Source organism: Theobroma umbraticum, unplaced genomic scaffold (assembly GCF_002168275.2).
Source record: "Theobroma umbraticum cultivar Fairchild unplaced genomic scaffold, ASM216827v3 scaffold_4.1, whole genome shotgun sequence".
Lineage (NCBI taxonomy): Eukaryota > Viridiplantae > Streptophyta > Magnoliopsida > Malvales > Malvaceae > Theobroma > Theobroma umbraticum.
The window spans coordinates 7319025-7389708 of NW_018397258.1; the positions used below are offsets into that span (position 1 = coordinate 7319025).

At 33.1% G+C, this 70684-nt stretch overlaps 7 protein-coding genes across 12 annotated transcripts; 4 read left to right on the top strand and 3 right to left on the bottom strand.

Annotated features, from left to right (window-relative positions):
• The first annotated feature begins 3661 nt into the window (after window positions 1-3661).
• Window positions 3662-8954, top strand: LOC110413533 (magnesium transporter MRS2-I-like). Its single transcript, XM_021424382.2, has 11 exons — window positions 3662-4126; window positions 4215-4244; window positions 4391-4544; window positions 4664-4785; window positions 6222-6296; window positions 7547-7771; window positions 7847-7891; window positions 7975-8019; window positions 8261-8290; window positions 8437-8556; window positions 8721-8954. Exons 1-11 carry the CDS (start codon window positions 3881-3883, stop codon window positions 8805-8807), a joined length of 1179 nt encoding a protein of 392 aa, XP_021280057.1. The 5' UTR covers window positions 3662-3880; the 3' UTR covers window positions 8808-8954.
• A 3299-nt stretch (window positions 8955-12253) lies between these two features.
• DRIP1 (DREB2A-interacting protein 1) lies at window positions 12254-19752 on the top strand. 5 transcript variants are annotated; one of them, XR_016351061.1, is made up of 9 exons: window positions 12254-12985; window positions 13759-13858; window positions 14706-15039; window positions 15202-15644; window positions 15744-15794; window positions 17551-17623; window positions 18543-18688; window positions 18862-19023; window positions 19132-19752. XR_016351061.1 is itself a non-coding variant. In XM_021424251.2 (9 exons), exons 2-9 carry the CDS (start codon window positions 12871-12873, stop codon window positions 18908-18910), a joined length of 1311 nt encoding a protein of 436 aa, XP_021279926.2. In that variant the 5' UTR covers window positions 12254-12682; window positions 12787-12870; the 3' UTR covers window positions 18911-19752. The 5 variants fall into 5 exon arrangements, 4 of the variants coding, with proteins under 4 accessions (XP_021279926.2, XP_089639234.1, XP_021279928.1 ...); XM_021424251.2 differs by having other exon boundaries at window positions 12254-12682; window positions 12787-12985; window positions 18862-19752; XM_089783108.1 differs by having other exon boundaries at window positions 18862-19752.
• A 110-nt stretch (window positions 19753-19862) lies between these two features.
• Window positions 19863-20834, bottom strand: LOC110413449 (PRA1 family protein E-like). The gene has a single exon (XM_021424254.2). The coding sequence runs from the start codon at window positions 20627-20629 to the stop codon at window positions 20084-20086; it is 546 nt and encodes a 181-aa protein (XP_021279929.1). The 5' UTR covers window positions 20630-20834; the 3' UTR covers window positions 19863-20083.
• Window positions 20835-24538: 3704 nt separating this feature from the next.
• Window positions 24539-27377, bottom strand: LOC110413950 (GABA transporter 1-like). The gene is made up of 7 exons (XM_021424983.2): window positions 27100-27377; window positions 26693-26815; window positions 26400-26494; window positions 26096-26282; window positions 25828-25958; window positions 25515-25730; window positions 24539-25049 (listed from the first exon to the last, which is right to left on the bottom strand). Exons 1-7 carry the CDS (start codon window positions 27326-27328, stop codon window positions 24657-24659), a joined length of 1374 nt encoding a protein of 457 aa, XP_021280658.2. The 5' UTR covers window positions 27329-27377; the 3' UTR covers window positions 24539-24656.
• A 630-nt stretch (window positions 27378-28007) lies between these two features.
• On the top strand, window positions 28008-31380 carry LOC110413577 (Signal recognition particle, SRP9/SRP14 subunit). Of its 2 annotated transcripts, XM_021424438.2 has the most exons (5): window positions 28008-28223; window positions 28390-28458; window positions 29111-29187; window positions 30448-30541; window positions 31060-31103. In XM_021424438.2, the coding sequence occupies exons 1-4, from the start codon at window positions 28152-28154 to the stop codon at window positions 30500-30502; spliced, it is 273 nt and encodes a 90-aa protein (XP_021280113.1). In that variant the 5' UTR covers window positions 28008-28151; the 3' UTR covers window positions 30503-30541; window positions 31060-31103. The 2 variants fall into 2 exon arrangements, with proteins under 2 accessions (XP_021280113.1, XP_021280112.1); XM_021424437.2 differs by lacking the exon at window positions 29111-29187 and having other exon boundaries at window positions 28038-28223; window positions 31060-31380.
• A 7981-nt stretch (window positions 31381-39361) lies between these two features.
• Window positions 39362-42298, top strand: WRKY21 (WRKY DNA-binding protein 21). The gene is made up of 3 exons (XM_021423987.2): window positions 39362-40860; window positions 41008-41133; window positions 41810-42298. Exons 1-3 carry the CDS (start codon window positions 40061-40063, stop codon window positions 41949-41951), a joined length of 1068 nt encoding a protein of 355 aa, XP_021279662.1. The 5' UTR covers window positions 39362-40060; the 3' UTR covers window positions 41952-42298.
• Window positions 42299-43920: 1622 nt separating this feature from the next.
• LOC110413226 (small ribosomal subunit protein uS19x) lies at window positions 43921-46617 on the bottom strand. Its single transcript, XM_021423988.2, has 4 exons — window positions 46499-46617; window positions 46194-46342; window positions 46033-46090; window positions 43921-44352 (listed from the first exon to the last, which is right to left on the bottom strand). Exons 1-4 carry the CDS (start codon window positions 46499-46501, stop codon window positions 44104-44106), a joined length of 459 nt encoding a protein of 152 aa, XP_021279663.1. The 5' UTR covers window positions 46502-46617; the 3' UTR covers window positions 43921-44103.
• Window positions 46618-70684: the final 24067 nt, after the last annotated feature.

Below are 70684 nucleotides of genomic sequence, written 5' to 3' on the forward strand. Positions count from 1 at the left end.
AAAAATCATTTAATAGACAAAAAAATGATATAATTATTAAATAAAATAAAATACTAAAACTTTCACACTATTACGCAAACCTTAATTTTAATATAATGATTATTACTTATGTAACGTTCACATTTATAAATTTTTTTAAAAATTTTATTTAATTAATGTGCAATTAAAATATTTTATTTTTTTTTAAAGCATTTGTTATGAAATTCATGCTTTAAAAGAATATAATATTTGTCAAGAAATTGAGGAGATTGGAAGATGGAAAATAAAAAGGTACATATTAGTTCATAGACTAAATATGCAGACAAATATTGAGTCACTTAGGGTGACTTTTAGTTGTAACCATCCTCATCTGCGAGTTTGGTTGGATTTTTTTTTGTTAGCACCTCCTATTTCACGTGAATATCATTTGCGTTTCCTTTTCGGGAGAAAAAGGCAAATTCTATATAGGAAAGTTTTTTGAACTCGTGTCTTGTTATGGCATTGTTGGGAGTTGGCAATTGGCCATGCACGTGACTTGGTAGCGGTGCAGCGGCCAGTCTCCAAGGTCTGCCCAACCTCTCGTTTCCTCCGTTGTTCTCGCCAAGGGTCATGCAATTTTGGCTTCTCAAAATTTTTAACATTTTTTATTTATTATATATTTTTAATTTTTTATATATTTTAAAAAATTTTATATTATATATATACATTTATTAAATGATCTTTTTAAAATAATTTTTATTTAATATTAACATAAATAGAACGTAATAAATTGATCCTATAATCCTTATTTAATTTTATCTTAATTTTTAAGTTTATCTTCGCCTTTTTCTCTCTCTTTTTTTTTCTTTTTCTTTTTTTATTCTCTTTTTTTTATTTTTACTTTATTCTCTTTTATGTAATTCAACATTGAAACATACTTTTTCTTTAAAAAAGATTTATGAACTTGTGAGCTTAGATAAAAAAAAAATTAGACTACTCACCACAATTATGTGAAATTAAAAAAAAAGTGAAGTTTTTTTAATTTTTTTCTTTTTATTTATATTATTTAACTATTTATATATTTTATCATTCTATGAAATCCTATATATCGTATTTAATTTCTTATACTTTATGCATTATAATTTTATGATTAATATTTTAAATTTAAATAGAAATAAAAATAAAATATTAGAAATTAATTGTATTAATTTTTTTAAGTTTGATTAAAGTATAAATAAGTTAAAAATAGTTGATAAATTTTTTAAAAGAAAAATATATAAATTGTCTAAATAATTCTCCTAAAATTAAACCATCAAACTATCCAAACTTAATCTTCCTTCCTTCAATCAATCAAAAACTACTAACTTTTTTTATCATGAAAAGTAATAGTATTTAACTGACTATTTGTTTTTTGGTCAAAAAAGTTATTCAAGGTTTTAGGATCCATTTGTTTTACAGTAAAATATTTTTTAAAAAATGTTTTTAGGATTTATGTTTATTTGGAAGACAAAAAATTAATTTCAGATGTAAAATATTTTACGAGTCAACAAAGTTAACCACGGAAAATGTCTTATACCCAGAACAATAAAAACACTTTTATACAAAATTTATGAGTATAAATTTGATAAATATTAATATTTATCTTAAAATATTAAAAATATAAAAATATTAATATTTAACTTTAAAAAATTAATTTAAAAATCATATGACACTATTAAAATTAATAAAATATTTTTTTAATGAAACCATTCAATACAATTAAGTTTTTTATATATGAATGGAATAAATATTACTAATAATTATAATAAAAATATTTTAATGATTATCATTTAATGAATACACATTTATAATAAGTTTAAATCTTACTAATAATTATAATAAAAAATATTTCAATGATCATAATTTAATGAATATATATTTATAAGTATAGGGTCGGGATATCTTACACAATTGATAAATATTTATATTTTTATAATTATAATAAAAAAGTGATTAGGTGAAATTTTTTAAAAAAAATTAGAGTTTATTTTCATTACATATATGTGGTTAAATGCTCCAAAAAATATCATTATTAATTTTATCAATTTTTTTTCATTCTTAATTTTAATCCCAAATTAATGAAAATCAAATATCAATAATATTTTGTACTCAACTCTTATTTATTATTTTAACACCAAAATAATTTTATCATGATAAAAAATATTTTTGATAAAATGATTTAAACAACAAAAGATATTTTTAAAAACTTATTCAAATAATAGACAACATTAAATTTTCTATAAAACATTTTATATAGAAAAAATTTTCCTTTAATAAATTATTTTTTGATTAGCAAAGGGACTCTTTTTTTTTTTTCGTTTTTGAATTGTTGATCGTCTTCAGTGAGAAAGTGTAAGTCGCTCAAAGATACCAAGCAAAAATGGGCGGGCCGGTCCTGGTAGGAAAGTTAGGCTAAAATAGGTTTTCAGGCAAGGTTGGGCCAGAATTACTCAAAGCCCGTCTAACCTGACTCCATTTATATGTTCTATTTTTGGGTTGGAACTTCCATTCATTTTTTATTGGTAGCAAATTTCACACAAGCAGATTTATTTTATAGTCAACATGGATTCCAACTAAAACCAAGTTTGTGATTTATTTCATGCAAAAACTTATCACCTTATAGCATAAAATGAAGGTATAATACTTGAAAAAGTTTTCAAATTATTCAAAAAAAATAAATAAGTTGTTATTATTTTATATCATTCAATTAAATTTATATATTTTTATGATTAATAATTAATTAATTATTATTAATCATACATTTTTTGTCATTTTATACTTATGTGGTACGAGTAAAAAAAATTATTATATATTATATTATGTCATAATCTATTATGAAATATTAACACAAAGCTTTATATTCATTTGACAAGTAATATTTTGATTAATAAAAAAAATTAATTAATTATTATAAAAATTTATATGATTTAAAAATATAAAAATTTAATTAAATATAATAAAATTAAAAATATATTATTTTAGATTTAATATTTTTTAAATAATTAAATTATTAAATAATTTAATTTTTTAAACATATTATATCTAAAATAAATTAAGAACAAGAGAGAAGTTGGATAATTCACAGTGCGATGAGTGAGTCATCCGAAATTGTATGGCTATAGCGCCAACGGTGCGGGGGATGGCGGCTGACATAATAGATACGCATTTGGTACTTCCTTTCAACGCAATCAAGTTGACGCGCGCCTATGTCAGTTTGTATGTTTTTTTTTGTTTAATTTCAGAATCACGTCGGATTTATGTCTTAACCGGACACTTGTTGCCTACTTACTTTAGTTTGAAGTTGGTAACTAGTAAGACATGCATGACCAATGTTTTTCTTTTAGTTGCTTATATTTGTACAGGCAAGTGATTAGTTTTGAGTTTGAATGTATTGATTTTAATTTAGATGATAATGAATTGATCAATCTTTGTTAATTCATTCTGAATAATTTAAGCTTTGGAATATAAAACAAGATTGAATTTAAATCAGTTTGAAATAATCAAAACTCAATTATTAAACAGCGTTCCTGTACAACTAATGATGGTGGAAGCGAGAGAGGAAAGAGAAGAAAACAAAGACCGTTAGAGCACGCGCCAAATTGTTTCGAGTAAAAATAAGTAACTTACCTGTTTAAAACCTTTTGGCCTCCATTTTTTAACTCTTCACCCTCACTGGTACATTTCCACTGTCTGTGTCAGGCTTCACCCCAGCCCCATGCAGTGAATACCTCCCTAATTTCCTCCTCCGCCAGTCACTTTCTCCAGCCTCTTTTAAACCCGACCACTCCCTTTTCTCTCCTCGAAATTCTATAAAACTTCCCCTACGGCCAACCCTCAGCTTTGCTCTGTTCCAAGGGTAGTTCTCTGTGGTTTTTCTCTTTGAATGGCTCGAGAAGTGTATTTGATTCCAGTGGAGACGCAAGTAGCTTCGCTTAAGAAGAAGACGGCGGTTACAACGAGCTGGATTTCGATAGACGCCAAGGGCCAAGGTGTGATTCTTGACGTCGACAAGTATGCTATAATGCGCCGCGTTCAGATTCATGCCAGAGATCTTCGTATTCTTGATCCCATGTTGTCTTATCCTTCCACCATTTTAGGCAGAGAAAAAGTCATTGTTCTCAATTTGGAAGTAATTTTGATTTGATCTTTTTCATTTTGTATTGTTTTGTTTAGATTTTTTGGAAGCTGAATTTTTTTTTTTTATGATCTGATTGCAGCACATCAAAGCAATAATCACAGCAGAAGAGGTTAGTTAATAGAAGTTGAGCACTTAAAAATCAATTTTATATATGCTAATTAGTATAGTATTATTTGTTTGAAATTAGAAATTGAGGTGGGTTTTGTTTTTGGAGGTCAGACTGGTAAAAGTCGTGTTTTTTTTTTTTTTTGCTAGGTATTGCTTAGAGATCCATTTGATGATAATGTAATCCCCATTGTTGCGGAACTTAAAAGGCGATTGCCTCAAGATAATCTCACATGCCAAGGCCAAGGAGAAGAAGAAGAACACCTTGGTCTGCGCAATGATGTGGACATTGGGGAAGAAAATGGTACACCAACTTTTGGTTGAAACTCTTTTGAATTTAGAAATAAAAAAAATTCTAAAGTGATTGTATTAGTCCCTGTCAATACCATTGATATTTTGGCGGTTTTGGTATGTTTCGTGTAGAATTTCCATTTGAATTCCGGGCACTAGAAGTTGCATTAGAAGCAATTTGTAGCTTTCTTGATGCACGTACTAGGGAACTGGAGACTGATACTTATCCAGCTTTAGATGAGCTGACCTCCAAGGTAATTGCTCTTTACAATTTTTTGTTTTTAATTTTTTCTTAAGCCATCTAGTTCAGTGGATAAGTTTTGTTTCTGGCATGATTATTTCAAAATATTTCGGTTGAAGCTAGAAGTTAGCTTTGATGCAACATATAGGAGTCAAATTTTGGCTCTACAATTGTTGCATCCTTTGCTATATATTGATACCTTCTCACTTCTCAGCTCATGTAAACATGTTATTATCTTTTATGCTGTTCTTCGGGAAAGTGATGAAATGGCTGAACCCATAATTTCATGCAATAATAAAAAGTTCTTCAATTCCATCATAAGATACTCCTATGTAATTGCAGAATGAAGTCAGGTTAACTAAATAAATGGATTCATTAGCTACTTATGTATTGCAATAGCTCTGCAGCAAAATTGACATTCTGGCCACTTTATTGCCTGTATTATTTAGCTATTGCAAATGCTCCATTGCTTCTGCTGCCAAACTTGACTTGACAATGACACTCGTTAGGTACAATTCTAGTACTGTAGCAGTTTGCATCAAAATTATGAGGCTCAAAATATAATTCAATTTCATCAAAAAGATACTCCAATGCAATTGTAGAATGAAGTTATCTTGTAACTTATATATCAATGGATTCATTAGCTGCTTATGTTTTTGCAATAGCTGCAGCAGAATTTGAAATTCTGGCCATTTTATTGCCTGTATTATTTAGTCATTGTAAGCACTCTATTGCTTCTTGTGCCAAACTTGAGTTGACAAGTCCATGACACTCCTGACTTACTATTTAGTTACTTTAGCAGTTCGCATCAAAATTATGAGGATTAAATGGGATAAATTCTAGGTAATGAACTCTAACAATATCTGATGTTCCTGTTTCGCAAGGTGTGCTTCTGATTTAAACACACGATTGAACTAGTCATCAGAATTTGGCTCTAGTTCGAACGATGATCTTCCTTTATAGTGTTATGATCCATGCCAACTACAGGCATGTAAAGAAGCCATGAATACAAGCTGCTTTTTGAAGGGTTGTTCAACTTTTTAATGTTGGCGGCATCATATCTCTTCTTGCTATGAATTACTTAATGTAATACATGCTCTCTGAAGTTTTTGTTATTGATGAATTCCATGCTGGCATCAGTAAGTAATGAAATATTATTGATACAGAGAACTGTAAAATGCATTTTATGTTTTGTCTTTTTCTTTTTTTCTATAACCAGATACATAGAGAGCAGAATATTGAAGAAAGATCTTTATAGCATATGATGAAGAAGTCCTCACTGAGATTTAGTTCTTGAACAGTTGTTCATATATAATTGGGAAATACGACGGTCAATATTTTAAGTTTTCATTTCTTTTGTCTCTATGATGTTTAATATTTATTACTAGCACAGAGTTTTGGTGATTTTATTTCTCGTTTTGCTTGTAAGATGAGTTCAATTACGTGCAGATTAGCAGCCGCAACTTGGACCGAGTGCGTAAACTGAAAAGTGCTATGACAAGGCTGACAAATCGGGTTCAAAAGGTATCGTACTATGTGTAGGCTTTAGAATCCCAGCATATCAATGAAATTTCTTCTTCTATTAGTGGATAAAATCATTTTTTTCTCAGTTTTCTTTTGGCTCAAATGCCAGAATATATTAAGCTGCATACAGATTTTCGGCGACCACATGACTAATTTGGATACATATAATACATGCAATAACATGCATGAATCTTGAATGCTCTTTTAGGTTATGGATTTTTGGGTTGGTAAATTATGTCATGGTGTTGCTGATTTCAAGGAATATAAAAGTAACTGTAAGCAAACCTGTATATTGAACGTTGGTTTGTACTAGTACTGCTTTAGTTGTCTAGAATCTCTGTTTTAGTTCAAAGCTGCCATAAGTTCTTTCCCCCATGGTTTCCTCTTCATATCATATTTCCCCTTCAAAAGATGAACACCAAAATACATGCTTATTTATTGGAGAAAATTGGCTCGTTAAGCAATTGAAGAGGAAGTGAATTGGAGGTGTTCAGGGCATATTTCTCTGTTCTATGAGTTGATCCTTGGTAATCTGATTTTCCTATTGGCCTTTCCCTTGGAAGGTCAACCAAATTGGATTGTTTCTAATTGTTCTCATTTCCTCATATGTTAATCTAGATTGTCAGTGATATGAAATACTAAAAAGAGCCACTTGTACTCAAAACATAAAATTAAAGAAAGAATAACTAAGGATCCACAGTAATTTAAACGAACTAATTCATGATAGTAGATAAAAAGCCACAAAAAAAAAAAAGAAAATTACTTCTCGGAATAAGAACATTTTCATTAAATAATTTAAAAAAATAGTAATTTTCACTAGATGAAGGGAGATGCAATTGTAGGTTTAAGGATGGTCATGATTTGAAGTATTTCTCCATGGGATGGAAAAGCCGTTGGGAGGATCACAGGAAGGGGGTTTTGCTGTTAATATAGAGTGAAAAGGCTCAAAAGAAAGAAAAAGCAGTAGCTTGCATATGGAATGGCATTATATTTTTTTCATGACTATATGATTGATACTGCAGAATCCAGTCATGAAAAATCTCTAGGATTGTTAATACTTTGATGTCTTGGTGGGTTAACTATTTTAACCTAAGTTCTTAAGTTCAGTTTTCACAACTTATATCACTGCTAATGCATTGTAGGCATATATTGCCAAAATTATTTGGCATTAATGATGGAAGAAAAACAGTAGATTAACTGATCTCTACCCTCAAGTTCAGACTTATTGTTTATGAGCCTTCTGACTTTAGGTAAGGGATGAACTTGAACAACTTTTAGATGACGATGATGATATGGCAGACCTTTATTTGTCGAGAAAGTTGGCTGGGGCATCTTCACCTGTCAGCGGTTCTGGTGCTCCCAATTGGTACCTAGCCTCTCCAACTATAGGCTCAAAGATATCAAGAACAAGTCGGGCAAGTGCAGTGACAGTTCAAGAGGACAATGATGTTGAGGAGCTTGAAATGTTGCTTGAGGTTATTAGCATGATTAATTATCACGGGTTTTTATTATATAATCCAAAAGATTAAGTTTATTGGTGAATTCTGCAGGCTTACTTTATGCAAATTGAAAGCACACTGAACAAATTGACTACGGTATGCTCCTTACCTTTCACATTAATTTCTGCTCTTATTTTACAATTGATTATTGTTACATAATTATTCCCTTTTCTCACCAGCTGCGTGAGTATATCGATGACACGGAGGATTATATCAACATCCAGGTTATCAGATAATGAATTTTATACTGAAAACAAAGATAAACAGAGGTGGAAAAATTGCTGGAGGATGTTTTGATGGTTCAGGGATGTATCTGAATGTCCCATTTGCTTAACAATTTTGCTTTCAGAGTGGAACTTGGAAATTTTATTCAGTCATCAAAATTCTCCAAGGCAATTTAACACTTTCAAGTATCAGGACCTAGTATTTGAGCTTGAATAATCTAAGTGCATTTCTTGTTTGCAGCTTGACAATCATCGAAATCAGCTAATTCAGGTGCTTCTACAAAATTAGTCTCCAAAACCTTTTATCTGGTCATGTTCACTGGCCTATCACTCTCCTCGTTTTATCTAATTTTGGTTTGAGGATAGAGCATTTCATCTGCATGCATCATATTAATGGGTTTTCACTGTATGTGGCAGCTGGAGCTCTTCCTTAGTTCTGGGACTGTTTGTTTGTCTATATATTCTTTGGTTGCTGCAATATTTGGAATGAATATTCCGTATACCTGGAAACAGGGCCATGGATACATGTTTAAATGGGTATGTCTCGTGTGATCACCTCAGCATATGCCTGAAGAAATCTACTACATTTGCCAAGAAAATTTGACCTATGGGACTTTTTGTTCTCTTTTTCTTCTAACGCATTGACTTTTTGCATAAACATGTTGAGAAATTGAGTCACGAAAAGATGGTTTTGAACTCAGGTGGTCATCTTTGCCGGAATTCTCTGTGCTTCGACTTTCACGTCAATAATTTCGTACGCGAGGCACAAGGGTCTTGTTGGGTCTTAAAGTGCTGCATAGAATCAGTTTGGGGGTACTCAGGATACAGCTTGAGATGGCCCTGGCGGCCTTATGGAGAGTGGAGCATCAGAATTAAACCCCAAAGGGGATTCCTTACCAATTACCATCTTGGTTCAACCTGGTTATGATTCAGGTGAACAACTGCATGCTATATTATTACCAATTTATCATGCGTTGTGGACAAAATGGTCCATGAGGGGTCCTCCTATTGTAATTAGTCACTGTATTCGGCAGAAAAAGTAATATCAAGTATCATTGTGTTGGCATATATTATCTATGAAAGTAGGTGGCAAAGTAGGTGACAACTCTACCCATATATAAGTTATTCCAAATGTTGTTGATATATACTCGATGCAAATAGGGTTCTCTTTGTTTGTTTTGTTGTTTATCAAGTGTCCTTTCGCACGCCTATCTGGCAGGCCACTTCACAAACTGTTGTGTAGGAATTTGGCAGGCCCGGTGTTGTGTTACACATTCTTGGAAGGGAGGGAAGGAAGGAGCACGCCGCCCATCAATTACTGCTATCATTATTATTATCATTATTGTGAAAGAAGTCTCATGTTTCCACACCTTTGATGACAAATAATTATGATGATCAAATAACAACATGGTAGGGTTATTAAAAACCGTAAGTAGAAGTTGGGGTAGTGCATTTATGATTGATCCTTGTATCTCCTATTTCCATTAGACTTACTCCAAGGATTGAATATGTGTATTGCAAGGGAGTAAATTCATTGGGCTCCACACGATATTATACAAAAGTAAGGGGCCCACCAACGCCAAGCAAAGTTGGCATGTGCCTTTTTGACCCCAACAAATTTCTAACAAGATTTATGGGACTTCAACCTCTGCTGCCTTATCCTCGGTTTTAGTGTGAACGGAATAACGCTACTGCCTTATCTTTCCCCTCCTTTTTTTTCGCCATTGCCCTTATGACTTTGCCTCGTAACAATCTGTCGTGCATGTTAAGTTTCCCATCACAACAACCCAAGATAGCTTGGTACCACCTTTCACTTTTCTTACTACTTTTTAGATATAAATTTCCATTCTCATTTTTTTCATCATCTAAATCCATACCTCCACAACCAAATTCTCAGTCAATACTGCACGTCTCAATGTCCTTTTTTACCATTCTATTATATTTGGAATTTCAAAATTTACCACTCTCTACTTATCTTTTTAGTGCAATATTATCACCATCTATCCCAATTTTTTTTATATGTGGCTGAAAAAGAAATGTTCCGTTTAGAATTCTAATATATTCCATTAATTCTTACTAATGTGAAAAATATTTTTCTAAAAAAAAAATACCAACTAGATAAATTAGTGAGATAAATACTTAAAACACAAATCCCATTCAAATTTTAAATATTTTAAATCATGTTCTATACTTGTACAAAAATATATATTTATAATTTTATTTATATTTTAAACTTTTAAATTATATTTGCACAAGAAAAACCATATAATTTAAGAAAATATAAAAAAAAAAAAGAAAAAAATCTTCCTCTTTTTTCTCTTCTCTTTTCCTTCTTTGTTTTCGTCCCCAGCCGCCGGCTGGGAAGAGCCAGCAATGGAAAGTGGTCATTCGACGACCAAAAGCCTTTGTGGAGGCCAAATCGGGAGGGAAGAGGCCGACCGTGGCCTTTCCAGGTCAAATTCAACCCGGCCTGAAGAAGCTAGATCCCGGCTTCTACTGGTTGGATATATGCCGACAACGCTTTGTTTCGACCTCACCGGACCTGGGTCATTTGTTTCTCGTAAAATGTCATGTGAGTATACAGCGGAAAGCATCGTTTTCAATAGTTAATTTAACTTGTAATTAGCTGTACAGGGCAACAACAAACAAATAGTGAACGCAACAATACAGTAATGCGACAAAAAAGAAAAAGAATCTTTAATGTAACCGTGGTTAAATGAAGACATGAAACATGCTTCCTTGAGAAGTTCACGTGCTGCCGAATTTTAATGTTTTGTTTTATAAAAATAATTTTTATTTAAGATAAAAAGTAAAAAATATGGATTAAAATAGATTCACATATTTTTAGAGTTCTAGGGTTTATTGGTAAATAATTTTGATAACAAATTAAGTTGCAATTTTTTTATTCTGTATTTATATAAAACATGTACAACATCTTAAAGAAGAATATAAGTCAAATCTTTATATATTTTTATTTGAAATTTCCTTTTAATATAACTTTTATTTTTGTTTCTTAAATTAATTAAAAATTTTATTTAACTATGAATTATAATAAACCTCATCAACATATTACAATCCTTTCAATTACTATATTTTTAATTGGGGCTATGGATAAATAATTGTTACTATCACATCAAATCATGTAATATTAATAATTGACTTTCTTTCTTATTGGATTCTAAAGGAATATTTTTCTTGAGAATATTTATCTGCATAACATTAATACTAATGAATAATTTAAAGATACTTTTAAAAAATACAATGATTGGGTTTCTTGAATCCAAATAACTTTATGAAAATTACTTGAATTTTTTTTTTCAATAGAGAATGATAAATCTTTTATGAGTATCCATTTATACATAAACAACATGTCACAATATAGCTTTTAAACTCAACACCACTTATTGACAACATTAAAGTCATACAAATACTAAATAAAACATATAAATCTTATAAGTCTACGGATAATAAGTAAATTATAATTGTGATACTATTTAATTATTAATTGTGATAAATTTATATAATGATTTTTAATTGGATCTTGTATCTCGCACAATATATTCACTTGTTTGCTTTAAATTTTACAATTTCAATGATGGATTTTAAAATATTATATCAAGGCTAACAAATATAAATTCCAAACAATTATGATGTTTATAGCTTAAAACAATTTTAACAAACAACCCATTAAAAAATACCTATTACATTGATATTTGTATTATATAAGTCATAAATTAATAAAAACACCTATAAAAATATAATACATATGAAACGATGATTAAAGTAATAATTTATTAATTTAATAGTTAGATAATATAATTAATTTATAGGGACGTGTGTCTGATTATTATTATTTACTTTCTAACCCTTCCTTTTTCAATATGGATTCATGCATTGTATTTTGAAATCATTATTTTCCAATGCACGGTAACAAAGCTCTCAAGATGTTTTCTTTCTGATATTTATTTGAATTCTGATTAGACAAGTGCTACCTACTGTAGTAGTGATAAAATCTTGCTTGAAAAACACGTGGACATGCGTACCATAGTGGGAGCATTAAAAGGCTTGATGCTCACTGAAGCGGCGTCGTTTATGGATATATAGAGATTAGAGGGTTAGACCCTTTTGCTTAGGGCGGGGGCGCAGCCCTCGTCATAGTTCCTGCCTCGTGGCCCCTGTCCCATATTGGTGAGGGAGAGTCACCACTCACCACCACCCAAAATTCCGAGTCCTAATTGGAGCCCTGCACCGTTGAACTTGTCTTAAATTTTTAAAATTTTTTTAGGAGTAGTATTTTTGTTTTTTAATTATTAGTATTAGAAATATGAATAAAATAGGAATAAAGTGGGGGAAAAATACATAAAAACAAAGGAACCTCTTGGTTCATGCTCCTTTCGACGACAGCCTCTTTTCTCTTTCCATTGTTTTGTTTAGATTCAGATCATCGTCCCTTTTCTCAACACCCCTTCCCCTTTCTTCTTACCTGCCCGAGAAATCCACGTCAAATCACCATTGTCTTATCCTATAATCTCCCCTTCTCCTTAATCTCAACCCCTTTTCTCCTTCCTTTCAGATCAACACATTCCCATCTCGCTGTTGCTCTCTCTCTTATGCACCTATATCTCTTAGCTTTCATTCCCGTTTCCCATCGACCTCTCTGTTTGTAATCCTTCTTCTTATTAGTATTTCTGTCATGGGTTTAATGCAGGTTTTTATGAAGATGTGTACGTAAAATTCCTTCGCTTTTTTCTTGTCATTGACATGCAGTGAGAGGATACGTGCGAGGGGGTTGAGATTGGGAGAGAGAGGGCGAAGGCAAACAGGAAAAAAGAAAAAATAAAAGAAAGAGAGATGGCGAATCAGGTGGTGAAAGTGAAGAGAGAAGCGATTGCGGCATGCATGACTTGTCCTCTTTGCAATAACCTTCTAAGAGATGCCACCACCATATCTGAATGTCTTCACACGTGTGAGTCTCCTGAGATTTCTCTCTCCTTTTCCTATTTCCTTTCAAATTTCGTTCCTTTTTTAGCTCATTACTTGTAAAATTGTTTAAATTTTTTGGTTTTTCTTTGCGTACTGCTCCTCTTCTGATCTGGGTTGCTTTTGGCTTTCCCGTTTTCTTATCTGGGTTTTTCTTGGTTTCGCTTCTTTCCCTCTCTGTTGACTTGTTCACCTAACGTTTGCCTTAATAAGATTATGGTATTGCTGTTTTCTTACTAGTCGATGCTAAGGCATTTTGGTAGGATAACGAGATTGATATAAGATTAATGCGAATGGATTAGTTTAATAAAACGAGAGGTGAACGGTTACATTGCTTTGTTGATGTTTACTTTTGGCAATATAGTTTGAATATTAGGAAGCAGATTTTCATTGTATGAATTCTGTTTTATTAGATTATGAATCCGTTAATTATTTTCCACATTAAGCTAAGACTTCTTACTGCAATATACTTTACTTCCAATTCAGGGTCTTTTCCAAGATTGGAGATTTCCTTATTTATTTTTTTGCTACTCCATGACAAGATTCAAACTTTAAGATGATGTTCCAGTTTTTGAAAAGGATTGGAATCAATCTCTTTTCCTAGTTACAAAAGAGTTTCAATTGCTTTTCTTTCTCAACTTGTTTCCATTAATATCTTCCCTACAATTAATTTGTGTGATCTTTATTTCAGTGCCTTGTAAGTCTGTTGAGTCAATAAATAGAAAATTATGATTAATTTGTCTTTTGAATTTTATGTAGTTTGCAGAAAGTGCATATATGATAAGATACAAGAGGAAGAACTAGAATGCTGTCCAATATGCAACACTGATTTGGGTTGTGTCCCTCTGGAGAAATTAAGGTATTCTCTTACATATTATGCTCCTATACCACTTTCTCTCTATCTCTTATATAGTCATAAGTCGTATCTCTACCTGATGTTAGTGGCTGCATTCATGAATCAAATTTTGTTAATCTGTAAAGTAATTACTTCTAGTTTTAATCTTGTCAAATGCTCCAAAGGATATCTACTTGTTTCAAGTGGTTATTGGCAAAGTTTAGGGGTTTACTGATTCATTGATGGTTCTAAAGGCAATGCCTTAGGGTTGTTAATCTTTATAAATTAGGGAGTCGTTCCATCATTTTGAGGTTTGACAGTGGCTTCTAAATGCCAATTATCTTTTGATTGATGGTACAGATTTTAGATTTAAAGGCATACAAAAGTTTTTGAAGTGGAACTAGTAGAAATTTGGAGGATTATAATTCATCTTATTGGAGTTAATTATTACCAAAATTTTGGAAGAAGATAGAAAGCACAGATGTCTTCAGAAGCAGCCAATATTACTTAAACTCTCTTCCCTCTGCTGAGGTTTCTTGGTTTCCCTTTTCCTAGTGATTTGGTTAGTGTTTGTAACTTGGTTAATTTCAAGGCAAATATTTAGACAGAATCTGGCAGTGTTATGCAAATGTAAGAACTCATTGCTTTGTTGGGATTGTGCGTCTCTTGGTGCTAAATCAAATATGTTGAATTGGAAAAATATGACCTTATACTGGCTGGGTTCTTGTTAGTGCACTCTGCTTTTGGCTTTCCTGAATAATCCTTTTGTAGCTTTCTGGGTTGAGCATCCACACACATGCATTATGTTGGTTAATTAAAACTTTAGAAAAATTAATGTGTATTAAAACACATCTGTGCTTTTGATAATCAGGCCAGACCATAATTTGCAAGATGTGAGGGCGAAAATCTTCCCTCTTAAAAGAAGAAAAGTGAAGGCACCTGAAATTGTGCCCCAAATTACAGTGCCAACTAGAAGAAAGGAGAGATCACTCTCTTCGTTGGTGGTTAATGCCCCCAAAGTATCAACACAAACTACCATGACTGGAAGGAGAACAAAAGCTATTGCCAGAAAGTCTGGTGCTTTACGAGGTTCCAGTTTTTCGATAGAGAAGCCTGTAAAAAGAGAGGAAGACTCTATGGAGGATCACCAGGAGAGCGCAAGCTCACCTGAAACACTAAATAAATTCACTCAGAATAAAAGACAGGTATAAGGAAGCATACATATTTTTTAAGTTTGTGATGACTTTTCTTCTTATAGGGTCCAATATTGTTTAATAGTTTTCTTTTTCTCAAACATCTATTTGCTTGAAAGGAATTAATGTTTTAGCTTAGTCTTATAACATGTCATTCTTTTAAATTGAACACAGTGTACTTCTTCTGCTGAACCTAGCCAACATATGAATAAAGAAGCAGAGAACGGTGGTGAATCATGGGATGGAAAATTGGATCTCTGGAAACCTCTGAATTGTTTGGTGGAGGTTGCAAATCGGACCAAGACTTTCAAATCTAATTCACAAGGCTCTGATTCTAAATTAGAACCTACCCGTGTTGCCAGCAGTGAAGCTCAAATGAGCAAAACCAAACATAGGGAAGACAAATGCAAAACAAAGGTTGAGGATGAAAAGAATAGTGCTGGTCCTGCCACTTCAGATGCTGTAAATCCTAAAAAGTTACGCAGGACCCGTCGGAAAAGGGCTTCTGGATTTGGGGATTCTGGCATTTCTCCACAAGCTGTGCTAGATGCTGCTGGTACAGAGCATGACAGAAGAGTTGGTCCTGTTTGGTTCACATTAGTGGCCTCTGAGGACCAGTAAGAATTGATTTCAGCCTTCTTTAATGGATTGAAAACAGTGTATCTTAAGATTATTTGATCTTGATCATAAACTAATTCAAATGCCAATGCTTTCAGGGACGGAGAGGCGTCCCTCCCTCAAATTCCTGCAAATTACTTAAGGATAAAGTAAGTTCCTTTTTGGCAATTCTTCTTGCATTAGTCTTACAATAGCTTGCTATATATATTCTTCTTCCTTTATAGCTGAAGATTGTAAATCTTATCTGTAGCGTCAAGTTCATGTTAGCACCCTGATTCTGACCTGTCGTCCATCCTGTTTTCTGTACCATAAACTTCCTAGCATTTGGTTTGACATACAGAAGAAGAACAGGCATGTGGGTTGTTTTTATTTAGAGACTGTTGAAGGAATTCAATCGATATTATAAGCTAGAGTTTGTAAGGTAATAGGTAAGTTAGAGTTATTAAAGGAAGTGTGTAATGGACTGTGAGAGCAGATGGAGATGGGACAAGGGAAAGATACGAATATCTTGGCAGTGCTCTGAGTAACTCCTGCACCCAGAGTTTCTTCTGAGGAAGCAGGGGCTGCAGCAACTGCTGAAGTTTTGAGTGATGCATAGGCAACCAAGTAGATCATGGGCTTAACGTACTTCCACCAATTATATATGGAAATGCCCGCAGGATGACTTACAACTGTCTGTGCCTTGCTTGCAGCATGGATTTAAATAATGGGCCTGATATAGGGAGTACTGCCAAATATTTATGGTGACTGATTCTATTTGACAAACCTAGAATATAACTAAAAATAAATCACTGGTAACCAACAACCATTATCAAATATCAATTGTTACCTGTTTAGACAGCTTTTTGGTTAGCCATCTTCAGTAGTGTTTATGTTCATCAACATGTTCAAGAAAGCATTTGGTCGGCATGTGGATGGTTATATAAGGATGTGGTAAGATTAGGATAGAGGCAAAATGTTTTTAAAGTGTGGTAAGGCATGTAATGGTTGGATTAGAATTAATTCAGTTTAAATTGTTTTGTATGAAAAAGGTCTCTTTAGTCACTTCCTATTGTTAATCCAGTTTCTATCCACAGATTTAATTGTGATACTTTTTATCCTTTTTAAACTCTCTCTGTGGAAAGGTGTTATGTCTACTTAGTGAATAATTTTATGACATTACGGCATTGACTCTCAGTTTCTACTTTAATTTTTAAGTCATTTGGGAATGCATTTTTGATATTGTTGCCTAGATTTTAGCTTAAGGTATCAGGGATGTAATTTGTGTAATTAACGTCGAGCAAATCATGCAAGTGAAAAAGGGCACTATAATCATGATTTCTATTTGCTGATAAGTTCTTATACTATCAAGACTTATCATTGACCAATTTACCATTAGATGCCATTTTGGAATCCTTAGGCAATCATAACCAGACTGCAAGTTGAGTACAATATCTATGATCATGCTTAAGAGCCACACAATTTCAATTTGGTGACTTTTTCCAAATAAGCCATGTTAATTTTGACAATTTTTTTTCTTTAAGCTGTTTGATCTGTTATCACAAGCTAAATTACTTGTATCAATTTATTTCTGCTGAAGGTGCTTACTCCTGCCTGTTTCTGTTCTTTTTTTGTCTACCATCTACTGCATGGCAAGTTTAGATTTTGGATCAGCCATATGAATTAAGGACCATGTTTTCACCAAGAGTTCTAAATTAAATGATAGTTCTTTGTCAGCGTTCACTTAAGATATGGTTCCATAACCAATTTGGTTTAGATGTTTTGTTCATTTGAGTGTTGCTACAAAAACCTTAAAGTTGAACTTTTCTCTGACTTTTGAAATCTAGAATTATTCTTGTTAGAGTATTATTAAAAATTGCTTGCATAATAGGAAATAGTTAGCATACTTATTTTATTCTGTTACAGGGATGGAAATATACCTGTTTCTTTTATCCAAAAATACCTTATGAAGAAACTGGATCTCACTGATGAAGCTGAGGTGAGTTAATCTCTCCCTGAATGTTCTCTAATGGTAGGCAGTGAAGAAATTTGGCCAGAGAGAATTTAACTTTCTGTATGGGTTTTCGATGTCTCTTTCTCCAATGAAGCTCATTTCTAAAATCTTATGGAGATGCTTTATCTTATGCATGGGTATTTTAAAATCTGGTTAGATAAGACCTCCAGCTTTATTCTGCGCTTTGTTGGAAGCATGGTGTATGGGATAGCGATATGCATGTTTAGCCAGTCCAGACTCCTCTTATTACCTGAAAAATTTGCAAAACTATATTTTCAAATCTTGACGTGTCGGGAAATGATCTACAGTTTATGTCAGCACTAGAAGTCTATTTTCATTTAACTACTAGAATTACTTTCTTACATGTTGTTTGCACTGAATCATCTTACCAATTGATTGGGGATAAGTTTCTTTTTCTCACAAACTATAAATAATTTGAAGTCCAGAAGTTTGAGTGCCTCAAGTTTCCAACGAAATGTGAGAAGAAGGTACTTGCATGCTTTCATCCCAATCTGTGACAAATCAATTGCAGCAAACTCTAAAATGCTCCCAAATCTGCTTTGAAATAAGTGAAAAAGAACTAGTGGAAATGAAGTAAATAACCATCTTGTTGGAATCCATGTCTTTCAGGAGGCTGCTCAATTACTATCCTCTTTGATAAATTCAACTGATATAGCTACATTGTGTTAATTCTGAAAAAGTTTTCTGCAATCAATTAAGGATTAGAAAATAGGCAGGTAAATTTTGATAAGCATATTGAGCTGTAATAGTAGTTTAAACTTCTGACACTAGATTAGGCAGTTTATCACTATTCACATCCTTTGGTGATTGTTGGTAGTAAACAAGGTATATTGTCTTTAATTCACATTTTGGTGACTATTCTTATCTCTTTTCTTTTGGGCAGGTTGCGATCAAATTTATGGGACAACCAGTGGTTCCCACGTTGCACTTGTATAATTTAGTCGATTTGTGGCTACAAACAGCATCAACATCACAGCGAGTACCTGCATCTGTTGGTTCCTCTGCAAAAGATTTTGTCATGGTGTTAGGGTATGCTCGAAAAATCCCAGATCAATAATGCTTCTTTCTTTCATTCTTTGCCCACCACTGCAATAATCTATATATATATATATATGTATCCTTATTTGAATCTCATTGGCATTTTGATCCGGCATGTATTTTTATAAAAGCATCTATTCACTGAGTTGGTTCTTCTACAATAGTTTCTTTCATTCTCTACCTACAAACAGAGCGGTGTATGCGGCTAAGTAATGGGATCAGCTATCCTGACAGCATACTATGCAATTGTGACTGACGTGGTTAATAACTGCATGTCATTGAACTTGCCAGCCTCAGATTGTATTATCAATTTACATTCACAAATGGTAGGATTTTTTTTCATTGTTGTCAGTTAGTTTGATGTAAAATTTTCTCATGTTTCCACCCGAATAGAACCCTTACCCTTTGCTCTCAATGACCAACTGCCTCAGCAGTATGCTTTGCTATACAAGTGTTGTTACCATGTCCAATTTCCTACTTGGAGAATGTTTCTGATTAGATTGTGCCCACCTCGGTCTCAAAGACTAACATATGTTAGTGAGACAAACCACGATTCTTTGGACTGGGACTGGGACTAAGAACTCAAAAAGGCCCCATGCGTGCAGATGCAGAGCGCAATGGTATTGGAATCAAAACCATACATCTGTAGGGCATGACATTTCACATTCCAGCTCCAAATTTACAAGAAGAAGAACAGCAACTTCAGGGCTCCTTAGACCCATATGATATAAAGCAAGAAAAGGAAACACCAAATGGGAAGGACGAAGGGGAAAGGCCATCCACCCATGTGGATGGGCAGCTGGAACTAATCATGGCACTGCCCATTGACAAGGATCATTCTTGTTTTACGGTTTATTTCAATTCCAATACACTTCCCTTCCCTCACATGCAATACAACACCTATTCTAACAGAAAAAGCTAGCTACTCATGATTCATTCAAGCTTTTACTTCATACATCACATGTCTATGACTCTGGGTGTTGTTCAAATTACAATCTCCACCCCCTTCAAGTATTGGCTTCAATACACTCTCCATATATCATTCTTCTCCACGTATACACCCGCAAATCCAAAATTTGTTAGGAAAAAGACACGAGCTCAAGCACAATCCGAAACCCAGAAAACAACGTTAATTTTAACCGAGACAAAAAGACATAATAATAAGTATCAATCAAACTAACTAGAATTTGGATTAACACTTGGAAACTATTCCTTTCATACCCTATAGTATTTGATCAACTAATTCACATTACAAAATTTACAAACGCTTTGAAGAAAATTAAAATTAAAAACAACAAAAAAATATAAATATATGTATGTTACTACTAGTGTAAGCAAAGAATCGATTCACCGTCAAATTAATAATAACTCGGACGGCATTTGGATTTAAACGCGGGAGTACCCAGCTCGCGTGGGGCTGCCCACAACCGAGAACAGCCCACCCTCGCCACCGTCCGGTTCACCCGAATACAAATCCTCCGTTCCCCTAAACGCAGCGTGTAGTCCCACGATAAAAGCCCCAATCAAAACGGAAACCAACACGTTCAGCCAAACGTCGGTCAGAACCAGTGCTACGATCGTAATTACGGCGAGGACCACCAACACAAGGCGGTCGTCGATTGGACGGTTGAGAATGACCAAGGGATCATCGCGGAAGAAGTAGAGGAAGAACCAGGCGACGAAGACGACCAAGAAGACGATCATGGAGATTGGGTGCCATAGGAGGCTGAGGAAGAGGATTAGCAGGATAATCATGGCGTAGTTCACGCGGAAGTAAGTGAGGTTCCGCTTCATGCGGGCGGTGGCGTCGCCGCAGGAGATGGGGCGGGCGAAGGATGAGAGAGAGACGAACTCGCGCCATGGGCGGCGCGTGAAGGTGGATTGGGTGGCGCGTGTAAAGAACGCGGTTGTGGGCGGGGATTGCGAGGCCATTGTTGGTGGTAAAGAATCTGATGAGAGAGAAAGAGAGGGAGATAGGCCTCGTGAAGAGTACCTTAGCTGATTTCGAGCTTCGCGAGAATGGAGTTCAAGTAAAGCGTAAGAGAGACTGCTTTGAGGTTTTACATGGGCTGGTTTTTTTTATATTTTCGACTCCAAGGGATCTCCGAAACGCCGCGTTTTACGTTGAATCTTCAATCAAGTGCTGCTCGTGTCTGGTTTGTGTGTTAAATAACTTCAAAAGGGAATCATCATACTATGAGACTATGAACTACTAAATATATTTTTTATTTTTAAATAGGTTCACTATTGTATAGTTAGATGTCATAACCTTTATAGATTAAATAAGATCTTATCAATTCAATGTTTTATTTCAAAATGAAATTTGAGTTATATTTTTTTAAGTTAGATTAATTTTGATATAATATTTGAAATTTTTTTTGAACTATTTAAAAAATATAAATAAATTCTTATTTTCATGTTACGTTTAATCAGGTTCATGCATTTTTATTTTGAATAAAGTAAATTTTATAGTTAACGGTTGATTAATTATCATTAGTCAAAATATCATGTTACGTGCATGTAGTACTAATATGACATTGATATAGAAAATGAAAAATATCAAATTATCATGTTATCATATTATATTAGTATATCATATCATCGTTTATTATAACATGTCAGCATGTTAATTGATGTAAAATGACAAATAATAGTAAAAATTAATAAATAAATAATTTTAAAAATTTATTTGCTCGCTAGACAAATGATTTGAAGTTAAAGAAATTCTCCAAGTCTCTTATTGAAAAGGCCTGTACCTGATATATTAATCTTACTCTTGTACAATCATAGGTTTGAAAGTGTAAGATGTTTGAGAAAAAGTTCTTCTCTGCCCAAGTAAAAGTAATTCTTGTTGACTTGGAAGAAAGCATCAAAATTTAAAAGAATATTTCATGGAATACATCTAACACTTCAGATTAAAAATATTGGATATACAAGATTTTTATGATGAGAAAAAGCTAATCAAGGTCTGCATTCAAGGTATGTTTGATGAATATAGAGTAGATTTGGAAAACTTATTCCTACTTTTGTCACTTTAATCGAAGCTGCACAATGGACCAACAATATGATTCTTAGATAGTAAGGAGATTGTCGTTTTGAACAAATACTCCATTAGTAAACATAATTCAAGGAAGAGGCAAAGAAAAAAGAAACCATCAACCTCCTTTACATCTTATAAAAGACAATCTAAAAAGAAGACAAGAAGATGAGGTCAATTCTCCGCCACCATTCTTAATCTCACTAGATAAAGTGAGAGTGCTTCTCCATGAACGAATAAAGGATGGATAAGTGAATTTACCTTATGTTTCACAACCGCTAACAATAGAAAAAAGTCTAATTCAAAGTTTTGTGATTATCATTGTATAGTTGGTAATTCACTTACTGAACGTAAAGATCTACACAAAATATTTTATAACATAGTGCAAACAAGAGAAATAATGGTTGGAAACAATATGATCTAGAATAACTTGTTTCTCACTCATCCATGTTTGTTTCTTTATTCATATTTTTATAGTAATGTCCCATATTTGTTTGTTTATTCTTATTTTTATGCCAAACAAAACATATAGGAAAATATATAAATCATTAAACATATACATAAAGAAAACTTGATTAAGATGTTAGTTTTGTTAAAAAAAAACCCTTTCTACGAAAAGCTATGTTACAAAAAAAATTAATAAAAAATTAAATCTTTCATTTCTCCCTTATAAAAGTAAAATTAAAATAGAGAAATAAGAAAAAACAGTATAAAATATATAAAAAATATTGTTGTAAAGAAGATTACTTATTCAAACCAATTTTAGATAAAAATTTTAGAAGTTGATTGTGAATTTTCCAAAACTATTAAACTTTGAGGAATTATTTTCCTAATAGAAATCTAATATTTTAAATTTTCTTAGCAAATTTTTTTTTTTACATCTTGTTGTTTTCCATAATTGAGCTTTATATCTAATAAGTCGTTCTTTAACGTGTTCTTCTATGACAAGCACGTTCTTCATGATTGAATGTATTCTCTCAACTACTCCTAAAAAAGCGCTTCTATTTAATATAAATATAAGAGTCTTGGAATTGGAGAACGATAAAAAAGAATCATAAATTCAACAGAAATTATCCTTAAAATTCTCTAAAAGCTCTTTCAACTATTCTCTCTATTCAACGCTTCCCATCCTCCATTGCTTTTTCCACCGCCTGCCATCAAAGCATTTACGCTTCAAATACTATTTCAATCTTTCTCTTTGTGTCGTATTTTGTTTCACTTATTGCAACATGTTCTCTTTCCTTAGCAGAAAAGCCCTCTACAAGAACAAATAAAATCACTTTTAGTTGATCATTAGTAATTGTTGGATAAGATTATAGGAAACAAGGAATATAAAATAAAATAAATAAAATTAGTAAGTGAAAGTCTGAGGCGTGGTGCCACTATCCTTAAAGATAATTTTTGCGCCTTTGAAGTATGAAACTCATTGCAAAAGGATTATAATAGTTATTCTCTAAGATTCAATAGACTCTTCTTTAGTAGTATAGGAACAGCATAAATAGAGAGAAGACCCAACTATTGAAGAGAGGAGGCGAATAAGATAAGTGAAGAAAGCTCAGAAAGTGAAAGGCTTAGGTGTGAGTTGAGAGTGAAGGTGTAAGACTGTATTTATAGGTATGAAGTGAGGTGAACGTTACACCAAATAAGGTAAACGTTGAACTAGAGTAGAGAGTTGTGAAAAAAACTTTAGAAAAAAACCTGACCAAGGCTTATTTACTGAGTCAGATAAACGTTGGAGCAAAACCAGATAAACTAGGTAGAATTTTAGTATGATTCAATCAAGACTGAAAACTTTAAAAAAAATTAATGTCAAAAGTGTACTTGGGCACTCGTAAAGGGGAATCTAAAATTTCTCAAGGTTTGGCCCAACCTTGTGTGCCTGCAAGCCTATTCTGTTTTTTTGCTTGCAACAAGCTCATAGTGTGTTTTCATATATAAAATATTCACTTTTCATGTATTTTGATAATATAAAATATTTAAACTTTATAAAATATACTATTTTCCAATAGTAACAAGGTCTTCGCTTTCCAATGGCCCTAGCGCATAGATGCAACATTCCGCTTATCTCTAAATCTGGTGTGTTCACTGCTGCTTCCACTTGGGCTTGGTAGAGAACTGTGAAGCCTAAAGTTGTTTGGCATAGGTTGAACTGGTTCTCCTACGATATTCCTACGCACTCTTTCATTGCTTGGCTTACCATTACTGGATAGATTAACCACTCTTTCTAGGCTCAGTTCTTGGGGATTCCAAGTTGCGAATTTAAGGTGCTGTGGTGTAAGGAGGAGGTAGTCTCGAAAGATCATATGTTTTATGACTGCAACTTCTCCAGGCCTATATGGAAAAGAATATTTGCAGGTTTATTTTGTTCAGAGAGAGATTGGAGACTGGCCAGCCGAAGTATCATGGGCTGTTCAAAATTTCAGGGGCAAATCACTTGCTTCTCTTCTTCTTCGACTTGCTTGGTCTGCTATCCCATTTGGGGAGCTAGGATCACTTGCAGGCATACCAGCACAGTCCCTTCCCAGTAGTCTGTTTAAGCAAGTAGTCTATGACATTCAAATTAAAGTCAATAGATTGCCTGCTGCTGATGATAAGCCACAAAATCACAGTTTGTGTGATAGGAGGGGTTTTGCTCTTAAGCTTTAATGTTTATAATTGGTTTAAACAATGATTATGAACTTTTATACTCTCACAGCAGATTTTTTTTGGTTGCTTCCTTGGGTGATGGAATAAAAAATTCATTATATATAAAAAAAAAGAATTGAAGATAGTGAGTCATTTTTTCACTGTAAACTATCTAGCAAAGTAGTCAATAGACTTTTTCGTCAAAATTGATATATAGTGGCATGCTTTTCATGCATGCTTATATGCATTCCCTTTTCATAGTTAATAATGGATTGCAAATTATGCGAATCCGGGATTTTACATGTCATGAAAGAACTTGTAAGTCTTGACATCTTCGACAACAAATCTGATTGCACCAATGCAACCCAAAACAGCAACAACTGAAAACCAGGCTGCTATTGCAATATTAAGAAGCTGCATGGAAAGGCGAAGTTCTCTGTTTTTGGGCATTTTCCCAGCTTTCAGGAATGCTAAAGCGGGGAAGACGAAGTCCAGGGGAGTGAATCCAATGGCACCGCAAATGGACACAAAATCCACGAAAAATGGCATGGCCGCAGCAACGAGAGTTACAAGAACAATGTAGATGGCGGTGAAGATAAGGCGGACAAAGTGACCTCTGAAGGGAAAACTGTTGGTTCTGTTGGAGAGCATTCTTTCCTCAAAGTAGGCATAAGTAGGCCTGCAATATATCTAAACAGAGAAATTGTTCAACACTTATTCGTTATTAAACAAAAATAATTTATCCAAATTAAAAGGTTTGTCTGACTTTTTTATCTGAACCCTGCCACTTTATGGAAGATCCTGCTTGGCATAGCTTTGAACATTTGTTTATGTATTTTTGCGAAGTACGTTGTTCTTCACAAGCAGTTGTCTGAATCTTAAACGGCATGTCAAGAATTAGTATTTTCTTTTTCTAGGAAGAAATAATCCATGGCTACCTGGCAGCATCCTGATATCTGAATCACAGCAATGATATTGGCCATGACAATTTTCCCTTCATCCGGAACAACAATTCATTTCCAAAATTCCAAATCAATTTTTTTTTCTTGATTTCTTATATGAGTTACACCACTTTCCCTTCGATCCTGATCCACGTAGCTCCGAATATTAACTTATGTTTCCTAAAAATTTAGAAAGTTATTCTTGAAAGAGTACCTGGTAGCATCCTGATATCTGAATCACAGCAAAGATATTGGCCATTACAATTGTCCATTTTGGGACAGTCAAAGAAGCCAAGATGTAAGGCTGGACTTCTGATCCAAATGCCCAGTATCCACTGAAAGCTAGTTGCCAGTAAGTTAAAACAATAACACCATATGCTGTCGACGCACCTTTATACATATTTTTCACTGCAGGTTCCCTCACTGTATACTGGGCAAAATTATCAGTGGTCAATGATTGCTAAGCGTGAAATGAATCAAAATTTATCCAGACCACTACAACCCTATGAAAGGTAAGCCTGTTAAACCTGTATTTCTGGAAGCATTGCATCTCCAAATGAAAAGGCAATTGCACCAAGAGCATTGAATGCAGCAAATCTCTTAGCAGAGGAGCTTCCCTGCAAACCATAACTGACCGACTCCCTATCAATCTTTTTACCTACAGAAGTATGAAAACTTTACTATTGGTACTAGAGGTAATATCAGGATCAAGTTTAGAAACCGAATCAACTCATAAATGGATATCTAAAAAATAACAAAACAAAAAGAAAAAGAAGAATTAAGTCCCAAGTCTACCATTATAGATTGTGACGCCAATGGCTGTGCCAGCAAAGCCAATTGTGCTTAAAGTGCATAACCCATTGACCCATCTTAGAGAGTGGATGTCAGGGAGCTGAGAGACGAAAAGTTCGAAAGCCCCAAAGAATATAATAAAGTGTTGCAAGGTGAGTGTGCCATCCTTATGGTAGTGCTTGTAAACAGCCTGACCAATAAAAGAAATTTAAGAAAGGAAAAGAAAGAACTTGAGGAAAAGAGTGAAACACATATGTTATTGCCCTATTGGTAGGATCCCTGCAGAAATCAGGCCAGACTGACTGACCTTGAGGCTGCTACCAGCAGCAATTTGAATGGCAATATTATTTCCCAACGAAGCCACCTGCTGAAAAAATGCAATAGACCAGTAACCCCAGAATCCTTCAAGAATAAAAAAAAATGTCAAGCAAATATCATAACAGTGACCGGTCACTTTCAGCAGGGCAACTATCTAACTGAAAAGAAGCCTACATAAGTACCTGAATTTAAATAGTAACAGCATTTACATAGAAATCACAAAAGTTAAAGAGAATGCAAGAGGAAATCAACAAGGAGAAGCTAGTACAGAAAGATACTGACCAAAGATACTCTGTGCAAGAAGCCGATATGTGACATGCTTCTTGCCATTCCACCTCCACAAAGAGGTAACTAGTAAGCTAGAATACCACGTAGCTAGAGTTGCAGCCACCAAACTACTTACACCTAGAAACCATCCGCAGCAAATTTATGGTGATGACTCATGAGAGATAGTAGAGGACTCCTTATTCCATTACCCTTTTGAAGAAATACAACTAAAATTCTTTTTCAATAACAAAAGCAGCTAGTTAAGAGTTGAAGATGCGGATCAAATTTAGTTTCATCCTGATAGTGTCAATTTAAAAAACTAGGAAATCAGAGCTGATCTTATCTAAAAGAGTAATTACTTTTAAGACTAGGAATAATTAAGACAAGAGACATAGTTGAAAGAAGTAAGGAGATGTACTTACCTAGAGGCCAGCCGAGAGAAGCGAGAGCAAAAGGCAGAGGAGCATAAGCGGCAGGGGTAGCAATGGTCGTGGCAACATGGAAAGCTGCGTGTTTCCATGTTCCTTTCCCAGCGGCTTCATGGCTTTTGGAATCTTCCCCTCCTATTTGCTTTTCTTCGTCTTCTTCGTGGACAGCTGTGGTTGTCCGGTCTTCTGTCTTCGATGGGAGTGATGCCTGGTCTGAACTCATTTCAGGTTCTTTGCCTTCGCTGGCAACTGAGTTAGAATATTCTTCGGTGTTGAAGTTAAAAACAAAAGCAGTACATCTTATAAGAGCTTCCATTAATTATAATAAATTAACAATGAGAAGTGAGAAGGCTAATTTTTCTTCGTTTTTAATGCTGGGTTTGACGATTCTCTGGCATGCTACTATACTAGAATCGGTGGCAAGTTGGTACTTGGTTCTCTTTTTCAACGATAATTGCTGCTTTGGAAAGAAAGCTTTCGCTAACTGACAAACTTAGCAGCAACCTCACTAGCTTCTAGTCAAACCTTGTAAAACCGGTAGTCCTGAATCAGTAACACGACACCGCATCATGCCCATTCCAAGTAACTTGCGTGATACAAAGCAGAGAGCAGATGACATAGTCTCAAGTCACTCGCCTACTCACACTTTCAATTCAGAAAAATATATTTATTAAATAGACAAAATTTTTATTTATAAATTTAAAATTATCTCATTTTTATAAAAATACAAAATTTATGTTATTTTCACCCATTCAATTATCTTATCTTGACATTAATATCTCTTATGAAAAGTTTCATGTAAAATTAAATAAATTTTAAAAATTTACTTATAAACTTGAAATTCATTTAATATCGTTTCAACATGAAATCCGTCTTTCCCTTCTTTTCTTCGCTGTCGTGGCGAGCTTCTATTGGCTTAAAAACGCCTCTGACCACAATTGTCTTGGTGCATAAAACGGTTAAAAAAAACTCTGCTTCCCCTAGAGTGAAGACGCTTCTTTTGTGGATTCTCATCGAAATTCGGTTCTTCTTCGATTAACGGCGCAATGGTTTACATCGCAGCGTGGGACGAATTCGTGGAGCGAACCGTACAGTTATTCCGTGCCGATCCTGAATCTGTAGGTTAACTTTCCTCTCTATCTCCTACTCTATTGTCATTGTTATTAAATGGAAATTGAAATTCTTGTCTGATTAACAGTTAGGGTTTGTTATTTATCAGTCATGATTGTTACTGATTTTTTTTATGAGGGTCTATTTTTCTGGATTTGGATCGGGGGGACCTAGACTCGGTATTGCATGAAGTACCGACATTGTGATGGCAAATTGGTTTTGAAAGTTACCGATAACAAAGAGGTATGAAATGCATTGCACCGTTGACTTAATGTGATTCAATTGTTGTACGGAAGTGTTAATTGATGTTTAGTTGCCAACAAATTCGGTTGGATTTTGGGATTCATTAAGAAAATGTCTGAGAATTTGAGCATCTGTTTACCTTCAATGGATTTGCCTATATGCATATGAATATGTGGATAATGTACTTGAGATTGTATCCGGTTTCGCTCTCGTTTGTGTTTTTTCTGTTGGTATGTTGTTTCTTAGTTTTAAAAGAAGTTATACTGGGAAACATTATTCTTTTGATAACAGTTTAGATTATTACTGTGCCTTTTAGATTAAGAAATTTGATGGCATGTTGTCGACGGGAATAAAAACTGAAAAAACTCTGATCATAGATTATGGAAGACCTAGGTTTCTTGAAATAGCCTTATGAACCTGATCTCCATAACTCCTTGGTGAAGTTGGCACAAACATCCTGTCTTGTTACTTTCTTATCTTTTTGCAGTCAAGTTATCTAGAGTATACAGCACAAGTAGCAATTAAACTGATTTTTTTTCCCTGTTTCTGGCCCCAAATTAGAGAAAATGCTAATAGATTTGACTTTTTTTTAGTAGAAAAAAAATGCATGAGTAAATCTTGCCAGTGCCTGCTGTTATGCTATGTTTTTCAGTTTGTAAAATTGGTAGAAGCAGAAGAAAGGCAAGGGAAATTGCATAAAAAGAACTTTAAGGAAGCCGCTTCAATAAGGTTAGCATTAACTGGTAAAGTGATGCAGTTGGCCATTTATCAAATTCTCTATTATATGGAGAAAATTTTCCACATGACTCTTGCCTTGTTTTGGGATCTTTTAAAATTCCTCAAGAATTATGCTTGGTTTACTTGAAAACTTAGTTGCTCAGTTGTGTTTAGATAAGTTTACACAAAGTGTGAAACTGATTTCTTTACCTCAAAAATTGTAGTCTACTTGAAACCATGAATCGAAAGGTTATGTATGGCATAAAAGCTTTTTTTTTTTTTTTGAAAATCGAATGGCAGAATAGTTTTAACCCTGTCAGTTATGTCTGACCTATGTGTCATTGGGTGATCAGTTCATAGTTTCAGGATTCAGGAACCTATTTGCACTCTCCAGCTGTTTGATATGTTTCCTTATTTTATTTGGGTGGATTTTCGGCTTAATCCTTTGTATACAATTTTTTTTTTTAAAAAAAAACAATGCAAGTACAAACTGTGTCATGTTTGAGCACTGTATTAGCCAACTCATTTAAGACTTGTTAATCAATATTATTGTTACTTTGACTTGGAAGAAGTATGTACTATCAATAATTGGCACATCTTATCAGAATATCATTATAGCTTTGTGGGTTTGAAAGGTTAGTGAGAATTTGATAATTGAGGAAAGATGGCAGAGAAGGATCAATCTTTAAGTCAATTTGAACTTAATATCTCAAGCGTAAGTGATACAAGAGCATAATTAAAGCCTAGACCATGGTGCTGTTAGGATCATGGTTGAATGGTAAAGGATGTAATTGATAAGAATCCTGCATTGCTTGGATATCTCAAATTTGAATGTAGAAGAGCCTAATTGGAGCCTGCACCTAGCCGCTAATAGCTTCTGGACAGCACCAAAGGCCCAAAGCAGTCTAGGGTTCTTATATAAAAGTTAGTATAGTCAGTTTGTTGGGATAATAAGATACATCAGATGATCACAATTAAATCTCAGTGCTGTTTCTGTCCCCCTCCTAATGTCTTACAACAGTATCTGTGCTACTTAAATAAGATATTCATACCTTGTGTACGTGCGGTGCCTTGAGATTTTCAATTTTCACCTTCTACTGTCTTTTTAGCCTTTACATTCCTCAAGGAAAAGAACTGATCAGTTGTAATTTTGAGACTTTTGAATGGGAATCTATGACATGGATTTGAAGTTATTCTCCTTCTTTTATGTTATATGCTGTATGCTATCGGGCTTGCTCATGAAGTTGCTCTGTTTCTTCTAATTGTTATTAGTGCCTTAAGTTCAAGACAGATCAAGCACAGGAGGCTAAGAAGATGGAGAAACTGAACAATATATTCTTCACTTTGATGGCTCGGGGACCCGATGGTATCTTTCTTTATTGCTTTGTATTCAAAATCCCTCATCTGTGTTCAATAAGTAGCAAAATGCAAGTCACTATTATCCGATGGCAGTTAAGTACATTCTATTCTAACTTATTCCTCTATAGGAGCTCAACAAAAAAGGAGGGAGCTGGGGAAGAAAAAAGATATTTTTCTTTCTGTTTTTTTGTTTTTTGATGATTAAAAAGAATATTTTTCTGTTTAAGAATGCAAGGAGTTTTCTGGGATGTCTATACTCCTGCAAGGAATTGTCTCTTAAATGTCTTAAAAGTTAAAGTGATACAAAAATTTATGGAGTTTCTTTTTGACATACAATGAAATCCAAAATCAAGAATCCAATTGGATAAAAGAAACCCTGTCAAACATGTACAATTGAAGTTTGGCCATGGAGTTCACTTACTGTTATGAACAATTTTTTCCAACATCTTTTATGTCATTTGTCGATGTGTGTTTGGTTTTCTATCTGGATGTTTTAACTAGTTAGCATACTTGCTTTTGATGCAGTGGACATGTCAGAAATTACAGGGAAAGAACAGATGGAAGCACAGCCAGCAAAGAAGGGAAGGGGAAGAAAACAGTAGCTTGATATGCAGGTAGACATGAGGTTTTTGAACAAATATGATAGGACCCAGTGAATTTTAGAGAGAAATTTTGTGACTTATGGTTTGAAAATGCTCAGATTGTCAAAATTTTTCTGAAGATATTAAGACGAAATATTATTGATTTTCTGGATTCCCTAGAATGCAGATTCACTTTCTGTACAAGTATATCATTATGTTCCCTTTCAAAAAATAAGATATATGCCCCCTTTTGGGCTGGATAGAAGTTCTCAATCCTTCACCAATCACTTCTGGAAAAGGAATGCGGAATGTGGACCATCTCTGTTTTTGCTCATTATACAGGGTGCAGAAATGGTCATGACCCTTGAATTTTATACGATTCTCCATCTGTAAATTTGGATATTTACTTGAAAAGCGTGGCATGGAGTAATGCCAACCCCTGGGAAACGCCCTGCACCCAATAAATCTGCAAAAGAGCAAAAATCTCTTTTCTTTTCAGTAGTCGCGCAGTAACTGTTTATTCGCTGTACTCGAGTGTGAATGTGTTGTCAATTTGTAGGCAGCTTTGGATTATACTACTTCTGAGAAACTGTGAGTTCAGACTGGTAAAACCTGACTTAATAATTATGAATCGCTTTGTTGATTGATGGTGCGAAACTCGAGGCACAAGTAACGTACATGAATTACAGGGCACAGCCTCCACTAAACTTGCGTGGTGGGTTCTGCCTCTGCCAGATAATTGCGAGACTCGTACCCAAAACAAGTTTAATAAATTACAAGGGGTTGAAAATGAGTGGGAACTGCCCGGGTGACACGGCCTGCGAGTCCAACCCAACCAATGATCGGGTTATTATGCAGACAGGGGTTCTCGCAGGCATACCCGCAGCAGCCACATGGACGACACAGGCGAGACTCTCCGCAAGTATCTTGCGCACTAGCGCCCCAGCGGGCCTGACACGTTAAGCCTGGCTTGCCAAGGCCGCGTGCAGGTCTCCTAAGCGTAGGCAGGTCGCATGCATAACTGGGACGCGCATGCTTGAGCGCCTCGCACAGTCGGGCCGCGCGTTCAGATGGGTTGCTCGTACTTGCGCTTCCCGCTCATCTGGGCCGCGAGCCTCCTGCACCCAACGTGTAAGGAAACGCTAGCGCCTAGTCTTTAAGTCCTGCTTGGAAGGGTGCCGCGCAAGCAATGTAGCCCCAGGGCCTAAATTGTGGGCGCCACTCGGGGGCTTGTTGTACGAGCCGCACACGCTGGGTGCGCTTACGACTGGTGCACCCAGCATCAGCAAGCTGCGCATCTTGCGCACTCGTGAGCCGCGTGCCCCCGCGACCAGCACATGCAGTGCAGCCGTGGGCCTCTCCCAGCGCACCACAGTCTGCCCATGCAGGAGCTGATTTGGTGGAGCCGCATGGGCGGTAAGGGGGCCAAATTCCTTCTGATTGAGGTTAAGGTTGAATACTTGCTTCCTAAGTTAGGAAATATTATTTCTTCAACTGTATCTTCACTCTTTTACACACTACTAAGAAAATCTAAATTAATTTATTTTTTTGTTTTAATTTACTTGAGACCAAATAGGTCAGAGGCTATAAATAGTCACTTTAAATAATTTTTTCTTTTCATCAAGTAATATTTTTATATTTAGATTTTAAGTATTTTATTTTTTATTATCTTCACTCTTTTACACACTACTAAGAAAATCTAAATTAATTTATTTTTTTGTTTTAATTTACTTGAGACCAAATAGGTCAGAGGCTATAAATAGTCACTTTAAATAGTTTTTTCTTTTCATCAAGTAATTTATTTTTATATTTAGATTTTAAGTATTTTATTTTTTATTATTAAAATAATAATATTTATTTATTTTTTAATTTTTTCTTTATGTTATTTATTTCATGTTTTCGTATATTTAAGAATTCTCGTTAATACTTGTAGAGTCGTACATACGCAAAACTGGAACTTAATCGTCGTACAAAACTTGAATAAATTTCCAAGATCATGACACCGTCTCCCCCCCCGCCCCCCACCCCACCCACGGCGTTTGGGTGAAATTCATACCAAAATATCCCTCCATGCAATCATATTTATTAACAAATAGACAAAACAAATTGAATGTCCCATCAAATCTTGTTACTACAAGCAATTGCAATCGTTATCTTTTGCATGGGTGGGAGACAGGCAAGCCTTTTTGTTCCCACGGTATCTCGTCCGGTTTTCACTAGCAAGTTCATTACAAGAGCAAAGTGAGAATGCAAAGAGGCCGAGGCAGAAGCCAAAGCCAAAGAATGCAAAATAATTCAGCAAAAACTCTAATCATGCCGTACGTTTAAGGCTCGTCCCTCCTCAGTCCTCAGATCCCAATGCATTTGTCTACTACCATACTTTGCTTTTATCTGGCTAAAAAAGATAAAGGCGTTTAAAGTTCATGTGCCAAGAAAAGCTTGTGAAATCCCAGTACCCTTGTCTCCCCCTGAGAATAGTAATACTATTTGCAAAAGAGAGAAAAAAAAAAAGGAAAAAAAAGAATTGAAAGTTCGTGGAAAAATTATTCTCCAAATAAAGAGACAGATGGACAGAATGTTTTTGGTGGGTATAAGCAGAGACAAAGTGCATTATTTCTTTATCAAGGGGGTATGTTGGGAGGCCTGGTGGGGCTTCCACCTTCCAGGAAGCTCTGGTTTGGAGTCCAAAAATATACTATATTCTCCTAATTTGGTGATTTTATTCCCATAGTGACACTCACCTGTGATTTGTGAACGTGTGGGCTAAAGGGTTTTTGTGTCTGCTTCAATTCCTTAATCTATAAAAAACATTGAAAAGGAAACAGATTTCTACCAGGATTTGCATGAAGATTTGATTAGTTGTAACGAGAATATTTTGCTTATCGATATAACCAAAGGTGATCATTTCACCGTGCAGAACCGCTCAAAAAGGTGTTGGCATCATGCTGAACTTGTCAATTTATGTGTTTACTAGCCGATGATAAAAGATTTCCTGCTTTCATCACTGTGCTTTACCCTTTTTTTTTTTTCCCCATAAAGCTATTAGTACAGCGCAAAGCTAAAAACTTTCGTAATTAAAAGCAAAAATGGTTGCTTTAAGTCCTTGATGTAACTCGTCTGAATTACCCCATGCTTTATTGCTAATGATTATATGCTTTCTTTCCTTTTCTTCTTCTGTGTGATACTAAAAAGAATAATGTCATGAACATAGTGCGATAAAAGTTTTGATGAGTCTGAAAATTTTGATATCAGATCAACAGCTTTTGCCTTTAAAGCTATGCAAAAGATGAAATTACCACCTTGTACTAAATGAATTTTTAAATTTTGATTTATTAAAATAAATTCATAAACGTATACATATAAACTTGTAATCTTAATAAAAAATTAACTATTATCAAATTCAATATTTTTTTCTATCTCGTGATTTAATTATATAATTACGTAATAATTGCTTTGATTTTTTATCTTTCTTGTTTTCCTTTTTTTGTCTCTCACCCTTCCTTAAAGCAACATTCTATTGAAGAGTGTTATACAAACTTTCCAATTTTCTTCTTCTCTATTCTCACCTTCGTCGCTTTGTTGCAGTTGGGACTGATTATCAACATTGGCTATCGACAATTGATCATCGATAATCAACGATCACTGACCAACAATCTACAATTATATTTTGTAAAGTATTGAGTTTTATTTTTTGGATTCTACCATGTTAGCTACCTAATGGGTATGAGTCAAATGTCATTTGAGCATAAATTATTAATGGTTAAATATACAAATAAGTCTTTGAATTATATTAAGAAAGTCAATTTAATTTTTTTATTGTATTCAAATAAGTTTTAAAATTTTTATTTTAAATCAAATAAGTTTCTCACAATAATTATTGACTAATTTCTATTAATTAATACAATTATTAATTTTTGATTATCCGTCATCTTCCACATGACATATTAACGTGTCATGTTGATGATATTACTATTATGTGATAGATGACGTGATATAAAAAATTATTGATTAAGAATTAAGTATTTTTTGTTTTATTCATTCAAATATTCAAAAATTATTAATTAGAGATTTAAAACAAAATTTTTTTAAAAAAATCTATTTGTTTCAAATGGATTACTATTGTGTCGTAGTTTATTGCCATCTTCTTAATTGAAGCCATTATTCTTAAAATACCATCACTTTCTTTAACATTCTCCAAACTCAACATACCTTATTGTAAGAATGTCTTCTTCCAATCTACAATTTCTATTTTTTTTTAAAATCGTTTTTTTGGATAATCTTGAATTTTTAAAATTTATAAAAAGATGTAGAAAAAGAATCTATTATTGTTAGTAAATAAAATTCAATACCATTAGCTTTCTCTTATAAATGCTAAAGAAGAGAAAAGTATAAGATGTTTTTACATACTCTAAAAAAGAAAAGGGAGGATTTAACTTTTTTTTATTGTGGATTAATATTGTGTGTCTTTATTAGTTTCAGCATTATAAATGCTGTATGTCCTACCTTTACTCTTTGTGTTTTTAGTTATTCTCATATTTTTTAATACTAACTTTCAATCAAGCAATAATGGCTTCAATCAAACTGGAAAGGTTGGATTAGATTGTTTTTAGGAAAGATGGATGATAATTTGTTAAGAAACGATAGTAATCAGTTTGAAATGATTAGTGTTTTTTTTTTCAAATTTTTGATCAATAATTTTTAGACATTTAGAAAGGAAAAAACTCAATTCCAAGTTAATATTTTTTGATACCATATCATTTGACATGTGGCAGTGATGTCAATGCCATGTGCTAGATGACGTTATATAAAAATTGCTAATTGTATCATTGATTGATGGGAGTTAATTAACAATTAATGAGAGGGACTTATTTGATACAGAATAAAAATTTAATAATTTATTTAAATGCAATAAAAGAATAGAGATTAAATTGAATTTTTTGATATAGTTCAAAAAGTTATTTAAATATTCAGTTAATATTAATTAACATTTTATCTTATAATAGTTAATTTTTCATTAAAATTAAAGATTTGTTTTGGGTACATATCAAAGTTTAAAAGCTTGTTTAGGTACAATAAAATGTGAAAGCTTATTTAAAAAACTAATTATAATTTAGGGATTTCTTTTTACTATTTAACTCAAAAAAAAAAAACTTAAAGAGAAAATAAAGATAATCAATTTCTGTCTTTTTTTTTTTTCATGTTTAGATTGAAGAATAGAAAACTGCAGTTAATTTCATAGAATCTAGGAGAAAAAGGAACACATAATTAACTTCATATGATTAGAAAAGGAAAGTTTATTATGTACAGATAGAAAACCTTTTGACTTACTCCTAGCTAAGAAAAAAATGATGCATGGTGACAATTTATTTCGTATGCATAAACAATTATATTAAAATTTCGAATAAATTCTGAAAATAAAAAAAGAATCTATTTACCCCGTTTTGAGGCAATGACATTAATATATTGAGTTAAGAGTAAATAGACAATGAGGCCTATTGGAGGATTTATGACATTAGATTCCAATGCAAAACTATATAATTTCTGAATGGAACATTGTTTAGGATTCCCAAAACATTTTGTTAAAACAAAGTAACAATTTCCATGGATGTTAGGTAATGGAGAATCTGAGAATCAAGAGAAGTCCTCAAAAGTCAAAAAGGAGATAAACTACACTTTGGTTCCTGGAAATAGCATTTGTTGAAAATCAGGCAGCAATTGTGATGGAATAATTTTACAGACATATTGGCCCATCTTCAGTATCATCCGTCGTTTTCCATGAGACTTTAACATGTTCAAACATATTTTCTTCTTCTTATTCCACTCACTGACGATTCGATTTGTTGAGTTCACTGGATAATGACTTTAGTTTTTCAGTCCAAGAATTTGGTTCATGAACACAATTTCCAGGATTTTGTACTTCTCTTCATGCTTTCATAGCACCTACTTGTTTTTCAAGCCAAATGGTTGAGGATAAACCATAAAAAACATAGAGACATACCTACAAATAATGTAATTATATAAATATTTATATATGTTTTTTTTTCTCATTTAAACCATGTGAAATAAGAACAATATATCATGAATCAGAAATAGTAAAAACAAGATCACATTTTCCACCTTCATGGCAGCAGTCATTTCGATGTTGGAAAGACACAAGAAATTTAGGGGCTCTGAATCTCTAGGGTTACTATGATTATGCACTTTGAAATTTATGAAATGTTGAAACTATATGTCTACATCGTGCCTTTTATTATGTTTTCTACCCTGAGGTAAAACAAACCCTGGCAGTAATTGGTATACAATTTACTGCCATCTTTTTCTCCCCCACATTCTTCATTCTACTAGTCTTTTTTTTTTCCTCTTCAAACACACCACTACAGTTTGCATTTCTTGTCCAATTTTAATTGTAAAATTGATTAATTAATTTTATTAATACATTCAAATATTGGGCTCAATAATTTTGTATTATATGTAATATTCCTTTAATTAAGTCCATTATAGTTTGGCTGAAAAAAAAATTACCATATTGTTGTTATCATAGCAGTGGGCTCCTTTAAATCCACCATAAATAATAGTCAGCATTTAAACAAATGCATTCCTAAAGGGCCATAATAGTAATTTAAATATACAGGATGGGGTGCCCCGCTCTCAGGCCTAATCCGAAATCTTGGACTGGAAATTCTTCCCCATTAATAAAACCTTAAATAAATGTTAAAAGTACACGATTACCCCAGGCCCCCTAGCGAAATAAAAGAAGCCCACGGGACGGAGCAGGAGTCAACGGCAGCGGGACCCACGCGGTTGTCACACACCGACCTTCGCGGTGCTACTGTTCTCACGGCGCAAGTTAGAGGTCCACCAAGAGCAATTGGCGGTCAAAGGCAGCACCACCACCTTGGGTTACGTGTCAGACTTTAGGGGCGAGAACGTACACACGTGGAGAGACTCGATTGGGTGAGCCCAACAACGGCTATTTGGGATGCTGCTACCGAGTACCGGTCTGGGCCCCACTTATGAGGCGGACATTTTGATAAGAAGAGGAAGAAAGGAAAGATAAAATAAAATGAAGTCTCGAAGCAAAGTAAAAAACAAGCAAATAGTTTACAGCCATTTGGCCCTCTGGTTACTCTTGCCTTCGTTTTTCTGGTATATTTTTATTTTAATTTTTTTTAAAAAAATTGGGTAAGACACTGGGGGTTGGTTTTGCAATTTCTACTGAATTTAAAAAAGCGTTATTATTTTTCTTTTTTTGTCGGTTCGCTAAACCTTTTTAACAACCAATTGGGTCATTGACCTAAATTTGACTTAATAAGTTAGGATTGGGCTTATCTTAAGAAAGCAAAATCTGCCAAAAAGATTAGATATATGCATGGTTGTATCGTATGCATTCCTCTATACATGTAATAAGTAGTAGGGGTAGCACTTTTTCATGGGATTCTATATGTAATAATTAAGCTATCAAAATCTATGCAAATTCAAAAAGGGTTATGAGTAAGGGTCATTTTAGAAAGAGGCGAATGTCTGATGCACAATGAATATGTATCATTTGATTTCTGATTGCTTTTATGGCTTGTTTTAACATTTGATTAGCAAAATTTGCCAAAGAAGAATGGTAACATAGCTTTTAACATTCTTCCGCCTTGAACTAGTAAAAATAATATACATATATCTTCAAATGTTGTCCCTTAATAGGAAAAAAAAAGTAATTGACTTATGGTCAATCTTTAAGCATCATTCTGTCTTCATTGCCATTGCCATTGCCATTGGGTATAAAAGAAAATGGAGGATGCATGACTCTCTTAAGATGTAAATGGGTGGAATCCATCGTTTCCATACCATAAAACAACTTTTAGGAAGTCAGCTGGCAACTCAATTTCGAATCATCAGACCCTGTAACATTCCTAGGGCAAGGAAAAATTGACAACAACCTGAGGTAAATAGTAGAGTAAAAAGTTAAAAACAAGTGGAAAGTTAGTCTAAAAGTCTCAATTCTTGACCAGCTTCTCAACAACTCCTGCAATTTAGAGTACAAGACAAAGAAAGAAACTTCAAAGCACATCTGGTTCTGGTAGAAGTAAAAAACTGGAGGTGAAATGTTTAGTCATATAAAAAGAATATTTAATTAAAAAAATGGAGGAGGGCAGGAAGGCACTAATTAAAGCCAGAAATGGCAGAAGAAAAAAGAATAAACCAAGGTCTTTGCTTGGGACCCACGTTCAAATCTGTGACAGAGACGGCAGTTTCATTGCCTCAGCTCCTCTTCTGCTGCTCAACATGCCCTTTATTTATTTAAATCTCTCTCTCTCTATTGAATTTCTTTGTTCTGCTTTCTCTCTCCACAATTTTCTTTTGTGATTATATTTTTCAAATAATATTTGTAGAGTAGTATAATAGAAAGAAAAGAAAAGATGGGAGCCTTGTTTTGTTATGGCCGTTTGTGAATTCTCTCAAAGGCACAAACAAAGTCTTCTCTTTCACACCTTTCAATCTCAAGAAAAACATGGGAAGAAGAATCTAGGGTTTGACAACACTAAGTCCAACAAGGTCTGGTTTTTTTGTTTTTGGTACTTAGTCCTTTGTTTTCTCCTAATGAGATAGCTGTTCCTGCTTTCATCCTTGTGTGGTTTTTTTCTTTCTTTCTTTCTTTCTTTGTTTTAGTCAGTTTTTACAGGCCCTGTTAAATCTGATCTTCTTCGCCTTCTCTGTTTGGGAAAAGGAAAAAAAATGGCCTTTTAAGCTAAATTTGGTTCAAATTCAGTTGAAAGAGTCCTTTTTAGGTCTTTGGGTGATCTGAAAATTGAATTTTGAGGATGGCTCTACTTTTTTTGTTAAAGATCTAATATTTTTGTAAACTTTGCTGTTTCTATGGTATTTTGGGGTTTAGGTAACTTGGGTTTGGGGAATTAGTTTTTTTTTTCTTTTGTTGTTTTGGGTTTGGGAGTACCATGGAGGAGGTTGAGGAGGCTAACAAGGTAGCAGTAGAGAGTTGCCATAGAGTTTTGAGTATTTTGTCTCAGCCTCAGGATCAGGTTCACTATAGAAATTTAATGGCTGAAACTGGGGAGGCTGTTTTTAGGTTCAAAAGAGTAGTTTCTCTTTTAAACGCTGGTTTGGGACATGCACGAGTGAAGCTAAGGAAATCACAAACCCCTTTTCCTCAGAGCATCCTTTTGGATAATCCACACCATACGGCAACTGATTATCCATCCAAGAATTTGCAGCTTGGTTACCATGAAAGCTCAGTTCAGGAATTGAGTTCACATGCTAAAAATTCTCTCTATTTAGGAAACCCATCTTTGGAGCTGAGTTCAAATGGGAAAAACCCTCTTCAAGTTGCGCAACAAGGGCCATCCGGGCACTACCTTTATCTCCAACAGCAACAGCTGCAACAAAGGTTACAGCTCCAACAGCAGCAACAGCAGCAACAGCAGCAGCAACAACAACAACAACAACAGCAAATGAAACATCAAGCTGAAATGATGTTTAGAAAGAGAAATAGTGGCATTAACTTGAATTTTGATAGCTCTAGTTGCACACCTACCATGTCATCGACTAGGTCATTCATTTCATCCTTGAGTATAGATGGTAGTGTAGCTAACTTGGATGGTGGGAGTGCCTTCCATATAATTGGGGCGCCTCGATCCTCAGATCAGGGTTCCCAACCGAAGAAGAAGTGTTCTGCTAGGGGAGAAGATGGGAGTGTCAAATGTGGAAGTAGTGGTAGATGCCACTGCTCGAAAAAGAGGTTAGATTCTCTTTCTCCCTCTTTAGTATCTCTATGGAATTATGCCCTTCATATTAATTCTTATAATTGCCTTTTTTTCCTTTTATGGAGAAGGGGATTGATCTAGTTTTAAACTTTTTGCCTTAATTGCTTGCACTGGGTTGGCAGGAAACATAGAGTAAAGAGATCAATCAAGGTGCCTGCTATCAGTAGCAAGCTTGCTGATATTCCTCCTGATGATTATTCTTGGAGGAAATATGGGCAGAAGCCAATCAAGGGTTCTCCTCACCCTAGGTAATGGTCATCATCTTTTTTATGTATCAGACTTAGGTGTGACATATTGTTTGTGAAATTTGGTGTTTGCTTGTGAGGATTTACAAATTTACGTGCGTACAGGAATTTTTAAATTGAAACTTCGTGAACTCAATCATCTTAGTGTCTGTTATCTGATTATTACTTCCATTAGGAGAAAGTGTTGCAGATTTGAAGTTGATAGAAGAAGAACATTTTCCCACTTCTTTTTAGGAAACATTGTTGCAAAACAATCATTTTATTATGTAAACCAAAGTGATGTCAGCTACTCTCCATTAGATAGTAATAGTTCATAACTATGCTTTTACTGCATTGAAGGAGTGCCTTAGTCCCGTGATATTAGAAGGAAACTATCAAGCGTTGAAAAATTTTGACCCATGGTGAGGTGAAAGTTAGATGATACTGAGAGGATGAAGAGGACTTAACCTCTTCCTTTCTTCTAACAAGCATACCACATAGTGTTTAAGATTTTGATTCTCTTTTAATCTTTCTTCGCAGCAGGGCCAAAGCTGAAGTAATTAGTATTAATTGAAGTGGAGATGCACCTACTCTTTTATTTTTTTAGTGTTTAAAGAAAGCTTGTGAATTTGATTTGCATTTAGTGGAATCCTGTCTCAGTTGATCAACTTAGGAGGCTTTTTCTTTTAAACCGGTGCAGGGGATATTATAAATGTAGCAGCATGAGAGGTTGCCCTGCAAGGAAACATGTGGAGAGGTGCTTGGAAGAGCCATCCATGCTTATTGTTACCTATGAAGGTGAGCATAACCACCCATGGTTACCATCACAATCAACAGCATAGATCTCAGTGGAAACTTTTGTAAGATCGCTTCAAGCCTTTGGATGTTCAATCGGTTACCATTTTAATGGTTGGCTTGACTTGCTCCTGTACATATTTTGCATGGTTAAAGCGTGGGATATATCGGAGCAGTTTCTTTTGCTTTTTCTTTCTCTTTTTTAAGGCTTCGGAGGGTTGGCTTTCCAAGCCTTTTTAACAATTTGGCAGCCGGCATTAAGCCTAGTGCTGGACCAAAAGAAATTGTAGAATTGGGGTTTAAACTGTAAGAACTCTTCCATCTTTCATGGCAATCAATGCTTGAAAGGAGTTGAACTTTTTGATTTCAATGAAATGCCATTAGTGCTGCACAAGGTGGTGTTGGTGTTGGAGGTTGTGGGGCTGCATATCTTTTGTCTGTAACACGCCTTTAATTGGAATTTATTCTACAAGAGGCTTGCTTGCTAATAAATGGGGGGCGTGTCTACGCGTTAAAATCTTTGGAATCAAACTAAAATTGTCAAAATTTTGTCCAAATATGAAGTTTTGGTTACAATTTTAGTTTTGGTGACAATTCTGCAGCCCTTCCAATCAACAGGATTTGCATGTACAGCTGGAAACTCTGAAATGATATGTGACCAGTGTCCGAAAGTGCTGAGTTAGAATCCAATTATGTATTGTGGTATGGTTCTGAGCTTGTTGAACCAATCGGTTTCAGCTTTCCTTTTCTTGTTTGTTTCCTCTGCCGTGAAGAATTATTGAAGTCAAATTCTAGCGAGCCCTTGCAACAAGGCATGTGAGTCATGTACGGCTAACCAACATGGACAACATGCCTTGACACATTGCATTCACATTCTTCTTCCTTTGTCATTACTCAGTTCCAAACGAAGAATGGAAACTCTCACTGACCTCCCTTGTTCTCAACTTTGTTTCAAGTACTGGCCGTGGCACAATAGTACAATTTCCATTGCATTCTAAAATATGGGATTAATTATATTATTATATAGTTTGGAGAATCTTAATTTGAATGGATTGAAAGGCTTATAGAAGATGGAAGTCAAAAGTCTCACCTTAGGTTGAACTTGGTTAAGGACTCGATGTGTCAAACACTCATAATGATTGCAGCAACCTTAGGAACTAAGTAAGATAAGCTTAGAAGGTAATGAGTTGGTTGTTGACTGGGATCTCCAATCAGAAGAGTCAACCTGTTAAGTAATTACATGATGACGTAAGGAATGTGAAATAAATAGATGTTTATCAAGTTTGGCTCTCGGCAAGTAGGCTTTCGTAGTGTATTTGGGTACAAAGATTGCACTGAACAGCATAGAACATCTTCAATTTGTAATGAATTTGTGTTGTTACAAGAGTTCCCAATTTCCACTTCAAGAACAATAAAACTAGGTTTAGGGTTGATAGTTAACACTACACAAGTATGATTTTAGGGTGAGTCGAGATAGTTAATTTGTATTATCCGTTGTGTAATTAAATTGAATGTGTTACAAGAGTGATTGTAGCATAAAAGCCTCTTTGGTCTGCACGGGTCAACATCTCCTGCGCGTTGGCTGTTTTGGTGCTGTGACATCTCTTCTACTGGGGTTATGATTTTAACTTAATAATATTAATAATAGATTTTCTTTTTCTCAACTCCCGTGAGATTAGATTTGATAATAGACATTTTCACGCCACTCTTCCAGCAAATCAGGTTTTATTCAATGTCAAATGTAAAGTGATACTTAAAAATTCATCGGAATGCCACTTTGAATGTTGAATATATCCGTCGCCCGACTTATGTCTCTCTTCACTGTTGATTTGGATTATCCTTGGATTGATTTTCAAAAGATTCTTATTGTTTCTTTAAACGTTATTCCCCTTTATATTATTCGCTTTCATGATGCTTTTGTGCAGATGGTGCCTTCCTAGTACTTATTTCATTCACGTTTATTTGAAGAATATGCAATATTTTATAAAATTTTAAAAAGACAACCAAAAAAAAAAATACGCTTAATTTTCGCTTGAGTATATTTGGGGGTGCGGAGGAAACAAACGCAAACGTTACTAAGTCTTGTTCTAACTTGACTACTCACCGTCAGAAAAGTAGCAGCACTAAACACACTGATCAAAATTAAATTAACAAAACACCATTCCAATAAGGCCAAGAATGAAGGCACATGCAGAATCTTCACTTGAGTGGAATAAACCTGGAGGAATGGGTGGCACCAATACCAGGCCTCCCGTGCTTCACAGGCTTGTAGCTGATGGAGAATTCAGCCAAATAATGGCCTATCATTTCAGGCTTGATTTCCACTTGATTGAAGGTCTTCCCATTGTAAACACCAATAATACTACCAATCATTTCGGGAACTATAATCATGTTGCGTAGGTGTGTCCTTACAGGCTCAGGTTTCTCACCGGGTGGGGCCTCCCGTTTCTATTTCAAGACAGCAGAATAACATTTCAGTGTATGGTGCTATGCACATTCACTTTGGTCATCAAACTTTCATTGCCAGGGAAGAAAACAGTTCAAGCAAAGTTTTATTGTAAATCACACAACATTAAGAAATCTTGATTGACAGCATATAGTGCTATCTACATTCACAGGCAACAAAACTGCAGCCAAAAATCTTCATGCGACAAAGATGGTAAAGATGATGGTGCACAGTAACTAAAGAAAGGGCATAGGAAATGGAAAGATAACAATGAAATGATTTTTAAAAATAACATGTGATATCAAAACATGGCAATCAATAACTGCTACCAATATAACTGCATCACACTTTTAGTATCTAGTCAATTTCCATGCATAGCCAATGGAGGTTCAGATCCGTCATCAGCATATCAAAAAAAAAGAAAAGGGGGGTGGTGGGGTGTAAAGGGTGGCAAAGCCAAATTAATATCATTGCTTGTTTCTGAGAGGACTAGAACTGCAGGACACTAAAAATATGTCCCAAAACCAGATCAGTATAATTCCTACCACACTCAATTTATTTGTGCAATGAATAACACCATCGAACTTTTCACAGACTCAGTAAAATGTTGTAATGCCATTTACCAACACTTCCTTCAATATCTCATCTTAGGTATCAACTTCATAGCAACTCTTTTAACCAAAGAAAGAGGGGGAAAATGAAAATTGAGCTTTTCAGTGGTTTGATAATTAGCCCACAGCAATGTTTCGAAAAACAGAGGCACAAAAATTGCGATGCTTCATACTACACTCATTGCTAAGGGTGGAAATGTCATCATATTGTAGAGGTAACTTTACATTTCCTCATCAAAAGATTGAATTGAAACTCAATAAGACCAATACTACCCTCTTATAGCTAGCAGGCTTTTTCTTGTGTTAATTGATTTCTCTAATAGTAACCGTAAATCACCACCAACATCTAAAACAGTCACATGTTTTCCTTCCCAACAACAATAAATTCACAGCCATTTAACAACCCTAGGTTATTCATTCCTTTGCCTGGTTTAAATAGTGGAAGAAGCTTTGCAAGACCCCGTTTTCCATACTGATATCACGATCAATCAAACCATCCCTTTAGTTAATATAGTTATGAAGATCAACTCAATGTTCTAACAGAATAATCATCAACCATTTACAAATAACTTCTCCCAACAAGTGAACATGCAAAAATATTATATTGAAAAGATGACATAACCAGTTTCCCAATCTGACTGCTTGCGAAACACCAAAATCTATCATGCATACACATCAAGACAAAGAAACTAGAGGAGAAAAACAATTGGTGCATTGATAAACTATAAGGCAATATGTTACCAAACAGAGTTGAGTACAACAAAACTCGTTTAGATGTGCAATCTAAACAGAGTGAAGATAAAGCATCTAATAAGAATTCTAAAACCTTAGATATCATCAATAAGATTTTGCTATATCTAGTTAATCTTATGGAAGAACAAAACAACCAATTGCAACACTATATTACAGAAAGAATAGGAAACAATTATCCAAAATCATAAGCATTTCGCGTTTCTAATGATAAACATCAGAACAGCAATAGAGCAAGTGCAAATCCACACAGAAAAAGAAAATCTCATAAGAATAGTTTAATTCCTCATACAGTCGAAACGATGGATAAAAAACACTCACCGCCTTACGCAATTTCTTGATCAGAGCCATTGGCTTTCTCTTTAAACCTCTCTGAAACCTAAAAAGAAAAATGATAACTATCTTATTTTACAATTCAAAGGCAATAAAAACAAGCTTAAAGAAGAAAGGAAAATCTAATAGGGATGATAGTGAGATGTGACCTTCGGCGAGCACGAGCGGGGAAGAGCTTGACGAGCTCATCAGTGGACATATCCAAGAGAGCGTCGAGATCGACACCTCTGAAACTGAACTTCTTGAATGTTCTCTTCTTCGGTATCCCTGGCGCAGCAACATCGGCTTCCACATCCGCCTAATTAAAAATGAACCCAAAAACAGAGAAAGAGAGAAAAAAATCGATATTGTTAAGACAGCATTTGGATCCTGAGAAATTGAAGGAAATGAACTGGAAAATGCAGTGAAATTGAAAGTAAAGAGAGATAAGTAGAGTGAGAGATGATAGCAAGACCATGGCTAGAGACGAAGCAGTAAACAGCACAAAAATTCCTAAGCCGCGGGAGCGAGGGAGAGAGAGTCTGCAGATTTTAGGGTTTGGGGATTGCAGTGTGAAATTTATAGTATAACCGAAATGGAAATGGGCATTTTATTCGAGTCACCCGGATTGGATCCGAATGGGTTAAGATCGACCAATTTTCCTCTTTTACCCTTAACCCCGGCCGATCTTTTGTTTTGATTCATTTTTTAAAATGAGTTTTCTTAAGCTTTGACAGGATAATGACGATATCAAGATTTATAAATATTTAAAGTAATTAATTAATAATTTAAAGATTATAATTAAAAAAATATTATTCAACTTTTAATAGTTAAAGTATTTATTATGAATATTATTTAATCTTAATAAATATTTTCAAGTTACAGTGTTACAAACTTTAATACAAATCTCTTCATTTAGAAAGTACAGTGAAACATTTAATTACTATAATATGGATTAATATTATTTCAATTTTTCGAAACTATGAATTAATATTTCTTAGCACAAAATAAACTTTGGGTTAATATATATATTTTTTTAAAAAGTAAAATCTACAAACATGCATAAATTTTGATAATATAGTTATGCATACCCGTAAATTTTAATCTTCCAATTTCTTTATTGAAATTGCAGTCATTAAGTTATATCTCAAAAAAAAAAAATTGCTAAAGTGATTGCATCTATTTGATGAATTTAAACTTCAAATAACAATAACTATTCAATAAATACTACAAACCCCTTAATTACCACAATTAGTTCTCCTTTTGTAATTTTAAGTGCAAAAATTTCTTTTTTTTGGACACTATGTAATCATCTTTAGAAAAAGTGATATGTGCTATTTCGTTTGAATTTAGAAAGTACCTAATAACAAGGGAATGTAATCAAAATAATAGGCATAAAGTGATATAGGTTATTTTGATTAATAAAATAAATACATTTATAATAACTTGGAAAAAATTGATCTTTTGTGGTAATTTAAAATTCAATATTTTACATAGAAATTTTCTTACACGTTATTAGGAGAACCTCTATACATAATTATAAACCAGCACTTCTTATTTGACAACTTTGTTTTTTTATAATATATAAAAAAATTATTTTTATGTAAAGTAAATCATATAGATCCCAACCATAATTTATTTAATTTTTCTTTTTTACTTGGCATTTCATTTCATTTCTAGTCAACAAAAATCACGCACAGGCCAATCTTGGATGATTGGTCTAGGAAAATAGTGTGGCTTAGGAAAGATGCAATAGAGGGAGATCAGATGGTAGTCCACCATAATCCCTCATTTAAAGATGTATTAATGTCCTCGGATGGTGATGATTTATTTTCAGATGAATGTATGGGGTAAAGGATGATTTAGGAGACGAGGATAGCAATGTTGTTGAATTTGAAAATGAATCTTTTGAGGTAGACAAGGATAATACAGAGGATTTTTATTTTAAGACAATTAATGGGGTGCCTTCCATAAAGATCTTGAATTGTAAGCAAGTTGAGCTTTCTAAGAGATGGAATTGGTTGATTATATTATGTTTTTTAGGGCATCCCATCTTTTACAAATTGCTTTGTGATAAAATAGTTATGTTATGGTAGTCTAAGGGCAAATTCAATGTTGTTGATCTTGATGAAGAAAATTATTTGATTAAATTCTCTATGGAAAAGGATTGTCTCAAAGCATTGTTGGATGGTCCATGGATGATTCGAGACCATTATTTGTTGGTGAAGCCTTAGTCACCATCCTTTTCTTGAGAATCATAGGATCTAGTTGCGGTTGCAGCTTGGGTTAAGTTTCCAAGGATGCCACTGCATTTGTATTATAAATCTATTTTGAGACGAATTGCCTTTCTCTTGGGTAATTTATTGAAGATAGATTATAAAATGGATTCTGAAAAAAAGGGGGAAGTTTGATGTATTGCAATAAAACTTGATCTGTTGAAATTGCTGCTCCCTAGATTCTTCCTTAATGAAAAGTTACGAAAAATTGAATATAAGGGTTTACTTAGGGTTTGTTTCAATTATGGGGTTTGTGGACATGTTAAGGAGACTTGCCCTAGGCAAACGATGGAATTTAATGCAATCACACAAAATGTAAACATCATGGACAAATCTCAATTCGAGCCCTCACCCTTCAGTTCATGGATGTTGGTATCATGTAGAAAATTATGGAGTGGGGAGGTTAATCAAGGATTGGCATGAGACATGAATGGTGGTAAACGTGTTCATCAAGGATCTCGGTTTGTTGCTTTAAAAGTAGAACAGAAAGGGGGTTTAGTTCCAAATAATTGGATAGTGGAGAAAGGTGAGGCTTCGAATCAAGGTAAGCTAGTTAAGTTAAATACTTTGTTGGCGAACAAGAAGGAGGATTTTCACTATCAAAACAAAAGCCTTTGTAAGGCTTCTAAATCCAATGATAATCATAATATGGAAACCACTTTTAAGGGTCCTTGGCCTATTTTTAATGAAATATCTAACAAGAAGATGAGTGATTCTACGATTACTGAAGGTGAGATGGTGATTGATGATTATAATAAAAAGGAAGCAAGAACAATCATGGTTGTGACAGGTGAGATGCCTAATTTAGCATTTAAAAATGATGAAACTAGTCCTATGAATGAATCTAGTCTACAATCATGTGAGTAAAGAATTGTTCCTCAAGCTATATCACTCGACCCTTGTTCCTCAAGCTATATCACTCGACCCTTTAAAACATTCAGTAGTTAGAATAGTTGAAGAGCTGAAATCTAAGGGAAACTCTTTTAAATTGCTATCAAATCGCATTTCAAGTCTGACAACTGAATGTATGGGGGCTATTAAATTGCATGGAGAAAGAAAGTTGCTAGATAAGAAAGGAGTGGTTTGAGTCAACAAATCTCTGTTAAGAAAGAAGATGAAACCATAAGTGTGAAGTCTAATGAGCAGAAAAATCAGATTCCTAATGTTTTGTCGAAGGAGAAAGCTCAGTTGAGAAATGTTGTGGCTAATTTAATAGTTGAAATGGAGAGTACTACTACATGCATGTTGGAGACGAAAACCACTATGTTGGTTGATGGATCAAATAATGACTTGTAAGTCATTTTCCTTTTATTATGATTTTATTTAATGAATTTTTGAACTCTTGTATAAAATTATCAGGGAGCAAGAGATAGAAACTTTGTTAGAATCATGCATGATTTCATCAAGTAGTTCAAGTTGAGTATGGTGGCTTAGGTGGAGCCGTGTATTAGTGGTGTTTCTGCTGATAGAGTTATTAAAAATGTTAGTGTAGTAAGCTCATTGTGAGAAATACTAAGAGAGGGGTGAATTGATATTTTAAGATTTTTTTTGCAAGCTTAATGAAAAATAACCTCTTTTTGAAAAACAATTTTTCTTCTTGTGTAAAAAACGAACCAAGTGATTTTTTTAATGCAAATATCAACAATAAACCACAAGGCATAAAAATAAATCAAGACATAAGAAGTTTATAGTGATTTGGCTTTTTCAAATGCCTACATCCACTCCCTTGACTCACCAAGGAATTTTCAATCCACTAAAAAGATTCTTGCTTTTTAACAGGATCAAGTGATTACTTTTACACAATGCAAAAAGGGATTCTTGCTTTTTAATAGATCAAGCGATAACCCTTACATCGATTTTTTTACAAGATCAAGTGATAACTCTTACACAATCCATAAAGGGATTTTTTTCTTTTTAATGAGATCAAGTGATAACCCTTACACTAACTTTTCAAGGTTACATTAGAATTGTTACAAATATGTGTACAAAGGAGTAATAGCAAAGATTTACCTCACAAAAGTTGAGTGCTAAAGGTTTAAGCTTGGATATGAAGAGAAGAAATAATCTCATAAATATTAGCTACAAGTGAGAGAGCTTGAATGGCTTTAAGTGCTTGTTGGAAGACTAAGATGAATGCTAGAAAAGAAAGAAAGCTTGATGGTCTCTCTAGAGTTTTTTCACTTTGGCATTGTATTATCTTACTTCTAAATGTGTTAAGGGTGGCCTTTTATAGTCATAAGGATGTTTGAAGCCATTAAACAAAAGTTTAAAATAAATTTGGCCATTGCTGAAGCTTGAGGGTTCACTGTGGTTATTCAAAATCATGGATTAGGGCTTTTATACTCGATTCTTGAAGTCTGACACTCGATCTTTTTCTAAAAGCTCGTGATTTCGAAGTTTGCCCAAGTGTAGTCGACTATGATGCCTTCAGGGTCGACTATGTCTCTTTAAAACTTTTAATTTCTCAAGTGTTCTGTGTTAGGATCAACTATAGCCTCTTTAAGGTTGACCGTGGTTGTCCAAACTTGAATTGTGCTCGCAATCTATCTTAGGGTTGACTATGGATCTTATAGGATCGACTATGGCTATGTCTTTATGATTTTTCATCTTTTCTACCATAAGGTTGACTATGAAGCTCGTAAGGTCAACTATGTCTTTTGTTTTTCACAATCCTTTAATTGTTCATCAACCATTCTGCCATAAGGTCGATTAATGCTTTTTAAGGATTAACTTGTGACTTGTGTCTTCAAGATTCCTTAACTTTTTGGCTTTTTACTTTAGCTATTTCTTTCATGCTTCTTTCTTATAATCAAGTGTTAATCAAAAGTACGTTTGCTCAATATTTACTTAACCGAAGACTTAATGCTTTGTGATATTTTCTAATCATGAATTTGTTTCTCAAATATTTGTATAATCTTAAGAGTATCAAAATAAGATATTAGACAATTTCAAATGCTTAAGATCAAATTTAAGATATCATACAATTTTGTCAAAGCAAAACATAAGATATTCGATGCTAACAATTTTTCCTTTTTTAATATGATAAAATCAGAAGCATATTTGCATTTGAAATCTCTTGAAAACTCTCCCTTTAACTCCATTAGTCTCTAAGCCCTTGTTTGAAAACTTTTAACTTCAATAGAAAAGGGTTTTGAAAACTGATATGAAGTCTATACTCTCCCCATTAATACATGCATGAAGTTTCAAGAAGTTGTAAAAAAGTTTCAGCTTTATCAACAGTTACAGAAGCATTTCAATGTGCTCATAAACCTTCTCTCCCTTTTTGTTAAATTAAAAAGGAATAAAAGCATGAGCTTTAGGCATTAAGACTCAAAAGACAATGGTTAATGAAAATCATAAAAAATATATAAACAATAAGATCAAGGATGTCTAACCATCAATCCAAAATAACAAGATATATATTTCCATTGAATATATTTTCAACCTAGGCATGAAGAATATATTTCATCTAATGCAAAAAGCAACAAATCAAGACATATCTCCATGTAATATATATTAGTATATCAACATATAGATATGTATCATTAATCAAGAATGCCACACACATACACACACATGAGCAAAATCATGTGAGTATTACAACCATTAAGTTCGTGAAGGTATAAACATCCATAAGTGAGTATAGGGAATATAAAGTATCCACAAGAAAACATACATAATAAAAGAAGCTAAAGATGAACATGATATAAGATGCATGAGTAAATGAGGTTCAAGTCATGTATGATGTGAACAATATATAATGTAGCAATAACACATATACTTTAATGTATTTATATAGATTATTAATAAAATAGTTAAGAAACGCACCAAAAATGTTATCAACAAATAAAAGCATTAATTAAACCCTTTTTAAACATATAAATTAATCAATCAAATATATAATGCATCAAACACATTATATATATTTAAAAAGATGGTCAGGAACATACTCAAGGTGTATTTCATCATTTAAACACAAGTGTGAGGCATTGATAAGTGCAAGGTTAGTATGGCGTTTGAAGGACATAACCATTGGAAAAAAACACCATTTGTTGAATTTCCTTTAAGCTCATTGTTGAAGATTTCAATGCTTATGAATTATATGACAAGATCAATGATCAATTCCCCATTAAACATTAATTAACCTCAATATCAACAAGATGAACATAAAACATCAAGGTGAAGGGATAAAGCATCCATTTACATTATAAAACAATCTTACCTTCCCTTGGATCGATCAAGAGATCAAATAATTGCTAGGCATTTGGGGATTAATTATGAGAATGTGATAATTGAGTTTTTAATTTGATATTCAACATGTAAGTCTAGTACTAAAATATTCATGGAACTAGAAAACTATGATTATTTAAATAGATGTTCAATATATGCATCAAATACTTATATTCCCTATATATAAGTGGAAAGTAGTTCCTAGGTAAGTCCAAGATATCTATTGTTATCAAGCATTATTAAGTGTCAAAGCGACAGCCTTACTAACAAAAGGACCAAGCATATTTGTTCTTAGAGCGAGAGAGCTAAGACAAAAGTTGATACGAGAATGTCACAACACTTTTTGGGTACGACACCTAGGTTGGCAATGGATTGTTGTATGCTGAAACAAGGTTGCTATTAGCCTCATATGTGGTAAGATGTGATGAATTATACCAAGTCATGACTCATTTGCCAACAAGCCAAAATGGACAAACAAAGATCAAAGGGAATGCTCGATCCTCTACTAGTGCCAACCAAACTATGAAAAATTATTTCTTTGAACTTCATAGTAGAACTTCCTAAAGTGGAAGATATTATAGCGATCTTAGTAGTGGTGGACTATTTCTCCAAGTATGTGACGTTCATCCCAGTACAGAAGTTTGGTTTTGTAGAAAAAATAACTCGTACAGTTTTTAAACATTTGGTAAAATACTGGAGTATTCCTAAGAGAATTATGAGTGATAGAGATCTATGGTTTATCGGTTTATTCTAGAAGGATCTTTCAAGCTATTGGGGTCAAAACTTAAAATATTTTCCAATTATCACCAGCAAATAAATGGCCAGATAGAATGCTTCAACGGGTTGCTAAAAGAATATCTGTAACACTTTGTACAGGTGAATCAAGAGAATTGGCCTAACCTACTAGATGTGGCCTAACTATGTTTTAATTTGTAAAAAAACTTAGCCACTAATAAAATCCCTTTCAAAGTCGTCATTAGATCAAACCTAGACTTCCCTATACCTTAGTGGAATCATATAGTGAGAAGAGTCTTCGAGCATTCAACTTTGCGAAGGGGTGGAGATAAAACATTAAGATTGTAAGAGCCATTGCAGAGAAAACCTTTAGTCACATGGAGAAGTAGGCAAATAAAGGTCGAAGGAAGCAACACATTAAGGTGGGAAACTTGGTGCCAGTGAAGTTAATACTCACAGTACTTCGGTTTTTAAGGAAGCAAGATCGAAAACTAGTGCAGAAGTATAAAGGCTTAGTACCAATTATGGTAAAGTAGGGAAAACTTGGTGTCAGTGAAGTTGGTACTCACACTACTCCTGCTTGCATCTATTGGGTCTGTATAGAATGGCTTTAGGTTACTGATGTGAAACACGAGATGCCCAATTATGATGAATCATGAGTTGAGCGCTGATTTAGTTATATAGTCTCTTCTTGACAGTTTCAGTCAATTCGAGTTGAACTTGTATATGAATCATTTGGAAGTTATTTTTCTTGAACTTTTGAACATGCTGGACACAACAGAGAAGTCAATGAAAAGAAAAAAGGGAGCTTTAATTTTAATTTTTTCTTCAAAAGCTCAAACCTAAAAGGGGAAAAAGGTAACATCCCAAAATTAGAAGGCATTTAAGCTTAGGGAGGTGTCAAAAAGAACAAAGAGAAGGACATTAGCCATCACTGTGGCAAACCTGGGCATTGGAAAATGAATTGCAAAAAGTACTTAACTATTGTAAGCAAGAAGAAAAAGCTTATTAAAGTTTCTAATTCAGGTATCATTTGTTAAGATATACTACTTTATATTATAAAGGTATATGATACCTTATGTTGATTTTAATATGTATGACATATTGCAGAGACCAAGGACAAAGGTAAGTGGGATCTTAGTTAAGGAAGTGACCACCTTGATGCACTTCATGAAACATTGGATGCTACATATGAATCGTTGCACTCTTATTTAAACTTATGATTTAATTTATTGGATAATTTGGTTAAATGTTTTAACATTTATTGTCATATGGATGACTTGTGAAACATTTATATCTAGCATTTGGATGTTAAAGTTCTAATGTTTCATGTTTGGGTAATTATTTCGAATAACTATATCTTTATTTATTATTATCCACATTTCATATTTCTCCTTACAACGATATTTGATGAATTATAAATTATGATTTATGTAAAATTAGTTTGATTAAAATAAAATTAATCGATTAAGATTAATCAACTAATCAAGTGACCTTATTTAAGATAAGATCTTAGTAAAAGATAATTTGAGTTTGTGATTAATTGATCAAAGGAATGAATATCAATTCATGTAAAGATGGAACTTTCTTATGAATAGAACATAGAGGTGTTTATTCAAAAGAAGAAAGCAAAGTCATACTGTGGTATGATTTGGTCCATACCTCTTCAGTACATTAAGCCCATAATGGTATTCTAAGACCAATACAATTCCAAGCATGCATTGGCATGTATGTATATAACTTCGTGGAATATTTAAAAGAGTTGAATATTACTCCCACAAAGAGTCTTGGATTTAGTGGGATCATGATGACATCAAGAAAAGAGTTTCTTAATATTACTATGTTACATTGGAATTCGATACAAGAGATTTCACATTAAGTTGTATAATCAATATAATTGTATGAGAACTCTATGGATTTAGTAAGATACATTGAGATATATTATTCATATTAAATGAATATACTAAATATGTTTTATTGGAATTTCACACTTTATTCTATTTAATGAGATCTAAAGAGTTGGATGTAATAGAATATGTTAATGTACTTGTCTCATATGCATGAAGAGATTAGTGGGAATGAATATAGTTCTTTATTGATATAATTGCATAAAATGTAATATGTGTATAAAGAAAAGGCCAAGTTTTAGTACATAGTGGATGGCACAATACTAAGTGGCAAAATGCATGTGATGCATGAAGCATAGTCAGGTTGGATTAGTTCCAAAGTTAGAAAAAGACTATGAACATGTATATAAATAAGGTCATATACATCCTATTAAAGGCTCGAGTATGAGGGTATTTAGAACTTTAGCTCGTTGAGCTAATAAAGGGTTCTAGCCATTGTTAATAGAAAAATAGAGCCATACCAAGAACCGAAGTCTCATTGGGTTTAAATATAGTAATATGATGAGCTGTTGTGACATCACAAAGATAAGAGCAATTAACCACATTAAAGGGCATAAGCGAGTCTATAAAGAGACACGATTAAATGGATTGGATCCATATTACGATGAGAGAGCGATTGGCTTTGTGTTAGTGGGAAAATGTTGGGATAAGCCCTACAACCAATTAAGATTGGTTAAGGCTTGGTTTCAGTCATGCAACGATATAATTTATATTGAATGATTAGAGGTTTTTCTTCATCAATAAGACATTGATTATAATGAGTTATAAGTCTAATATATGCCTTGAAAGGGAATTGTAATAGATTGCAGTTATGAGATCCTTATGCATCAAAGCATAATTTGAAAATATTCCCAATCAATGTATCATTAAAACTAGACATCAATGATGCTTAGAGACTAGTACATTCTATGTTGCTTACTTTGGAAGTAAACAACCAATCTTATAGATTGAAGTATGGAGATACTTGAAACTAGAATGTAGGTACTTGCCTAGGAGAGCAAGTTCACAGAACATGACCCACCATGAGAAGTGCATTTAGTAATATAGTTCAGTGTCTATACAGTACTTCTCATGTGTCAGTCATGTAAATGCTCCCTAGACTTGGGATACTAGGTTGTCTTATATGTGGAATATTATACTTTACTTGCATCCTTACGGTGCCTAACCAAGGATACCTAAAAAAAATGCTTTTGGGTATAGTATGAAGCATGTGAAGTCAAATGAGTGGTCAAGATAGGAATTATCACCGTAAGTGTTTTTAAAGGACATATCCTATCAATTCTTGGTTACTTTAGCTTATTGTAGTTCTTGTCCAAGGTGACTTGGAAATTATGAAAAAGGTTTCATAATTCTCTATAAAGCTAATGCTATAACTAAAAAAAGTGAATATAGAGGTCAATAAGAGTAGACATTTTACCAAGCCCTTATCATTTTTGGAATATGTGATAAGGGAATGAATTACATTGATAGACTGTGTACACAGAAAGGTTGTTAAAGAGCTATTTCACTTTTTTAACAATTAGGTGGCCATAATGCATTACTAGATGTCAATTTTGGTCTATGGAATTGATAAAAATTAATTGATTGAAATTTATATTAATCAATTTCATTGTCAACATGTTAGGAACTTAATGGGTCACACACAATGATTGCATTTGAATTAAATTGAAAAAGTAATGATTTAAGTTAGACGTAAATCACATGCTAGGTAATTAACTTTTATAAACTTAACTGCAAAGAGTTTAATTAAGTTTTGGGCATAATATATAAATAGTTATAATTATAATGCCAAAATTACAATAATAAAAAGAAAATTATTTCAATTTAATTTCCATTGGGCTTAATTAAAATAGTTTAATTAAGTCATGGGCCTATATTGTAATGTGTTATAATTTGGAAGGCTTTATTGTAAAATTAAAGTTAATTTTAACCTAGCTATATAAAACACATTTAACTATTTTTCTATATATGAAGAAAAGAAGTTGTCTGAAAAGAAAAAAAAAGGGTTTTTTTCCTTATGTGTCGTCACCTACTTTATGAAAAAGGAAAATTAATTTTTAAGCAATTTTTCAAGTGTGTGATTCAGCTATCTTGGTGAGAAGTAGAGAGGGACAAACATTTTTCCCTTTTACTAGCATAAAAGCATAATTAAAATTTCCCTTCTTTACTGAAAGTTTTAAATGAAATCGTGTATACTATAGTTAGAGGCCAAGGGCTCGATTAGCTAAGGTTCTTGCTTGTTATGGTGTTCGTGGGTTGTATTGAGGAGATTGCTATTTCAATCAAAAGAACTTTGACAAGGTTAACTTCTAATTTTATGATTTTATATGCCATTTTATATATTAAAGTATCACTATGGTGATCTATGAGTAGAAGTATGTTTTGTTTTTTTTTTTTAGTTTTAATTTTCTTTTTGTAGTGTAATTTCAAGCATGGCATTCATAGCCAAACAAACACAATTGCACAAGAAAAAAAACCAATGCCTCATTAATGGTCTAAACATGTATTGCGATATTATCACCTAATCAGGAAGATCATTAGGAGAAGTGATATTGATACAGATAGAGTACCCATGGAAGACAACTTAGTTGACCCTCTCACTAAAATTCTATCCTAGCAAAAACATGATCACTACGTGGATGGTTTTGGTATTAAATACATGAGCGATTGGCTTCAGTACTAGTGGAAGATTGTTAGTGTAAGTCCTGCAAGTTAATCGATTTTATGATTGTAAAACAATACATTAATTAGTCATACTTCATGTTAAATACATTATGGATATTTTATAAAATGTATGAGGTATTCTTTTATCCATTAGTTTATTTATAAAGAATTATAAGAGACTTATGTAGATAAAGTCTTTGAAACATAATGGTCTTACAAAGAAATTATAAAGGCTACAATTATGAGATTAGTATACATCAAAGCCTTGCTCTTAAATATGTTCCTGATCATTGTACTATCAAGAATAAAAACATTGACAATACTCAAAGATTGGTACTATTTGGAATTTGAGAATATGGTGTCCTAAAAAGCAAGTATACCCTCACAACCATCCAACAAAGATTGAATAATTTCTTGTAAATTATAGTTAATCTAAGAGTGCAACACGAATCTATGGTGGAGTGATTTCATGGTTAATATGTTTGAATTATCTTAATGAGATTAAGAATAATTCTAAGTTTATTAGTGCTTGGAATATTTATGTCCAAATAGATTCCTCACTTAACTTCATAGAATTTAAGTTGTTTAAGTTGGACTACATGTTTTATTTGATTAATTAAATTATGTAAAAAAATGACAGCTTTTACATATTTTGTCTTAATTTAAACAAGAAAATATGTTTGTTTCAATTGACACAAGAAAACATGTTTGTCTTAATTATCTTAATTTAGACAAGAAAACATGCTATGTCTTAATTTAGATAAGAAAACATGTTTGTTTTAACTTAGACAAGAAAATATGTTTTATCTTAATTTAGACAATAAAACATGGTTGTCTTAATTTAAAATAAAAAAATATATTTCATCTTAATCTAGACAAGAAAACATGTTTGTCTTAAGTTAGACAAAAAAGCATGTTTTGTATCTTTCTTGAAAAAGTTTCAACCGTTACTTCTCTCCTCCTTCTTCTCTTAACTTTGTCATACCTCTCTTTCTCTTTTCCATTTTTGGCTGAATTTTTGAAAGAAAAATAGCTATTAATTTTTAAGAACAAAAGAGAGACAAAATTAGTTACCATTTTATAGCATAGCATTTCGCACCTTATCTACTCATAAGTGGTAAGTTTGTTTGGTTAGGAAATTAATTGTTGGTGTGGTGGTGTTCGCAAATAAGAATCACGAAATAAAAGTTACGTTTTATCTTACTTTAATAGATTTTTATTTTTTAGGATGTTATTATGTTACTTGCAATATGAATGATATGTTTTTTTGCTTGTGTAATTGGATTACTTGCTTACTTTATAAAAGAAAATTTTTTTAAATCCATGCTATACACAAACACATCAATGTGCTTAGATCCAACTCCATCAGGTACATGCTAAGCCTTCTTACTTTGGAAGTAAGTAACCGATCTCATAAGTTGAAGTATGTAAAATACTTGGGGATAATATGTGGGTGCTTGTCAATGAACAAGCTCACTGAAGATGACCTGCTATGAGAGTTTCATTGGGTATTTCACTTAAGTGTTTTTTGAAAATACTCTCAAGTGTCAGTAGTGTAAGTAATCCTTAAACTTGTGATACTAGGTTATCTTGTTTGTGAATTGTCATGCTTTGATTTCACCTCTATAGGTTTAAAGGTAACCATATGCCTAAACAGAGTGCTTTTAAGTGTAGCATGAAGCATGTAAAAATGAATAAATAGTTCAAAGAGGATTCATCAATCTAAGTGATTTAAAGGGGATATATCTCATTTGCTCCTAGCTTATATTGACTAAAAGTCCTTGACCTAGGTAATCTTGATAGGTCAATATGGAAGCTGCAAAACTAATATGGATACATTAGAAAGTAGATACCGAGCTAGGCTTTTTATTTGAATTACACTAAAATACTATACACTGAAAGGGTAGTCAAACCATATTGACTCTCTTGATATTTTGGTGGTCATAATATATTATTAGATGCCGCTTATGATCTATAAATATAAATATAAATTATTAATTAAATTAATTTATATTTCTTACCAGCATGTTAGGCACCAATTAGGTCACACACATAATGTGAATTGTCGAAATTAATTTGAGTTCAATTGGATGTGATCTAATTGATTTTATAGAGGCTTAATCTAATTGAGTATTGGGTTAAATTAAATATGATTTGATGGAGTATTAAACAAAGGCCCAATTAGCCCAAAACATTTTCTAATCTTTGTTGGATATGAGGTAGATCAATTCACTCTATAAAAAAATCCTTTACCTGTGTCTTGAATGTATAGAAGAGTTCTATCTTTATTTTCTCATGTGTTGAGATAGGATCATAGCCAAAAAAAGAGAAACAAAAAGGAGCTCAAAGTTAAAAGTTTGCTAACATAACTTTGACTTAGGGATTCACATATTCTTAGTAAAGAGATTTTGGTAAATCACTGTATGGATCACCATTAGAGGGAGGATAATTGTGCTACTATGGTTTGATAAGTCCTAGTTAGTGTACAAAACTAAAAAGAAAAAAGAAAACTAAAACCCAACCAAGATTCCACCAAAAGAAAGCAAGCATCAAACTTTCAAGTATGTCGAAATCTTTCTCTTATGGTTTTTCTAGATTAGTTTCAATAAAAATAATCCATGCCTTAGGGAATTAAAATTTTAATATTCCGTTGCATATGATTCGTCTTAGCAAGATTTGAATTCCCTTCATTTTAAGCATAACTTTCATTCTAAAGTTCTAATTAACGTGATTCTTGAGTCATTGGAAAGCTGAAAGTCAAGGATACAACTTTTATATTTACCGCTTTACCCAGTTTGACTGAAATTGAGGAGAAAATTGCATCACAAATTGAGTAAGTGCAGTAGATGATGTATTTGGAGACAACAAGTTGGGCACCACAGCACTAGGAAAGTAAGGCTGTGGTGGCAACACAATATCTCGAACATTCTGATTTCAGATTTTTCTCAAATTTGTTCTTTTTAAAGCTTATTTAAAGGCACATTTAAAGCAATTGAAAAACAAGTTTTAAAAAAGGGTTTTCTAAAGAAAAAGAGTTGTCACGTAAACAAGTAAGAGAGGAAATACTTTTAAAGATTTAAGATCGATGAGCTGACAAATCTTAATATTTTTTTTTGTAGTTCTTTTTATACTTTCTTTGTTTTGTATTGATGTTTAAAATTTTTTAGACGATGTTTTTAGTAGTTATAAGGAACTAAATTTCTTATCTAAAATTGCCATTGAACCCAACATATAGTTTAAATTTTTAATACTCTTTCTTACTTATGATTGATAGTGTTTGAATTATTTATTTTAGTCCTATGATTAATATGTTTTATTGATTGGCCCCCAATTAGATAGATAAGGTAACCTAAATGAAACTTGAAAAAGTAATTTTAATATAAGCCTTGGATGAAATAACATATGTTCAATTTTAATTACATGAGATGAGTGATTTGATTCGCATGTAAGGTAAGAATACACTTACATGTCATATGTAGCCACGATTAGAGTCTAAACTTAATGAGTCTTTTCTAATTGCAATATGTATAGGAATATTGTAGATTCATTAAAAGATATATTTTTATAGGAACATCGGAAAAGACTTATAAATACATTAAAGCTCTAGGTTAATAACTCAGCTGTCTAATAAGTAAAGAGAGAGTATAAGAGATTAAAGTGTAGTGTTAAAGGGATATTGTGGTTCTAAACTTCTTTGATTGATTTTTATAGTTTAAATTGCTATTCTTGTTATTAGTTTTCGTTTTTAGTAAATTTAAATTTGATTGTTTGAATAAGATTAAGTTGTGTTAAGTTTAATACTTGACAAAAGTTGGAACAATTCTCTATGGGATTCGACACCCTAGTTACCATTATATTTCGTATTAATGATATGTGCACTTGCATGGTAAATCTGATAGCATATACAATATGGTCTCAACTTTAGAAAATGTTGAGGTGGCAAACACTAAGAATGGGGGACGTTCATCAATTTTCATGAAAAAATTCTGGTCGATTGGAAAGCTTCTTCCTTTGGTTGGATTTCGTTAAATTCAGACAATGCATACAGGAAGTCGAAAAAACAAGTAACAGCTGATGGTGTTTGGAGAGGTTTAGCTAGTCAATTGTCACATCCCCTTTCCTGAAGGGATTGTGACTGCCGCATAGACCCAAATGAGTGAAACCTGTTAGGCCCAAGCAAGCCTATTATAATAACATTATTAAACATTCATCATCACATGCGGACACATCATATAACATCCATTAATGTAAGTAGTCATAATACTTACATTCATAAAACTCATTATACAATTAAGGAACTTATCAACTTAATTGTGTAAGCTCAACTTAATACATCTATATGTCTATTAATAAGTGCCATCGTCATAATGCATGATAATATAAACATTAAACATCATCAGCACCCTTAGGTGTTCATATAGGCTTTCGAGCCATTATCATGATCTCATACATAACATCATTCATATAAGATGCCCAAACATTGGCAATATCAACATAAACATATTCATAGTCTGTAAAGCTAATATAAAGCAAAGACTGACTTGTTAGCGGAATGTGATCGTCCCTATCGGTATCAAGTGGCTGCTAAATACCCCCCAAAGAATGAAGACTAGACACTGGTATCCACGATACTGGTTGCTATTAGATGTTATCACTGATTTGCAATAAAATAGATAGGGAAAAATAATGTGTGAATCACAAACACTCCATAAGTGGATACGAGAAGGGGACAAGCCAAGGGATAAGAGTATTTCAAAACCATGCATTTATAACTCATGCCGTTCATAACCTCTTAGTCATTAAATTCATTGTACATGTTATTTAAACTCATTTAAATACCTTTTGTTTGAAAACAAATGTATATAAACCTTTTGAAATCCTTTACCTTTAAAATCCTCAATAAATTCACTCAAACATCCTTTTTTGTACCATATCCATCGACACATTATTGAATATATACCAATGTATCGATACATTTTACACAGAAAGCCTCATATGGCAATCTATTTAGAATATATCAATACATGCTCCATATGTATCGATACTTTGAACACAGAGACCAAGTTCCTGAACAATTTTAATATTTTTGCCATTCCTTAAGTCCTCTTACATCTTCGAAACTATCTTTAGGGCTCAATTCTTCTCATTAAGCACATTTTCATGCCATTATAAGGTATAAACCATAAACATTACTCAATGAACTCAATATACAACATACCATAAACTTAACAACCATAATCATTTTGTTAACATTAAAACTCATACGTTGTGATGGTTTGACCCCTATCAACCTTGGGCTGCAACATACATCCTCATTGCACCTTGGGCATTTTATGATGCATCATTGGAGTGAAGTCGTCAAGTGCACCCCGTGATAATGGTATCAATCGCACTCTTTGAGTTCTCATACTCATAGTATGTGGTATGTGGAATGTCCTTCACATACATGCTTACTCATCTCATAAGGTATATGGAATTTACATCATATACATAATCTCATGGCATTTATCATGCTTGCTCAATCATCTCATGTAGTATATGGAATATACATCATATACATAATCTCATGGCATTAATCTTGCATACTTAATCATCTCATGTCATATGTGGAATATACATCATATACATAATCTCATGGCATTAATGATGCATACTTAATCATCTCATGTAGTATATGGAACATACATCATATACATAATCTCATGGCACTAACCATGCATACTTAATCACCTCCTATGGTATATGGAATTTACGTCATATACACAATCTTATAGTATACATCATGCATACTTGATCATCTCACAGGGTATATGAAATTTACATCATATACAAAATCTTATGGCATCCATCATACCAAACATGCACATTATAGCATTTATAATTAAGTATATAGTATCTCGTACCCACACCAGTCTGAATATCGGAGTAATCAAGTGAACTTCAAATATAAGGTGCTTGTCCCCCCTTGTTGAAAACTAATACATAGTAGAGTATTTACATGCATAATAGATTCACAAACCATTTGAAAACCATTGCATCAATCATATCACAAGCTCTAAGAATTTATTTTTCTTAGAAAACTGTTTTTCATTCTTGAAACTCAAATCCTTTGATAACCACTTTAGAAATATCATTTTAACATACATAAATAATCCTTTTTATAGAAATCATGCTAGCTTTACATATCAAAATAATTTGAAAGTGGTGTATCCACTCACCTAATTGGAGAGTCGATTCCTAGCCTCAATCACAACTCCTTTTCGACGATATTTGTGAAATTTTCAAGTGTTCCTATCATACAACAATCATCATAATCATTTCCTAGAACAAGAATTTCGTAATAATTATTTTAAGTACTTTCGAAACTACTCGACTTTGGCTAAACTAATTTTCTAGCTAAAATCCATGCTTAGAAATCCATAAATCTTCCATCCTTACCAAAGGTGAGCTTAGATGCTTAAAAAAATCATAAAGCTTTTAAACTTTAATCACCAACAGAAAAATCAAGGCAATAACACAACTATTTAAATTCTGGAAATCCAAAGCCAAAAGATTTAAAAGCTAAAAATGTCTTCTTTTTCCATAAAAAACCCAAAACTATGCTTTTGAATTATAAAAATAGAATTTTAGGTCCAAATGAGTTGGAAGAGCTTAAGAATAGATGTTTTACTTTACAAATGTGGCTGAGGGTTGCCAACCCTTGAAAAATGTGATATATTTATAAGTTAAAGTGTTAAAACACATTTTTACCCTTTTTATTTTTTTGAAATCAATGAAATGTATCGATACATTTGGTTCTGGGGAAAATGTATTGATACATTATAAACATGTATCGATACATGTTTATCATAAACTCAATCTGGACTAAATGTATCTATACATCATGAACATGTGTCGATACATTTGGGCCAGAATGCAGTTTTTTTAGGCAGATTGTCTATAAAACCTACCCAACTTATTTACATTAAATACCATTTAAGTAAATATCCTCTTTACTTTTTATTTTCTATTTATTTAAGATATTTAATATAAATAAACAAATAACCCCTCATTTGGATTCAATAAAAATATAAAAAAATTAAAATCCCAAAGAATCAAAATCTAAATTTTGCTTTCAAGAACAAAATTGAAAAAGTTTGATTGAAATTAAATTTGCGGCCCTTATTTACCATAGCAAACATATTCCAAAAATTATGAAAAAATCATTTTTGATCATTAAAAATTCAAGGGAATCATTACCGCCATTTTTTATTTTCAAAAGACTGTTCTAAAAAAATCACATATTTAACCTTTTCTAAACTTAGAAAATTTTTTACTTCAAAAGTGACAGACTACGAAAAGTGTCAATAATTCTTTTGAAGGTTCAATCTAAGTTTGATGTTCAAAACATGTAATCTGTATACTCACCTAAGGATTTCCTAACTTATCATCTTACTCAAGATGGGATTTCACATCAATGGAAGGGAAGATATGTAATGAGACTTCGTAAATGTTCAGCTTACAAAGTTGAACTTTAAAGAGTATACAAAGGGTTTAAATATGCTTGGGACCTTAGCTTTCGAAAATAGACTTGCAGGATGATAGTAAGCTAGTTGTTCAAGTACTTTATTCTCAAACGGATCATCCATGTGCAAATTCAGGTTTGATTCAAGTTATTCAAACCTAGGTTCAAAGACATTGAGAGGTCCAAATTCATCATGCGTTTTGAGAAGGAAATATAGTTGTAGACTATATAGCTAATAAGGGATTCTTTATTATTAAAAACTTTTAGTTTTTTCTAATCATCTAGAAGGGCTAGAAGTTTATTATTGAATGATGTAATATGAGTTTCTTTTCCTATATTGATCAAGCAATAAAATTTTATTCTTTCTTTAAAAAAAACACATGCACAAATTAAATAAAATTTCCTATTAATCCATTAGAACTAAGCCCACACGATGTTGTAGTTTCTTTTTTCAAAAAATTGATATTGTAAAAATCTCCACTAATTTTATTTAATTTTATATTTTATTGTAGATTTTAATACATGTTGATGTTAATCAAATTTTTTTGATTGCAACAGTATATTTGAGAAATAAAATAATTATTACATCTATAACATTAAAAAAATATCTTAATAAATTAACTTACAATTCACGTATTGAACCTTTTCAAGTAATTAATTATAGCAAAAATTGAAATTAATGTACAATTCACATATTGAAACTTTGAAATTAGTGTGTGTGTGTATTTGTAATAGGGGAAGAAAGAAAACAAAAATAACTACACTATTCTAATCCATAATACACCTAAAGTGTCTACAAATAAACAAGTGAAAATACTACTTGGAGGAGTCTCAAAGATGTGTAACCATAAAGATAAGTTTTCATGGTGAGTAGCCATCTAATCGGCACACTAATTGGCTTCATGATGGATGGGAGAGATTAAACAATCCCAATCCTTTAAAAGTAACTTCTCAATATCTCTCAGAAGATGAGCATTTTGATCCATAGTAGTACTTTGGCTAGAAATTTTCTATATATCTAGCAAAAAATCTTATTCCACTTATATCTTCCTTTAACCTTTATGCTAGCACAAATTTAAACCTTGGTAGATAGCCCAAAGTTTAGCTATTAAAGAGAAAGAGATGTCAATCCTACATAGAAACCCCAAAATCCAATTACCATTCTCATCCCTGATCAAACCATTGTTGTCGATGTTATACACGCAAGTATACGTATCGAACAAGTAATATAAACAGTAGGTCCAGATTATCATTCCCACGGGGATTTGTTTCTAAAATTTCACTAATTACTAAAATTGTATAACAAATTAATCTTATTTAAGCAATCTGAAAATTAAAAAACTAATCAAAAACAAAATTAAAATAAACACTAAATTAATCAATAACAATTAAATATGTTGAGAAAAGTAGTAGATTAAAGACCTAAGATTTTGGGTTCATTCAATATTTTGTTTGATAATAGCTTCCATTGTTATTTATCTTTTCTGGGTGGTTTTGCTAACCTAAAATCCAAAGTTATGGTCAAGTCTCCTTTGAGATGCTTGCATAAATATCTAACTTAATTAGTTCACTATATGTCTAAAAAAATCAATTAAATTAAGTTTACTAAGCAAGTGTCCTAATTTGGCTATGTATGACAATTAGGGTATGTTTGCTCAAATCGTGAATTAGATCACCGAAATGACATGAACATACATTATTTATATCTTACTCAAAACTAAAATCCCTTTATCGAGTTTCAATTAGAATCTCAAAACAATTAATTGTTGATTAAGTAATTAAAGGCATTAAAAACATATTCAAATAAGCATAACGATACCTATTCCTGATAAATAATGGAAAAATAAATACTCAAACTACATGTTGAAATCCACCACAATCTAAAAAAAAACAAATTACTTTATGATATATAAATAAAACAATATCCAAAGAAATTCCACCATGAATTCAAAACAAGAAAATAAAAATAACGTAAAAGGGAGAAATAAACTAGTGTTGAAGTTTGATTAATCTCGTAGCTCTCTCAATTACTCTTGATTTCTTGCTTGATTCTTAGCTCTAATTCTCCAAAAAAGCTATTGCCATCCTCTTTTCTATATGCTCTAAAAAAGTCTCTTAAATATGTGCAAGGTGCCTTACTTTCCAATTTTTTGTCAAAATTTTACTTTTGGAAATTAGGCTAGCGTCGCGGCCCTGACTTCTTAGCACCACAGTGCCATAACACTCATTGGTGGTGTTGGAAAGCTACTTCTCTAGTGCCATGCTGGTTTCCTCTTAGACATTTGTATGATGCTCCTCACTAGCTCAACATTGCAGCCACGATCCTACAAGTGCTGCAATGGTAGCTCCGTCAACATCGCAGCCATGAGTAACTCAGAGCCACCACCTTAGTCACCTTGTGCCTTATGCCGAGTTGCATTTGTCCATCATATTTAGACATGATTTTCACCTTGATTTGGTCTGATAGACATAAAAGTTGAACTAAAATAAAAGTTGTAGCCCATTTCCTTAGCTTTCCAATGGATCAAAACTCACTTCAATTGGACTTCTTCAACTCAAGTTATATTTAAATTACTGTAGCATGTACGAGTGAAGCCTTTAGCATACTTTTGCTATTATGGCTCAATTGCACCTTGCTCATCACATATCTTGCACAAAATCATGAGAGAAATCGACATTAACTCTTTTTTAAAGTAATTTAAAGCAAAATAAAATAAAGTTGAACTAAAATAACTTAATTTTACTATTCAACATGTAATCTAACTTAAACTAGAAAAACACCTAAAAGGTAAAATTTGAACATAAAAACTCAAAGATCTAGCTATTTAAGCTCCCAACATGTGTTAAAATAACTTTATATAATAGAGTTATCACACCTTCAAACTTAAGATTTTGCTAGTCCTCGAGCAAAACATAAAACAACATGCAGTAACTTAAACAATGAAAACATTTAACTATAATTCAATTGCACCTTTTCATTAAACACCTTTAATATCCTCAAAAGTTAATCCATATTCATAACTCTAAGCCACATACAAATATTATTCAAGTTCATGTTTCAATTCAAATGCAAGCTTATCATTAAATGAATTTCCATGTGTCTGTGCAATCTTGTCACCTAGAATGTTGTACAATCTGAATAAGTTTATATGCATGCAAAATTCAAATCAGTAATTAAATTTCATAAGTTTTATTTTCATCTTTCTCTCAACTAATGTAGACTAACACTAATTAAGGATGAATAGGACTTTAATTTGCTTGTAATGTATGGCTAGGGTCAAGGTGGGATATGAGATTAGACATATCTCAAATCACCCTAAGCACATAGTCAATATAGGACTTATTAAGAGCTTTGTTTTCCTTCACTTAGTATACCCCTTTTCATCAAAACTTTTCTTTTGTTCATCACTTCATTCATTTTCTTCATTTTTTTTTAATTTCACACCTCCAAACTCATTTCTTTTATTGGGTAGTAAGATGAATGAAATCATATTTTGAACTTTTCTTCATTTTCCATCTTTACTTTCTCTTTTACTATTTAGCTCGTAATATTCCTAAATTAACTTATGCACTTAGGAATAAAGGATGCAAGAATTGTTGAAAATATTAATATAAGGATCTAAGCTCAAAATTAAGTGTTGAATAAAAAGAAGGTGTAATTAGGCTCAAAAGGAGAAACTAAGGATAATTTATATAAACAAAGGCTACAAATAACTCAATTGGTCTAAAAATGGCCTAAATCATCTCGATAACTAAGTATGGCCTAGAATTTCACCTCAAGAGAAAATCAAACAAATTCTAGAACTTAATATATAATTAAAAAATTCACATTCACATAAACTTTCTCAAAATTCGTACAATGAATCTAAGTAAAAGACATAGTACTCAAAATGTAAAAATTTCATCCTAACAATAAAGCTTACAATAAGAATTTACATAACACTCAAACAATATTTACATATACAAAGAATCAATATAGGAATATAGCTAAGTTCTCATCATTGGATAGGTAAATTAAACGAAACTGACACAATTAAATCTAACTCAAAATTAAAAAAAATAATGAAAATAAACTAACCAAAAATATCACAAAAGCTAATAACAATAAAACCCTCCCTCAAACTTAAATTGCACATTGTTCTCAATGTGAAAAGCTAAAAAGAATAAGAAGAAGAAAATCCCCTAGCAGTGGTGACAATGCATTGAAAGCTAAAATTTTGTTTCTCCTTATCTTCGTGTTTTCCAAACCTGCATACCCAACAAACAAGCTAGGGAGAGGTTATAACTACTTATTTAAATAGAAAAACAAAAACTAACTAAAATAACAACTAAACCTAAAAAGATATAGATTAGGTTACCTTCCAAAAAAACGCTTCTTTATAGTCATTAACTTGACTATGATACCCATTTTTCTCTTTTTTATCACTACAAAAAACGTTTAAGGCTTTGTTTCATTACCTTGAATGCTCCGGTAAGCATACTAAAAATCTCAACATAGCCATAAGAGAAAACTTGTACCAATTTAAAGGTTTTCCAACAATATGATTGAAGTTGCCATGGTAAATGATGGAGACGTCAACTAGAGAGTACTACATGCTGTCCAACCTCAAAATCACTATCACTAGAAGGTGGCAGATTATGCTCATCATAGCACTGCTTCATTTTCAGATGAGGTGGTAGTGGCTCTGACTTAAATGTTTGTGTTAGTTTACTTGTAAGTCATGGAGTAGGATTACTTTTACCTTTATCAATTGAGTTCACTCTATAACAGTGAGCTATAGAGGAAAGGTATTTAGGTGCATTGAAAATAGTAAATTCAAGTACCCCCTCTTAAACTCTAAAAGTTATTCTACATTCCCTTACATCGATTAATGTGTTTGCAATGGCTAAGAATGGACATCCTAGTATGATCTGGACCTTTTGATCTCCCTCTATCTTAAGTACAAGGAAGTCCACCAGAATATATAATTTTTTCACTTTAATCAGGACATCGTTTATAATCCTAAAAGGCTGCCTTCAATCCAATTTTCCTACTAATAGACAAAGAAATAATTGAAACACTAACACCCAAATTATACAAAGCTTTTGAAAAATTAATATTACCAATTGAACAAGGAATAGAGAAACTCTCTAGGTCCTTAAGTTTTAGTGGAAGTGTATTCTAGATTATCATGCTACAATCTTCAGTAAGTGTAACTATCTCAAAATCTTCCAATTTCCTCTTCTTCATCAATATGTCTTTTAGAAACTTCACATATGACCCCATTTGCTCTAGAGCTTCCATGAAAAAAATGTTGATGTGAAGCTTTTTGAATATCTCAAGAAACTTTTGGAAGTGTTTATCA

Excerpts from the sequence above, each read along its gene's own strand:
- LOC110413449 (XM_021424254.2), bottom strand. The coding sequence starts at position 20,629 with ATGGCCTCGCAATCCCCGCCCACAACCGCGTTCTTTACACGCGCCACC.
- LOC110413533 (XM_021424382.2), top strand. The coding sequence starts at position 3,881 with ATGGCTCGAGAAGTGTATTTGATTCCAGTGGAGACGCAAGTAGCTTCG. Across the intron at positions 4,786-6,221 it reads TAGATGAGCTGACCTCCAAG|ATTAGCAGCCGCAACTTGGA; the intron begins GTAATTGCTCTT and ends AATTACGTGCAG. Across the intron at positions 8,020-8,260 it reads AGGATTATATCAACATCCAG|CTTGACAATCATCGAAATCA; the intron begins GTTATCAGATAA and ends TCTTGTTTGCAG.
- DRIP1 (XM_089783108.1), top strand. The coding sequence starts at position 12,871 with ATGGCGAATCAGGTGGTGAAAGTGAAGAGAGAAGCGATTGCGGCATGC. Across the intron at positions 12,986-13,758 it reads ATCTGAATGTCTTCACACGT|TTTGCAGAAAGTGCATATAT; the intron begins GTGAGTCTCCTG and ends AATTTTATGTAG. Across the intron at positions 17,624-18,542 it reads ATCTCACTGATGAAGCTGAG|GTTGCGATCAAATTTATGGG; the intron begins GTGAGTTAATCT and ends TCTTTTGGGCAG.
- LOC110413226 (XM_021423988.2), bottom strand. Across the intron at positions 46,091-46,193 it reads CCCGCTCGTGCTCGCCGAAG|GTTTCAGAGAGGTTTAAAGA; the intron begins GTCACATCTCAC and ends TTTTCTTTTTAG. Across the intron at positions 44,353-46,032 it reads TCAAGAAATTGCGTAAGGCG|AAACGGGAGGCCCCACCCGG; the intron begins GTGAGTGTTTTT and ends GTCTTGAAATAG.
- LOC110413577 (XM_021424437.2), top strand. The coding sequence starts at position 28,152 with ATGGTTTACATCGCAGCGTGGGACGAATTCGTGGAGCGAACCGTACAG. Across the intron at positions 28,224-28,389 it reads TCCGTGCCGATCCTGAATCT|ACTCGGTATTGCATGAAGTA; the intron begins GTAGGTTAACTT and ends GGGGGGACCTAG. Across the intron at positions 28,459-30,447 it reads AAGTTACCGATAACAAAGAG|TGCCTTAAGTTCAAGACAGA; the intron begins GTATGAAATGCA and ends AATTGTTATTAG.
- WRKY21 (XM_021423987.2), top strand. The coding sequence starts at position 40,061 with ATGGAGGAGGTTGAGGAGGCTAACAAGGTAGCAGTAGAGAGTTGCCAT. Across the intron at positions 40,861-41,007 it reads TGCCACTGCTCGAAAAAGAG|GAAACATAGAGTAAAGAGAT; the intron begins GTTAGATTCTCT and ends CTGGGTTGGCAG. Across the intron at positions 41,134-41,809 it reads AAGGGTTCTCCTCACCCTAG|GGGATATTATAAATGTAGCA; the intron begins GTAATGGTCATC and ends AAACCGGTGCAG.
- LOC110413950 (XM_021424983.2), bottom strand. The coding sequence starts at position 27,328 with ATGAGTTCAGACCAGGCATCACTCCCATCGAAGACAGAAGACCGGACA. Across the intron at positions 26,816-27,099 it reads TTCTCTCGGCTGGCCTCTAG|GTGTAAGTAGTTTGGTGGCT; the intron begins GTAAGTACATCT and ends GATGGTTTCTAG. Across the intron at positions 25,731-25,827 it reads CAATGCTTCCAGAAATACAG|TATACAGTGAGGGAACCTGC; the intron begins GTTTAACAGGCT and ends AATTTTGCCCAG.